This window comes from Caloenas nicobarica, chromosome 1 (assembly GCF_036013445.1).
Source record: "Caloenas nicobarica isolate bCalNic1 chromosome 1, bCalNic1.hap1, whole genome shotgun sequence".
Taxonomy (NCBI): Eukaryota; Metazoa; Chordata; class Aves; order Columbiformes; family Columbidae; genus Caloenas; species Caloenas nicobarica.
In genome coordinates this window covers 12,278,756-12,350,844 of record NC_088245.1, presented here as the reverse complement: position 1 = coordinate 12,350,844, position 72,089 = coordinate 12,278,756, and the positions used below count along the sequence as shown (strand labels likewise).

General features: G+C 38.0%; 1 protein-coding gene across 4 annotated transcripts; it reads left to right on the top strand.

Annotated features, from left to right (window-relative positions):
• The first annotated feature begins 31,695 nt into the window (after nucleotides 1-31,695).
• On the top strand, nucleotides 31,696-66,612 carry LOC135987648 (guanine nucleotide-binding protein G(i) subunit alpha-1). Of its 4 annotated transcripts, none has more exons than XM_065632698.1 (9): nucleotides 31,696-31,848; nucleotides 31,953-32,146; nucleotides 49,255-49,297; nucleotides 49,398-49,539; nucleotides 55,626-55,783; nucleotides 57,547-57,675; nucleotides 62,054-62,183; nucleotides 63,424-63,577; nucleotides 64,481-66,612. In XM_065632698.1, the coding sequence occupies exons 2-9, from the start codon at nucleotides 32,029-32,031 to the stop codon at nucleotides 64,669-64,671; spliced, it is 1,065 nt and encodes a 354-aa protein (XP_065488770.1). In that variant the 5' UTR covers nucleotides 31,696-31,848; nucleotides 31,953-32,028; the 3' UTR covers nucleotides 64,672-66,612. The 4 variants fall into 4 exon arrangements, with proteins under 4 accessions (XP_065488770.1, XP_065488779.1, XP_065488762.1 ...); XM_065632707.1 differs by having other exon boundaries at nucleotides 31,696-31,890; nucleotides 32,008-32,146; XM_065632690.1 differs by having other exon boundaries at nucleotides 31,696-32,146; nucleotides 64,481-64,695; nucleotides 64,792-66,611.
• The last annotated feature ends 5,477 nt before the right edge of the window (nucleotides 66,613-72,089 follow it).

Sequence of the window (72,089 nt, the reverse complement as noted above, 5' to 3'; positions counted from 1 at the left end):
GTTCCAACAGCACCATTTTTTGCATGAAATAGAAAAACATATTTATGCCTACTTCTGCACTCACTTTTAAGCAGAGTTAAGACCTCTTTAAGAGCTTTTCTTCAATCAAAATTATGCCTCCCAATATTTCTAACTTCTGAATACCTACGTAATCTATAAAATCAGTGTTTTGTTTGGGAGAGGAGGGGGTAAGGATTGTGCTCAATTTGGCAGATTAAAAAAAAAAAAGAAATGTGAATTTTATTCCTGTATTATACTAAAGGGAAAGGCATATTTTGAGTGATCAAGGACCTTCAGTGAGGAGAATCCATGAAACCCTCATGAGATAAATGGTTTTCCAAGACGTATCTGTGAGTTTAACATAAAGAGTTGTTACATACATATTATATGCATAGATAGCAATATAAATAGTTCATCATTTATAGTAAGGTTTGCACTCTGCAATTAAGAAGGAACTCAGTTGAACTTTCAGACTTCCATCTTTTCTGTCTTCCCAAAATAAATTGATCCAACTGAACTTCCCATGCTGCACCTCGTTCCTGTAACCAAAGGGGTTTGGGTTTTTTGTTTGTTTGTTTTTTGGTTTTGTGGGGGTCTTTTTGTTTGTTTTGGTTTGGGTTTGTGTGTGTGTGTGGTTTTTGGTGGTGGTGCTTTTTTGGGGTTGTTTTTTTTTTTCCTTTCTTTTCAGCAAGTTCATTTAAAAACAAATAGAAACAAACCAACCAAAGAAAGAAACAAAAAAAATTGTAAAGTTTCACTCAACATATGTCCAAAATGTTCTTATTCTTGGCTTGCTGTGGGATTTCAAAGCTATGGGGATTAAATGAGTAAGGAAAGTAATGCCGCATAAGCTGATAGTTCTGCATGTATACACAAACACTTAAGGCAAACATTAGTAAATACATGTTTATTATTAAATGGTCTATTAGTTTATTAGAAGGAGGGCAGACTTACAAGCAAGTAATTGTGGAGAGTTTTAAAATATATAACATTCGTATGGTGATCCTGGTTTATGTCATCATCTATAGGGGTTATTTAGGTAAGACCGAGCTCAGGGCGTTGTGACCATCCCAGCTGCAGGGGCTCAGCTCACTCCTCTCTGGTATGAGCAAGCAGGAGACAGTGTGAGGGCTTAAAGTCACGTACCTGCTACAGGTGCCTACTTGAAAACGGGTAGATGAGGAGATTTTGGGTTTCTTTCTTTCTTCTGGGAGGTAGGATTTAGTGTACACTGACAAAAAGTGCCAAGGGAATAGCTATAGCTTGGGACTGGTGTTTCCTCATTCAAAAGGAGCTGCAAGATCCCAAACATTTTCAGCTTTGCCTATTTTTAGCAATCCTGTGCTGCCTCTAGTAATTGAAGAGTGAACTGGGAACTGCAGATGCGATGTTTGGAAAAGCATGGTACAGAGGATGAACAAACAGGCCATATAATGTCTAACTTTATCACAGCTTGAGACTTCCAACACCCAAATAAATTCTTGGTCTTCTGACTGCTTTTCCTTATGCAGCATAATCCAGCCCTTCTTAGTATTCTCCGCTGCTCAGCATTTTAAGTTGGCTTTTCATAAAGCTTGCTTATTAAGAATTCATAGGCAATTCTACTCATGAAAAATTATTCCTTTTAAAGCACAGAGGGCAAAGGCAACTTTTTCCAAGGTTGCCATCTGTTAGAAAGTTGGCTGTTAAAATAAAGCAATCCTGCTGTAAAACTGCTTTTCATACTGAAATAAATTCTTTAAAACTGAGGCCTAAAATAAGAAAAAAGAAGGATAATCAGAGCTGTAGAAGGACTGAAGTCCAGAGCGGCAACATACGGCAGAGGTAAGCTAAGGCAATCTGTTCCCTAACAGTAGTTAATGGAAGAAACTAATAAGCAGGCATAAGCATGTTTTTTAGCTTCCAATTTTACTACAAGTGAAGACATCCACGTGAATTAGATCTCCCTGCCATAAAGCTGAGGGAGTCACGGAAAGCCCAAGCATGAGCTGTGTCTGTGTGAGCAGACCAATGTTACACGGCAGCTGGAGGGTGCAGACCCCAGGGCAGGTCCTGGGAGGTTGGGGACAGACGGGTGGCAAGAGGGTGACAGAGCCCCAGGACTTGATACCGAAGTACAATGGATCTATGCTGGAAGCTATAGTTTATGACCAGCTGCTTCAGGAGTCCATCACCTAAAAGAGGAGGGTGTTATTATCACTGGACTTTGGGGATATGGTAGTTCTTTAAAGTTAAATTCGGTTTGCATTGCTAAACACTGAATTGCTACTGGGATGAGGTAAAAGGTGCTCCTGCAGCAAGCGTGGTCCTTTCTGCCCTCCAGGGAAAGCAAACTACTCCTGCTTGCTTTCATAGGCTTTTTTAAGTCTTCTCACAGTCGGGCAGGTTGTTTCTCTCACTGGTCCTTTCTGTTTTCACACAAGAATTTCTCATCTCCTTCATCCAGACAGGTTTGAGATACGTCCAGTTGGTTACTGCTCTTCTGGAGATCACAGAATATCAATTTGGTTTCATTTTAGATCAATGGATGATCTATATAAAAGAAAAAGCAACTGGAACAGAATTTTGTTCCCCCATCACCGCACTTTTTGTGTGTGCTTACAAAAGGAGCAAGCGAGATACAGACGTCTGGAAACATTTACAGGTGTGATAACACAGAGTCATAGCTAAACTTTTATCCTCTTTCTGGATAGAGAGCACCATTCTATATTTTCACAAAATTCAAACTGTTTTCCAATCACGAGTATATTTATTAACTGATTGCCTTACATAGGCAGAGATTTACCAGGGAAAAAATTAGGGACTTTACTTCCCCGTTATTGCTGGCTGGATCAGTATGTATTTTTGCATGAAGTGATGAGGTTGCAGATGCAAAATACTCTTTTTTATTTCTCGTATCCTATATCTCTCATATCTCCCATATACTAATACGAAATTAATATTTTACAGAAGAATGTGTATTTTGTTCTCTGCTAAGACACCCATGCTGATTTGCTAACATTTTGCCATGTGGTCACAACCTACAGAGATAAACACTTGTTGGAATTCATATCAAACATTATGTATAAATGCTAGACCAAAAAAACCCACCAAATCTCCTTTAAGTATTTTGGAATATAACAGAAATAAAATTATAATAATAACGCAAATTAAGAAGTATAATGTTTCATTCAAGTTTGTGAAACTTGAATGTTTGTGAAATTTTCACTAGACTTGACAATGTGGCCATTTTAACAGCAGAGGTAATTAGAGGAAAGAGTTACAATACTGAGAACAAATACTACTGTAAAAATACCCACTCACTACTGTAGTTAATGTGAAGCTAAGACACTTCTAAATGGCAGTGCAGAGGTGTTGTGAAATCATAGAATTAATTTGTAACAAATTATTCCCACTGGAAACTGCATTTTAAGACAGAAAACTTGGAGTCAGGAGACGTTCAGCATTCCTTTGATAACTACTTTGCATTGCATGCAACCTGAGGTTCAAGATATAATAAATAAAAGATCTGAAATGTGAGCTACAATGGAAACATTTAATTTCCCTTTTGAATGGCCTTAACCATGGCAGACAATCTTTCCCAGGTTCTTGAAGGCACAGATATTTCAGCAACAGAAAGGTCATTTCTTATGAAAAGCGCAGTCACGTTTTCTCTACCATGTGAGACCAAAATCAAAAGACAGCATTCTACAAACAAATCACTGGAAAAGTTTATGGATATATAGACATCTATAGACTTTTCCCATCTATAATCCACAGGGATAGCTGAAGTACTATCCCTATGCCTAAGAGTCTCAAGAAAGAGAAATTTATTAAAAATACCAGTGATGAAAGAAGAACGTAGTGACCTAAGTTCAAAGAATTTCTATGATTGTATCTACTTACAAGTAACTGATTTTCCAAGGTTCAATGTTTGATCAAATTTAGAAAATTATTTAACTTCTTGAAATAATAGTTTATATTTAAGAGAATCTTAGACTCAAGTTATATATCAAATACAAGAATCTAATTGTATTGCTTATACTGCCAACAGGTAGCCAGGAGTGACTAGGTGGCTCCAGGCATGAGGGTAAAGGGCCCGTGGGCCCGGGTGGTGTTTCCTTGGTCTCACTGGTGAAGGGGAAATGCGTGTGAAGGAGCAGATGGTTCTGCAAATCAATACCTACTTGTGCAATCAGTGCCATAAACAGGGATTCGGCTTTTAAAAACACAGGATGCTTTCTGAGGACTGAGGACCACTAAAGAGAGATGAGATCCACCTGAAAAAGTAGGGCAAGAAGGTGTTTGCCAACAGGCTGGCCAACCTGGTGAGGTGAGCTCTAAACTAGAAACGATGAGGGAACAGGGTGGCAGGAACAAGAGACACCTCAGAATCAATAAAAGCGGTAAAGAGACATCAACTTTAGGAGTACCCAGGTTGAGACTGTCACTGCTATGGTCTTTACTCAACACTTTCTGACTCCTCATCAGGTCACATAGTAGTGTCAGTGACTGAGAAAACTTAGAAATAGTCTCTTTTATTGAGAAGAGGTGCACATGATTTCCTTGGCATCTTAGGTCTGGAATGGTTTTCCTTTCTATATTGTTCTTTTTTTAGCCAGCACCGTACTATTCTTGAGAAGGTATAATTTCACCAGCGATACTTAGCCAGCCCTTTCCAGAAGGACAAGAGCCATGATCGTAAGAGGAAAGGTCAGTGGAGTTTTGGCATATATTTCAGAGGCTTAAATGAAAAAAGCGTTTCGCAAACCACTCAGGAAATTATGTTCCTTCCATTCAATCCCACAAGCAGAAAACATCAAAATAAAACTACGTAGCCTAAAATAATACACCTTCGGGTTTTTTTCTCGGTTTCATTCTTTTGCTTATGGACAAAGCACAGCTGTTTCTGAGATGCTAAGCAAAAGACAGCTTTGTTATAACTAAATATAACCCAGATGGGAGTGTCTCCGTGCACAAACTCCCACACTCAGTGCAAGGTTTTGCAAGGCATTCTTTTAGAGATCCTGTTATTTCAGAAGTGCTTATCACTGACTGGGCTGTACAGCAGCTTCCTGCCTCCCTCAGGATTAGGTGCAATGCATCAAAGCACCAATGCACCCACAGCCTGGTTCCTGCAGCCCAACGGGTCTCAAAGAGCTGTATGTGGTAGGGGATTCTACATTACAGAGTGAACTCTTCTATCTACTCTGAAAGCCATAACAGAGTAAATCCTTGGAAGATGCTATGTAATTAAAAGCTTTAACAAGGCTGAAAAACTAACTATTTTGATCTTTAACAAAATAATACAAATCTTGAACATTAAGAAACTTAACAAACCAGACAATATTTAAAATAAATGAGTTGGCTAGTTCATCCCAACAAACTTTCAGTTGACACTGAACACGTAGCTACTTTTCTAGAAAATTACTTCCTTCTATGAAGAACTGTTTGCCTGAACAATATACAATTCACAGCACAGTAAGAAGATGCAAGTTCGAGAAGTAAAAACATGCAAAACATAAAAACAGAGTCCACCAGTAGGTGGCAAAATAGCGTTTTCAAAGTAGTAACACCAGGATCGAGGTTCACTGACACTGTTTTTAGAAAGCTTGCTTGCCAAAACAGGGATGGTTAGAAATAAATAGTGCATTGTAATGTTGCAGTGTGTTTCCATTTGCTGGAAAACCACCATTGATCTGTAGCTTTACCTCGAACCGTTACTGATAGGATTTCTCTTACTGCATAGCTAGTCTTTGGCAGAAGTCAGTAGCCAACATCTGCTCATTTGTATGCCCAGCTTTCCAGGTTTTTTTCCATCTGACATAACAGGTTTGATGAGACAGCTGGTACTAATCACTCACAGCCATAGGGTTGCAGACTAAACAATTTTCTTAAATTTTGTCTCGTCTTGCACAGTATAAGATATGAACCACTCTGACCTCAGTAGAATTATACAAGTATGAAATGGTGAGATGAAAAGTCATAGTATGTTCATAGGTAGAACGTAGATAACTTTTTAATGATGCTGTGAAACAAAATATAAAAATTTTTATGCTACCAGATAAATAATGCAGATTTCCTCTACAAACTGGGACGGGATGTGATGCTTTGTGCTGCTGAGCAGCCTCACCTCAGCTGGTTCTGAAGCATCCAGCGCTCCCTAGAAACAGGCCTGCAATGTGCAAAGGGTACAAACACTACGCTGCAGAAAAGTGATAAAACAACTGCTGTTAATACCTAATCCAAAACTCAAATGAAAAAAGGCATTGTGGGACATGCTTGAATGCTGCTAAGGCCATGGGGCTTACCACTGTTTATTACTCTTTACACTTGGCTCCTAGTTGCTGTGACAGTGGAATAACTTTTTTCTCTGCAGATTGTGGTCCAACCAACATCAAGATTTCCCGTCTATTCCTTCACAGTGTGCCCTGCCCACTTCACATGTTTTCTTCTTCTCAGTCTATAGTGGTCTTGAATCACTCCTTTATCTGTTCCACAAACTAAATTTGCCCTTATAAACCCGCCTTAGCTACGGAACACCTGGCTTTCTAGAGAAACACCAGGATTTAACAGACCTACGGACTGCAGATAAACTTTCAAAGAGAAAACTGTACCAAAACAGTCACAAATCAGAGGCCAAGCACAGCTTTCTTTGCCTCTGAACCTCTTTATATTAGCCAATAAGTTAATAATTAAAGAAAACAGCAGGATTTGAGTTTGCTCCAGGCTGCGGGACATCCCCTGCCTGTCGGTGAGAGGACAGGCACGGCAGCTGGTACTAACCAGGCCCAGTCCCAAAGGCAACTTCAGTCTCAGACAGTAAAAACCCTCTGACATCTTGTCTAAATTATTTCCATTCTGCTGTACTCTGTCAAATCAACACGGTGTGCTCAAATGAGAAAATAAAATTAAAAGTGTGCTTTAAGTATGCTGGGGTCTCAACGAGCATCCCTCTAGAAACACCCTCAGCTCTATAGTGCAGCTTCCCCAGAGTGTCCTTCTGGTCCTGTGCACACACATCCAGTGGTTATTTAATGAAGTCACAAAATTAGGTCATTAATGAGTGGACAGGGGTAAATGCTGAAAATTGGGAATATGAAATCACAGAATCACAGAATCACAGAATCACAGAATGTTAGGGATTGGAAGGGACCTCGAAAGATCATCCAGTCCAATCCCCCTGCCAGAGCAGGAACCCCTAGGTGAGGTTACACAGGAAGGCGTCCAGGCGGGTTTTGAATGTCTCCAGAGAAGGAGAATCCACAACCCCCCTGGGCAGCCTGTTCCAGTGTTCTGTCACCCTCACTGAGAAGAAGTTTCTTCTCACATTTAAGTGGAGCCTCTTGTGTTCCAGCTTGAACCCATTACCCCTTGTCTTACTGTTGTTTGTCACTGAGAAGAGCCTGGCTCCATCCTCGTGACACCCACCCTTTATATATTTATAAACATTAATGAGGTCACCCCTCAGTCTCCTCTTCTCCAAGCTAAAGAGACCCAGCTCCCTCAGCCTTTCCTCATAAGGGAGATGCTCCACTCCCTTCATCATCTTCGTGGCCCTGCGCTGGACTCTCTCCAGCAGTTCCCTGTCCTTCTGGAACTGAGGGGCCCAGAACTGGACACAATATTCCAGATGAGGTCTCACCAGGGCGGAGTAGAGGGGAAGGAGAACCTCTCTGGACCTACTAACCACCCCCCTTCTAATACACCCCAGGATGCCATTGGCCTTCTTGGCCACAAGGGCACAGTGCTGGCTCATGGTCATCCTGCTGTCCACCAGGACCCCCAGGTCCCTTTCCCCTACACTGCTCTCTAATAGGTCATTCCCCAACCTGTACTGGAACCTGGGGTTGTTCCTGCCCAGATGCAAGACTCTGCACTTTCCCTTGTTATATTTCATTAAATTTTTCCCCGCCCAACTCTCCAGCCTGTCCAGATCTCGCTGGATGGCAGCACAGCCCTCTGGCGTGTCAGCCACTCCTCCCAGCTTGGTGTCATCAGCAAACTTACTGATAGTACACTCAATTCCCTCATCCAAGTCATTGATGAATATATTGAACAGTATTGGTCCCAGAACTGACCCTTGAGGCACTCCACTAGATACAGGCCTCCAACCAGACTCCGCCCCATTGATCACAACTCTCTGGCTTCTCTCCTTCAGCCAGTTTGCAGTCTACCTCACTTCAAGTAAACTGGCTGTAAAACAGGGAGGAAAAACAAAACAAAACAAAAACAACAACAACAATAAAAAAACTCGCACACATATTGTAAATACTTCTTCTGTGCCTCCTGATTCAAATTAGTTACTGAAAGATTGTAATTTTGCAAATTGTCTCCAAGATATCATAATTATATTGTTGGCTAACTTCTGTGCCTTTAGTTTATGCTAGGAATCTCTCATAATAAACTTTTAAATTAATATTTGATTTTATAATTGTAGTCTTCAGGGGAAAATTCACTTTCTATTTACAATAGAAGACAGTTGCTCTTTTGGAGTGGGGACTGTCTATTGGACTGAGGTTGCATGTTTTGTTACTGACTGGCAGGTATGATTCACTGTCCCCATTTTAATTTGAGGTACAGCCTCGTTCACAGACCATTTTGAACAAAATATTAATGAACCCAAAGGTAACGCTCAGCTTCTTTTTTTCGTGTTGTTTGTTTGTTTTTCTTTTCTTATATTTCTGGATTTAGTTCCAAAGCTTGAATATACATTTATACAGCAGAGAAGCAAGACCCATGTTCCGTCTCCTTGTGAAGAAAAGTCAGATGACAGGACGTGGATGAGTAACATTCAGTTTCTGTTTTGATAAATGCACTCCATTTCTGCAGGAATAAAAGCAAAGTTAGAGAATTCATGGTTCAAATTCAATATACACCCAAAATTCTTTCCTAGAAGACAAAGAGTGTTTATGTGATTGTGGTATAGTAGGTAAATTATTTTCAGCATATCTGCCACACTTGCCAGTTTATTTCTACTAGTATGTTTCTGAGAAACAAAGTGGAAAACAACCCAAACTTCGATAAAACTTAACTAGTCTCAGACAGGTCGTGTCCCCCGGTGCCACTTATGGAGCACTCACATTACAGAAAATCAAGGGAATGAGGGTGCAGTAAAAACTGCACCGACAGATGCAGAGCTACATCAGTCAATGTTATCGTACATAATTAGGCTAAAAAAATCACATTTGTAATCTAGTAGAAAACCCTCTTAATTAGGACATGCTAATGGAGAGTCTGTTCTCCCTTAGTGGCCATACTGAAGAAAATACTAGTTTTTAAAAATGTCCAGTATATAAAAATATAAATGAAATAAAATAATGACCTTCCTAAACATAATATTCACTACTTTACATCTTAGTTTGATATTTTTTTCTTTTTCTTGTGATCCTAACCAGGCCATGTCTTTATAAAGGCTGGAGACTGAAACTGCAGGTTTCAATCTTATTGGGCATCTGACCTAACATCAGCTGACCTCTTGGCGTGAGCAGAACACACGTGCATTGCGCTGAAATTACGTTAATAACAGAAAACAGTGGTTGTGATATACCCTGGTCACTTCACTGCCTGGTGTAATGCATTGTGGTTATCCCTGGGTGATTTTTGTAGAAGTTGTCTGAGTTTTAGCCCTCTGCCAGAGCAAGTCTATGGAATCCAGGCACAACTGAACTGCCAGTGGTCACCGGAGCCTCGGGGGGACAAGGTTCCAACTCCTGCTGCCAAAACTGGAGCTGTCAGGCTGAACGCAACCACAGGCAGTTTTGAGCAAAACCAATAAGTGGATAGCCGGTCAGAGAGAGTCAGAAAGAATTCTGAAGTCACAAATCCGGTAAGCAGTGGAGCTGGGACCAGGAATAAGTGGTTCACAGCAGCTTAAAAGTTTCCCCTCGGGCTGTACCACATTTTTTGTGTGCCATAATGCATCACACTTGGGCACAGGAGTGGACAACTTGTTTGCCCCTCTAACAGCACATCAGCTGGTACAGACTTCCCAGGCTGTCTGAAAGTGATTCATAGCCTGAATTATCACAGCAAATCATTTTAATACATATACTCATGTTTATAACTAAATGCATATAGCTAACGTAACTCTGCATGTGAAGACAAAATATTGTCCCTTAGTGTTTTATTAAACAGCTGAATGCTTTCAAAAATTAAAATGTCAAAATATGTGATATTGCACCATTTCACAGTTATTTTGGAGTGAGCATTCCAGCAGAAGTTATTTATTCATTTAAAATAAGTCAAATTTATACTTTGAGGTATCACAGATATAGCATTTCTTACAAAACTGATAGAAATCATAATCTATGACAGCTGTTGTTTTTTCCCAAACAGCAAGGTCACATGCAGAACCTTCTGCTGATCATGTTAGTTTACTGTAAACCAAACACACCTTCAGGCCACACCTTGTCCACGTTGTTTTTGTGAAGGCATTTGGGCTGCAGCCTGTTACAATGAGATGCTGAGATTCCTCATCCCTGTGACTGAAAGGGACCATTATCAAAAGAATAAATGTTAACTCAGATACTTGGGATGAAAACTAGCAGAAGAATTTGATCTACTCACACACTTCTGTACTAATTAGAATTACTTTGAGCAAATGAGTTTTTTGATAGAGCTTGCCAAACATGATTTGTTTGACCAGACTATTTTACTTTTATAGAGGAAGTTAATAACCTACAAATATAATGCATGAGAAAGGAGAGTCTAATAGTCTCGAATTTTCCACTCTATCATTGGCAGCATTCCAGACTAAGTGCCTCTCACACTTCTGGTACAAACATACAAATTTTATACAAACTTTACAAAATTCACAGCCTGATGCATCGGGCACCTTGAATGTATTTTATTTCCATAGCTTGCTTGTGGATTTGATACTCCCTTAAATCACAGGCCTGTGTGTTCTCATGCATTCCTACAAACCCCCAAAGCCTGATCCCTGGCCACCCCACAGCCGCAGTCTGCACATCGCCACAGTCCTGGTGCAGAGTGAGAGTGTCCACACAGCCTCATCTGGGAAGTCTCAGGATCCAATCACGCCTCCTGCTCTCAGCCCTGGCAGACAATATCATTCTTTGAGGACACATGAAAACACGGGATTGAGTCAGCTGCTCCAGCTGCATTCATAGTTTTCATGCTATTTCAGATGAGCAGAGAGGTGCAATCAGCACTCCATTCATTTTCCCGAGAACTCTCTTTCCTCCCTGTGGGGCTGCAAGCTTGGAGAACACAGCCACAACAAAACAAAGACTATGTTCTTAATTTAAGAACCATATCTATATATTCTGCATGTGGGCACTTATTTCACAGAAAAAATACAACATTTTCTAGACTGTAAAGCTGAAACATTTATTTGGGCATGCTGTCAAGATCATCTGTTTGAACTACTGTCAGGCACTGTTAGAAGCTACACAATATACCGGTTGTTTCCATTCGATAGTTTACTGTGTGCTATAAATAAGAATGCACAAAAGAAGAAAAGATGCAATTGTGTTTCATCTTGGGCAATTAAAAGGAGTGAATTATTTCTGTTTTCAGAATTCTCTTTACACTTTTTGTATTATGGAATTATTTTTCTCAAAGCTTGCCATCAAAATACATAGCTCCAAACTCACCATTGGCATAAATTTGTATTAGTATACTTACATGAGTGGAATTCTGTTTATTTGTACCGTCGGTGATTTGCTCTAAGAGTCTATGTGCCTAGACACTGGCATCCATAGCTCGATGCTATTAAAATATTCACAAAATATTACTGGGGTGTATAAATAAAACCGCAGAACACTGTGAAATCAGCTAATTTGGGGGGGCGGGGGGGGCGGTCAGTGGAAAACCAGGAATTTCAACACACAAGGTAATGTCCCCACTTCTGGGGTGTACTGTGGCATTTTCTAACAAAGCTTCATTACACTAGAAACTCATTTACAATACTTTACTACAATGACACGTAAATCTATTGTTTTACTACTCCTATTGTTTTACTTATTAGCTTCTATGCAGTCCTGTATTTCAGCTTCCCTCACTGAAATGGTTTTTCAACCAATTTTCCTGTCTCTCAGGTTAGGTGGGACTCGTATCTCTTATCATCTGAAAAGTGGCATAACCTAGGCTAGTCATACAGGTTTCCTTTGTAATCAGTGTGGAGGGAAGGATAAATCTAGGGGGTGACTCATCTAATCCCAAAATGGTTGAATACAATGGGAGACAAACTATCTTTCACAAGTTTCTCTCTCTCCCATTGCTTACATGGAGGTAACACCGACTAGAAAAATTGCTTAAATACCTAATTTCTAGATAGCTAAAATGAGAAGAAAAAAAATCTCAGTGATGGGAGCACAGTTTGGATGCAGCTGATCTACCTCTAACCACTGTGGCAGCCCTGACACTGGCATGTACTGCAAATCCATCCTTGGCGAAGAGAAGATCAACCCATGGCCAGCTCCATGCTGCTCTCTGGATTCCTACAGTTCCAAGAACAGGTCCAGTAAGTACAAGCCATGACCTGCTGTGGGCCGCCCAGGAACAGAAGTCAGAAAGATGGGAAGTGGAGGCTGAGACAGACAGGTGGTGTCAGAGAATAGTGCTGGTATCATTGCACATCAGGGTTCACTGACCTGTGCACATCCAGCTTGTAGTGTCCTGGGGGGAATCTGAGGATTCTTTATTTTCTCTATATACAGAATTCTACAGTGCATGTTCACATCTGCTACATGTCAATATGTTGCAAATGAAACTTTTTCTATTAGAATGAAGATGCGTTAGCAGTTAAGGGTCCAGGCTTCTTGGTTATGATCCTTCCTATTTCTTTCTCCATAATGGAGCACACCCACTTCCTCCCTTCCACCAATTATGACAGCAATTAAAGTGAATAGCTCATGAGTCTCTCTGGTAAACAGGATTTGCTTGATATAGTCATGTCAGCATTTTACTGCCCTCGGCAGTCACTGTGTTTTATTTGCTGTAGGTTATTGCATCTGCAATAGGAGGAGCAAAAGTTTATGTTTATCAGCTTCTCAACTGCTACAGTTCACTGCCAGCCATGTTTGTTTAGAAGGATACTAGGAGACAACGGGGAGAAAAATGAGCTGAACACAATCTTCTAACCACAGCTCTGTGAGTTATATTCACAAATTGTTAAAGGACTTGTGTTATTTTACAGAAGAGCAATGAGGAACTCAGATGAACTCGGAGAACTCAGGCTATATGTTAATGAAAAGGACAAAGTTAATTTCTTGCAAATAACAGCAAAAACTAACAAAGTTGTCATGCTGATTAGCTACAGTTTGGGTAAATAACTGGAATAGAAGAGATGCGTAGAATTTGGGGCTCTAGTAAAAAAACCTCAACAACCCTTCAGCCCTTCTTTCCTCCTCCTCCCCCCCACGCCTACCAAAAAGACTCTCCTCCTCTCCTGGGATGTGAGACATGGCCAGGGACAGAATCAAAGCCAGGCCATGAATTTGAGGAAAGACAGCATAAAACTGCACAGATTAATGATTAAATGTCATCTGATTGAAAAGGGAAAAGTCGCTAAAGGAAAAGTATTTATGATGTGGCTCTGTGTCAGTGTTTAATTGCAGGGCGACAATAAACAGTGGCAGATGCTTTGTTAACTCCCCCCCTCCCAGCTCCCTCTCCCCACTAGGGAAAGGCACTAGGAGGGCAAAGAGAAGCAGAGAGAGAGGCCTTGCATGTTGGAAAAAGTTAAAAATGTTTTACTAATGCTACTAATAAAATAGAGAAAATAATACAAAATATACAAAACCAATCTTGAAATTCCCGGCGCAGCTCAGTGCCAGCTGCTCCGGCAGCTGCAGGGCAGGCACCTGCAAGTCCTGGGTTGGACTCCACAGCAAACCGGAACTGGATTCAGGGATGCAGGGTCTGTCACTAGGCCTCAGGTCGCAGGGACAGCAGACAAGGTTCTCCCCAGATGCTGGCCATAGTCGAAGAGAGCAAGACCCTCGTGATGTCCCATTTTTATATGGTGTTATGACGTGGATGGGATGGAATACTTAGTTGGTCAGTTTTAGTCACCTGTTCCGTTCGCCCCTCCTTGCTTACAGGATGTGCATTCTTATCAATGACCTTGCATTCCATTGCTATGTCTACCAAAACATGTATCCAACTTCAGAAAAGTGCAGTTACTTAGAAGAACTTAGTTGAAAGGAAAATTCACTAAAAGAGAAACTGGTCTTGTTTTTAACAAAACCAGGACACTCTGCAATGTAAGATATAAAACCAGACCAGGCATGCAGCAAGTCTACTGGAAGGTAGCAATTACAGTCAGAGTTTTCCTTTCCTACCATTAAAATGTTTCTGGTGTTCAATAGTAAATAATATAGTGTGGGCAAGAGCTAATATGTAGGACAGTGATTTGGTAACAAAAAACAGATTATACTTTTGTTATATTTATTCTAATTGACAGAAAAACAATGACAGGCATTTCTCCAGTATTTCATAACTTGTTGAGAAGCAAAATGAATGAGGTTTTCAGGAATCAATAGTGGCAGTCAACAGCACTGTCCCCTTTGGGGCATGTTTTTCACACTAACCATGGTAACAGTATTAAGTGTTTCCATTAATGTAACCCTATGTCATCTGCCATACTATGCATTATTTAGTGACCTTTGCAGACATATAATTGCTTTTTAAAATCATCAGGTGCTTTGTAAGACTGTTTGATTGTATCCCTTGGAGTTGGCTCTTCACGCCAGCCCACCTTTTTGCTGTTTTTAGGAGCACGTGGAGAAATGAACTGGCTAAATAGAGAGAAGTGTTCACACAGTGCCTGGACTGGAAACCTAGACGGATTTCATAGTAATCTGATGCTCAGAGAGTGCAGTAGTATAAATGACCAGTTCATAGCCATAGAAACAGCTGTCGAGTTTAGTAAAAGGTCCTGTGATTGTCTGTTAGCTTCTCATTTTGAACAGTAGATAATTTCCTGATGTTTTTCCCTGATTGATTCAATGGCTTTATCAGTTTTTAGTGACAGTGTTTGATTTCTACATCCTTTTCAAAGTTTCAACATAAAATCAGAAGCTCTTTGTCAGACTCGGTTGTCATCCCTCATTCCTTCTTTTCAGCTGTGACTGTTTATTTATTGAATTTATTCCACCTACCCTCCAGCTATTAGCTATATATTGTCTCCATAGCAATCTCTCTCTTCTCATCAGCACAGAAGCAAAAAAAGAGGCTTGGTAATTGTGATTTTAGATGCAAGGTGTCATTTGAATTCTTTCAGGAGTGCAAACAGCAGGAGATGTGGCATTTCTGACACTTTTGGGTAGCATCACTATGTGCATTACTTTTTCCATATTCATGTTTCATCAACCATTTGCAAATTTTCATTTAACTTGACTTACTTTAACATTGGCTTTGCTCACATTTTGTAATCATTAACAATATGTGTTCTTCCCATCAGGCTGCTTTCCTCATGCAATTTTACATTTACACATTTACATTACAAGTCTTAAGAGGCCTTTTACTAATTATCCTTCCCATAATGTGGGGAGAAATCACTTGGTTAAACTCCCAAGATAACAGGTGAATATCACAAACCTTTGTCATATCTTTTCTATCATTTTGGCTTTTTTTACAACAAACCAGTATGGTTAATATCAAGAAAGTTCACTTTCTCCCCACAGCCAACAATGGTTAGTATACATCTTTTTCCTTGAATCATTCGCAACTAATCCCATATTTACAACAAAGAATACATTTTTGTATGTGTACACTAAGAATGTCATCCAAGGGAGTGGATGTTCTGTTTCTGCTTCATCCAAGTTCCTGCTTCCATGTTCGAACACTCTTCGTGTACTAGCAAAAATGACACCCCACATGTAGAGTTTATTACAAAGAACTAAGCTGAGTACAGATTTATCACTGATCCCAATGTTGCTAGATAGGGGCTGAAACACAGTAATGACATCTAAGTCATCATGAAGTCTTTTTTTATTTTGTATTATTATCTATAGAGTGAATTAAGAGCGGATGGGTCTTTAGAACACAGCAAGCTTCGGGCTACACCTTGGGTCGTTTGCTGCCTACCATAAGCTTTAACTAAACATCACGTAGACACATGACAGTAGAGGCAGACAGGCTTATATACAAAAATGGGGTGGAGAAACTAAGCCAAAGAGGGTTGACAGACAGAAATTTGATAGAAAAGGTGGTTGCATGTAATATGGAAAAAGCAAGCTATGCCCCCAAAAAGGTCAGTGAAGTACACTCACTATCAGACACTGTGCAGCAAGAGGTTTATCTGAAGTTCACTTCAATTCTTTAAATATTCGTTATAAATTCAGTGGGATCAAGAGAAGGGCCAAAATAAGATATTTACATCCTTTCTTTTGAAAAATACTACAGCTTTCAGGAAACCTTTCTTTTTTCTCTATATCTTTCAGTTTCTTCTCATGCAAATTCTACCAAATTTTATGAGACTCTGGTATATTATAGTTGGAAAGGTCTTTATTAATCAGTAAGTATATTAACCAAAACTAAAGAAGGAATGATTAAGCTGGCAGGCTCTTGACAATTTGTTGTCAAGCAGTGCTGGATTGCTTTATGACTTCTTTATATGTTTTTGGCAATGAGCTGATTCAGTGCTACTTTCATAATGAACACGTTTCCTGCTATCAAGGACCTGTCATTCCACAATTCTACACTGATAAGCAGAGATGATGCATTTGTTCAGTTAAGGACCAGGAATCAGGTTCTGCAAAAAGATGTAGTTCTGCTCGTTTATGCTGCTTCCCCAGCAGTCTGTCCATACAAGAGCCCATGTGGAGGAAATGAACTTGGAAGAGCAGAAAGAGGATTTGGAAACAAGCAATCTTTAACAAGAAGATCAAATTATGATCTTTGCTGTTATTTGATAGTAAGAAGGGCTTCATGGAAGAGTTAAAGCTTAAATATTTGCATATTTACCATGTTAAGAGATTGAAGTATTTTTGAATAATTCCCTACCTAACTAGGCTTTGGGAAAAAAGGTCTGCCAAAAAACAGCCTTGAGAGATTAATTAGTATCAAATTAAGGACAATTATGTTCATAACAGGCATGGATTGATGACCTAAATTATAAAAACATTTCTTATTAAAAACCACTTGTTCAATGTTCAGTATTGTTATGTATCAAATTTAATTTTCACTCTTGTCAGATTCAGCCTTTCGTATTGTCATTCCACAGATGGACAGCATATATCTTGACAAAAAGAGGTAGTAGCCAAAACTAGTTATCCTCAAAGCAGAAAAGACTGCATGACAATTAATAGAGGCCTTTTTTATGATTTAGCATAAAAAAACCTGCTTCTTGATAAAATTCACTGCTGTAATTCAGTTTATACCTATTAAAAGCAGGAACCTAAGGACAGATATGGAAATCTTGTTCTTAATGCAACTTATAATTAACTTCTTCATGACTATAAAGTATTTTTGTGGGTATATGAAGGTTTAAGGACAAAAAAATAGACCAGAGTGAATAATAAAGTATTGTCTTTAGTTATGCAGAATCAAGATACTAATGTTTCAATACCAGTTTATATAAAACCATTTATAGCCTCACTTACAAAAAAGTTTCCTCATCGATTTGTTTTTGCATGATTGTCCATCACAGTATTTTGGATTATCTACTGGGGAGTGTTAGGGCCAGCTATTCTGAAAGAAGAGACACCACAAAAGGATAATTAATTTGAAATGCTACTAAAATTCATGTATGTCAGTAGTTAACATTCTTGGTCTCATCCTGGAAGTAAATGAGAGAATGCAAAGGAACACCATAAATTATCCTGAAATCAACAGATTTCTCTTCAGGCTACAGTGAAAAAATAGCAGCTGAGAAAGCAAAGAAGTTTGTGCTACAGCTCCCCTGTAGCAGATCTTTTTATACATATATGTATACAAGGCTTTTTAATGTATTTTATTTTTTATATACAGAGAGAAATATATATATATCTCCTTTGGCTTTAACAGTGTAAATTAAGTACACTGAAATGCCAAAATTCCCTGTAGTTTAAGACCTTATTACCATTGACAGAAAATTCACACCGCTGCAATGTGGTGTTTACAGATGCAAGTGTATTTTTTCAGATATATTGTTGATATTTTTATGTGAAATTACTGGTTTGGCACAAGAAAGAGTAAACAAGCATTAACACGAAATACTAAGCAACTTTTGTTTTGCAGTGGAAAAAGCAGGAAGAAAAGCAGAAGTGGCAGGACTCTGGCAGTGAGTTAAATTATTTGGATTTGTGAATTCTCTAATTCAGTTCTGTAACTAAACTAGTCTACAGGCATTTTAAATGCATATTAAAATATTTCTAAATAAAAATACACATTTCATATATATTAGTAGCATATATGATCACTAATCTGTAGTTTCATAAACCATTTACAAAATATTACGGATGTTTTTCCAAGCAGGTGCATCAAAGTTTGAAGACCTCCCAGATTTCTTATTTCAGCCTTTTCCATTCCTTCTTTTAGTATTTAGCTTCCAGACTACAAATAAATATTTCTAAATTTGAACACTATGAATTAGAAAATTGATCAGCATACTAAAAATATCTGTCTTTTTTGTTTGTTTGTTTCAACTTTGCTAAACGTGATTCTCGTTTTGCACAATGCTGATCATTTCTGTGTTGGCTGATCGTGACCCATCTGCATTATGTCACTGTCAAAAGCCTGTCTTGGCCTTGGATCATGTTGAAAGCAGCTATTGTACAGAGGGTCACTTGCCATTTTTATGTAATTGTCCAGAGAATGTCCTAGTTCACATTTAAATGACTCTATGATACAAAATTTCTCCCAGCATCCAGTCAGGCTTTTGTCTTGCTTTGAATAGATCCTATTAAAAAGCAGAAATGTGTGAATAGAGAGATACCCCACTGCATGCTTCAACCCACTAGAAGCCGTAACATGCTTGTGAATAAACAATATATACACATATATAAAGAGGAAGTTAAAATGAAAAAGTTCGGTGTGAGAAATAACATTTATATTAGGATAGGCTAAGCTGGTGTGGCCAGGTCAGTATTGCAACACCTGTTCCTGAGAAAACTGCCTTGTTTCTGCGATACCTTTATGGTTCCTTGTCCCTGAAATTTGTGTTGTTTGCTCTCTTATTATGTATTTAAATAGGGCATAGCAAGCTATGAACATTCATTACTAATTTGTACTGCAGACACTAGTGGAGGGTGTCCGGGTCACACAGACACTTTCAAACCCTGCCGGGGAGCCAGAGGAGCTGGGGACCCAATTCTGCAGTTTGGGCAAGGTGCTGCAGTACGCCTGACCTCACAAGCCCTCCTTGGAGCACAGTAATGCAAAGTGTTTTTCTTGCACGGTCCTGTTAGCTCAGAAATTGCCATGCTCCTGAACAATGCAGTGTGGGCATTCCCTCTGTAAAATCAACTCACTATCAGTGCTGGTCACGGTGTCCTTGTAATTTCCACGGTCAAGTCACATTTTCACCTCACATGTTCACCCATGATGCCATAAATGGAAAGAACTATCTGCTCTCTCCCCGGTTCTCATTGTCATATTTATCAATTACATAGACTATCCTGTTTAGGTATCAGATGAGAGACTGAAGAACGACACTGGTCTGCACAATAATATAAGTACAACAGTGATTTTTTAATGCAAACACCAGAATCTCTTTTCTGCCAGTGACCAAGATCTGAAACTTTAGTAAGAATCAAAATTCAGATCCATTAAAAGGCTTGGTAAACCTGGTAGACAGACCTGTACTGCACACTGATGTGCCCATACTTCTCTTTTCCCGTGGCTTTTAGGTGATTTTTAATCAGTAACATAAATCAGGCTTTGGACTATAACTGTAAGGCCTAGCAGCTGTTAGGCTAGCAATGAGCTAAAAAGGAGTTCAAAGGAACATGAAAGGTGTCAGGTATCTCCACCACGTTTCATAATAAATTGAAAGGTTCCTTTTATTCAAATTACAGAATTCTGTATTGCAGCTACCAGTGGCAAGTCACATAGCTTGAGTTTAATTAAGGGACAATTATGTTGTTTTGAGAACCAGCTTAATTTCTGGGATCTTCTGCAAGATCACATTGAGAGAATTCATAATCTCTAACGAGAAGGGATTTGCTACAGTTCATTCCTAAATTATTTTATCATAGGTATACTGACATTAAGGAAGTATAAAAAAATGGGTAATCTATTTTGATTTTCCATCTGTCACTGACCCTTGTATTACATACTTGTCATCTGAGAAAGTTTCAGTGGTCTCCTCAGTGACCTTTTGGTGGCTTTTGTCCCGTACAGCCGAGCCCGTGGTGCCTGCTGCCGAGACTGCCCACGCCGCGGCCAGGCACCCCACACCCAGCGCCTTCTCTGCCTGCTCGCCTTCCTCGTCCTTCTTATTAGAGATTCTCTCCGGGCATTTCTATGACGATTTATATGTTGACTGTAAATTTTCAACTTCCTTTTTTTCATGCATCCACACTAGCCATGTAAGTAGTATTTCAATATTTGTCTCATTAAAACTTCAAGAAGAGGTAAAATTCCCTCTTCATACACTTATAGAATCATAGGATCATAGAATAGCTTGGGTTGGAAGGGACCTTCAAAGCTCATCTAGTCCAACCCCTCCTGCAGTGATCAGGGACATCTTCAACCAGATCAGGTTGCTCAGAGCCCCGTCCAACCTGGCCTTGAATGTCTCCAAGGATGGGGCATCTACGACCTCTCTGGGCAACCTGGGCCAGTGTTTTACCACCCTCATTGTAAAAAAGTATTTCTTCCTCATGTCTAGCCTGCATCTCCCCTCTTTTACTTTAAAACCATCACTCCTTGTCCTGTCGCAACCGGCCCTGCTAAAAGTCTGTCCCCATCTTTCTTATCGGCCCCTTTCAAGTACAGAAAGGCCACAATAGGGTTTCCCTGGAGCCTTCTCTTCTCTAGGCTGAAAAACCCCAACTGTCTCAGCCTGTCCTCACAGCAGAGCTGTTCCAGCCCTCTGATCCTTCCTGTGGCTCCTCTGGCCCCTCTCCAACAGGTCCATGTCTTCCCTGTGCTGAGCTGGACACAGCACTGCAGGTGGGGTATTCTTTGTTTAGCTATATAAACAACATTCCCTTCCCCCCCCGCCCAGGGTTCAGCACTACAATCATTCTAGGTCACTCTGTATAACTGCCTTAACCTCATAATTACTCAATGTTTTGTTGGCCTGTGTGTCACATGCAAGTTTTATCAGATATGGGAAGGTAATTAATTCAAAGTCATCAAGCACGACACTGAACAGAACAGAACAGAGTCCTGTTTTCTGCACAACTCTTCTACAAATCCTATCCATTGGTGAAAATCTGGACATAATTTCTACATAAACGTCACAAATGATAAAAATACATATCCAAATAAAGATACAAAATTTTATATAGATTTTAAAAATCTGACAGCTCACTTCTCTTAAATCCCTCCAAGGTCTGAATCATGGATAAAGCATATTGCTGCATTTTCAATCTGAATGTCATGGAATACTTAGTCTAAAACCTCACAGGTTTTCACCAAAAAATTAAAAATATTTATTTTTGGAAAACAAAACTCAGCAAAACGTTGATTGGAATTGATTTTATTCCAACCTTTTAATTCATAAGGAAGTGAACTGTACATCTGTTTTCTATTATTTTGACTCAGGCTGACCAGCATACTGCGGCAGGGGGTACCTCAGCAGCACTATTACAATGTTAATATTTTTTTAATAATATTTCTGTATGTGTCATTGCTACTTTTCAACAGATAATACAATAATATAAGATCTGTTTTTGTAGGAACAGATACTTCTTGTAGAAACCTACTGTTTATACATTAATTGACCATACTTCAGAATATCTCTGGAAAAGCACAATATAGCCCAAACTCATGCCAACTTTGCCCAGCAAAACCAAGGGCTGTGATGGGACTTACTCTTACTTTGCTCTAATACGCAAAGGAAGCATAGATCAGAGAGAGAAGCCTTGTTTAAGATGAAGGAAATCTACCAAATGGGTCAGTTTAGAACTTATGAGAACATGATAAGGTTTTTTGGGTTTTGTTTGTTTGTGGTGTGTTTTGTTTGTTTGGTTGGTTGGTTTGGTTTGTTTTTTTAAAAAAATGAGGTTTGTGGATTCCAAAGTGTTTTGGTCACTACGTATCTGGTTTCAGTTTGAGACGCAGCTCTGCCCATTCGGTCGAGGACACAGCGGCCGGTTGCTGGAAGGCCTGCCCTGAGAGCGGAGCCTCAGGTCCAGCCCACCCGTGGCAGACACAGGAGGGACCGCTGTGGAAACTCATGAACTGCAGCTGTTCTTTGACATAATAGTTCTTACCTATCAGCAAAGGAGCTGCTAAGAACTGCAATGGTTTCTCTACTGACAAGTTTTACTGAGCAGCAAGCCCTGCGAGCCTCGTGTTTCCATGACTAGCAGCACTGGGAGCCCATGGCCTGTGGCCTCAGTACCCATGGGAGCACAGCCCTCCAGTCACCACGAAGGACACTGTCATGACAGCATTTAAACCACTGCCAGGTCATCCTTGCTCCCCAGGCTTTCTGTCCTGCAGATCACGACCCATTCTGTGTGCCAGCACCGCGCCTGCTTGTCCCTCGTTCTGCCCAGCTCCGGGTTTCTGTACCCGCAGCCATCCTGCTCTGGCTGGAGCTCGCTGCTGGTCTGCACTGCACAGCTCGCCTCTCACCTCCCTGACCCCAGCTGGTTTGTGTTCTCTGGAGAACCCCAGATCTTTTTCTGACCATAATTCTTGTCTGCAGCTTGGTCCTACTAATTTAGGGGATAGTTTGACTTCTGACTCCCTTGTCTCTAGTTCCATTTTCAGCCTTTTTTAACCAGCGAAGAACCTTGTGGACCTGGATTGCCTGAGCCTGGGCTGAGTTTCTGTCAAAGCTCTAATCATTAGGGCAATGGTCATTCTGCAGACAGAGTTAGCATTCTGCAGCAACAAACAGTGCTCAGGCTTTCCTGTTTAAATTCCTGATAGCTCTTTCTCATCAAAAACATTTCCTGTTTTTGTTCCCTTAGGCAGTTTTATCAATACATAGTTTTCTTAATCTGGGTTCCTCAAATACTTGCAGCAAAGGCTCACAACTCAGTTTTATAGTTCTGCTTCATTTAGGGAAATATCTGGATCTTCCAAATGCCTCTGATGAGACAAGTTGAAAATAGCATCTACTTTCTTGGGAATAAAGCCTAGATATAGTAACCAAAACTCAACAGGACAGAATAAACTGCATAGAACTGTGCCAGAATATTCAATCAGGTGATCTCGTGACACAGACAAGCAAGAATTCTTTTTGTATACTGGAGAAGAAATTATTTTATTAAGCAAGGCTTTTATTTCTGGATTCTTTTACTGCTTTCTTCAACACTGTGGAATCCAAAGTTACAACCATCTTACAGATATTGATGACAACCTTCTTTAATTACAGTGGATCTAGTATTTGGTATTAACAACACTGACAGTATTTAGCTAATATATATTATTTCTGTCGCTAACCATAACAATTTTAACACAAAATATTCTGAAAATATTTTCTTATTATTTTAAAAATAGATTTTATTCGTGTTTCAACATTGCATTTTTATAAAAACCATTGTTTGTGTTACTTGATTTTTATCCTTTTGACACAATTGATTATACAAACCTTATTCAAGAAAAATAAAATCTTAAAATAAAATCACCAGAATCCTCCTTCAAAGGGAAGACTATATTTAAAATGCAATTTATAATAGCAGGCACCATCAGACTTAATGTATTATTCAGTTAAACACTATAATGGCATTCAATTCACAATTAAATTTAAAAATTAATAACTTTGCAAGCATTGATTTTCTATATTCTGCAGAGGCATTGAGAAAAGTGAACTAGTCTAATTGAAAAAAAGTAGCAGCCCATTTTTACTACAAGCTTTAAGCACACTGAACATGTAAACAAAAAATAGAATGAATAACATAACCCAGGCAGCTTGGACTAATTTATATGAGTGAGCCAAGGCAAACAAAGGAGCACTGAAATATAACCAACTACAGGTTGTGTTTACTTGTTCCTGTTCGGAAGATGAAGGAAGAAGCATTAGAAATCACTGTTTCCCGTAATGAGGCTAATATCTGTTTTGCTCCGAGTAATTATTCATTTCATATAAATCAACAAAATACAACCCATCTTGCCACCGCATTAGAAAATATCCTGCATATTTATCTGCATTTCTGTGAAGACAGGAAGTGTTCTGCTTTTTTTTTTAAGCTACTGAAGGAGAAACTTCAATGAGAAGATTACTCAGTCCACAGAAATACAAAATTTTGAGTAGAGATGGAAATTAACTTAGACGTTACAAATTCAAGGCCTAAACTATCATTATATTTTCCTCCTAAATCGTTTAAAATCAGATTTTAGACAAAAAGTTATAATGACTCTTCATTTACCCAGTAAAAACAAGGTTTTTGCAACACAATAAGTGACAGTGTAATCTGTCTAGCTACACAAGATGTAATTTTCAAAGATGCTGAGCACCCTGGCTGTAGATCAGGAATGCACTTAAACACACATATAACTTGGAGCACTTGAGGAGTTCCAAAAGAGAAATTCTGGCTATACGGAACTACAGTAACGGTAAAGTAATAGTAATGGTAACATTTCCACTGACTTCAGTGGAGCCAAGATTTGAATCATGAACTTTGTTGCTACTAATAAACTGCTTAAAGCTAAGGTTTGTTGGTAGAGGTAACGTCTTTTGTTTAGATCTACTGGTGTAGCTACGGAAAAAAGACAAGCTTTATGGCACACAGGCCCTTCTTCAGAAGCAGCGGAGTTCAAAGCTAAGAACAAGCTAAAAGTAAGAGCAAGCAAAGATGTAAATATAAGTCTGGATTGAATCCGAGACCTTGTATAATTGAGAACAAACAGGAACATTTTGAAGATTCAGCACACATGTAAACCATGGCAAAGGCCCTTCCTTCAGACCTGCTCGGTGTTGCTGCTCAGTAATAATCACTAAAAGGAGACAGGCAGTTTTACAACTTTGTTCCTTCTCCATCTTTCGAAACCAAGAATATCCTATGGAGTAACAGTAACAGAATTCCAAGGTCTAGTATTAGGCTTGATGTCATCATGCCTGGGGAAAAGGAGGACAAAGTCATTTTGATATATATTTCATAGTTGTTTTACTTGGTTTTTATTGATCAATGATCACAGTTATGCAACATCCTAAAATGCAAAGACTACTGTCATAACCCACACATAAATGTTTGCAAAAATAGAAAGGACCACATACTAAAAATATTTTTCTTTTACATGTAAATATCACCTACCTTGCACTTGCAAGAAAACAAATATTTATTGGACAACATGGTCCTAGTCTACTCCATTCAATCAACAGAATTTACCTGCAATTTATTTTAAATTTTTAATTATGAAAAAGTCTCTGAATCTCTGTAAATAATCACTTGATATGCTTTGGCACCAAAATGGTTGCTGGACTTGTAGTATATTTGTAACTAGGAATTCAAACCTCGTATTACATTATATAATCTATTTGCACAGTAAGTAATCATAGAACCATCATAGAATACCACGCTGGAAGGGACCTCAAGGATCACCCGGTCCAACCTTTCTTGGCAAAAACACCATTTGGACAAGATGGCCCAGCAACCTGTCTGGCTGAATCTTAAAAGTGTCCAGTGTTGGGGAATCCACCACACATTCATATGCAATTTTCAAATGCAGTAAAAGAAAACAGACTATTCAAGCTACCTACTCATAAGAGCTGCCTTTCAGAATACATGTGAAGAAACTAGATATGACAGTCAAAAAGTTCTTATATTTTCTTATAGGTACTCTATGCTTATGAGAGAGACAAATGGAACATTCTTGCAGTAATTTTCCTGAATGTTTCATTTAGCATAACATCTTAGATAGTTTTTTCACTCTCTGTATATTTACGGATCTTGAATAAATATGTTTATTTTAAACTAATTTAAAACAAACAAACAAACAAACTTATGATGATGTAGCATTGAAGAATAAACATTGTACTGGTAGATATTTTTACATGAACGATGATGTTTACTTCCTGTAATTCAAAATCAAAACAGTCACTACAAAAAAGATTTACTAAAGCTTTACACAAATGGAATTATATCCACTCTATAATTTTTGCTGATGTGACAATATACATATTAATGTATATAATTTTTACTAACATGCAATAACATTTACAAATACAATACTTGGTGGTTCACAGTTCTGTTTCATACTTACTGTGAAAGAATTTCAGTTTTTCTATACCTACAAAAGAACAAAGAATTATATAGCTGCCCAGACCACATCACAGAGAAGCATGTATTCCATAATATTACGTTTACCTGATTTTTTTGTGGTTTATTTTATGTATGTTTCATTTCTGCTATGAGTATACTAAAGGCATTATGTTCTGAAGTTCTACAGGATTTTGTGCTGGCTTCTTAGCACTATGGAAGCAAATCTGTATCTGTGTGTGTGTCTATCACAAATTAATGTAATCTTTATTAATAATATGCTCCATTTTTCAGTGAGTTCTTCTTTTGTTTATTTATACTAAGAAATCCATATAACGATTAGTTCATTTGCAGCTGAGGGTTAGAACGGACAGTAGATTATATAGCTTCTTTTTCCACAACTAATCAGAATTAAATCTAACAATATAATATTTCAAAAACATGCAGACTGCACAAAAAGAAATCTGACTTGCTGAATATTTGCTCCTTGCTCTATCATATTATAGTAGAGGATTTATCTACAGTGTTTTGAACACTGAAATAATAAATTTACAGACTCGCATGACTTGTTGGAAACGTGATCTTTTGGAAAGGCTAACATAATATGAATTAAATACCAAATTCTCCTCTGCCCCATTGCTGAACCTTCTCCTAGCAAAATACAGGCAGTCTACCTTCAGGTGCCTCTGGGTTACACTGAATGCATACACAAAGCTGATTCTCCTCCGACATTAGTGTAATTAGCATGGCCTTCATTAAAATTAACAGAATCCTCCCTGTGTTCTCCAGGGCAGCAGTGAGTACTAGGTCATACATGGCAGTCACTGGCTTACATGGAAATGCCTCCTCTCTCTCCCAACAGCACCATCCTCGCACAATATACACCTTGGAATTTCCTTGGAATCTCCCAAGACACTGACAATAATCACTTGCATTCATATTAACAAGCACTATTGGTGCTAGTTTGCTACTGAGTTATAGCTAAGTCAATTCAGCTTTGTTTAGCTATGGTGTTAGGAAATGTTAAAACTGAATCTGTTTTGTGGTTTCAAGAAAAATTTAATTTTGAATTAAACATACAAAATCTCTTAGGCAGTTCACAAAGGTGTTGCACGTGACACCTGAAGTCTGCCCTGTCATTAGTGATATTGCTGAACAAGGACATTATTATAGCTAATTAACATCTAAAGTATACACTATTAATTAATCACACTAATGTGGGAAGAGAATCAGCTTTGTGTATGCATACATTGTAATCCAGATGTTCTTCAATACTGGATGTTGCTTGCCAGGAGAAGACTTAAGCAACAGGGCAGAGGAACATTCAGTGTTTAATTCATATAGTGGATTTGTATTCGCTAACTAGCTTTGATGTCTGTTTTACCATTAGTTCAACTGTTTAAATTTAAAATAGTGTAATACAGCTTCTTGGATTTAGATGTGGTGCCATATGGGACCACCGCATCACATGGGAGGCCACTAGTTAATGTGGAAAAAAATGGGGGTTAATAGAACTGTAAAGAAGTCAAGAAACTGGCTAAAGGCAAAATTGCAATATACACAGTTTAAAAGTAAAGCAGTAGTATGGAAGAAGATACTTTGCTTTGAATCTTGGCAGCAGTGTTTTCTTAGCACAAAATTAAATTAATTAGATTAAATTTTAGTTTAGCTTAGGCATTGAGTTATAAATAGGCATATAGTCAAACGCTTTATTCAGAAACTATTTTACCTTCATCTATTCACTTTTCCAAAGATAGAAATTGAAATTCTTTCCCACTTTCCTCTATTTCTTTCATAACAATACTATTCAATTTCTCATACGTGATTTTGTGTACTGTGTCTGCTTAAAGACGAGAGCAAGTAAGGTGACTGAATCGGATGATTTAAATTTAAATCTGAAAAACAGCAAAATAGAAAGGAAAAAACTGATCATTATCCCCACAAAACACTGTGTATTCCATACTAAACACAAGAAATTTTATCTATTAAGCCGAAGCAATAGCAGCTAAATATAATCTTACAGAAAAAAGAGCCCAAGAGCAGGTGATGGGGACTCAAAAGGAGGTCATACCAAACAAGAGGTATTTGTTGTTAAAGCAAGCAAAACAAGAAAATCTCTTGAAATAATCCTCTCTCAGGAATGAGGCCACAAAATGCACTCACAGCTTCTGAGTAATTGCCCAGCTTGTCAGATGAAGGGAAAAGCTGTACAATTCCAAGTATAGGGATGAAATACACTATCTCATACAACCACACTGCTGTGAAGAAACTCTGAACAATGCGTTAGAACAAACGCATTGCTGACACTTTGGAATAAAACTGATAGATGCTGTACTACCCAAATACAGACTATATTAAACTATAGTTTGGTTTACTATGCAGTAGGATATTTTTGACTATAAGAAAATACTTTAAGACACCAGAAGTGGACCTCTGCCACCACATACAGATCTATACTACCTCCAGATATAGATTCAGGTCTCCACTCTTTTACAACTTGACATCGTGTGAGGCATTATTTGTTGTGAAGCACTGCATTGACAATTTTTTTTTCTGAATATTTGGAGTTTCTTGGCCACAATAGTTAGCACAATCATTCTTCAACCGTCTTCAGCACTATAAAAAGAGTATGCATGATTTCATGGTCATGAGAGCTTCTCTTGATGCAAAGTAACTCTAGAATACAATCATCTGTCATTTGCGCCATTATTCCATAAGCAGAAATAAACGACATGGGTGAACACAGATCTTTTATTATTTCAAAGGAGACTACATAAGGAAATAATACTGGCGAATCATATGTAACCTGTAATGAGTATTTCTTCTACTCCTGTAAAATTAAAAATCAATACAAATTTGCTGCAAATTTCAACACAAGTAACATGCATGTTAGAGAAAACATATGCAAGCAGATCTTCAGGACTAGCCCTGTTTTAGGTAATGTTGTTCATGCACAAAAATGTACACCTTATCGACAGGACCGTAAGAGGAAAAAGGTAGTAGAAAAGTCCCTCATTATGAAATAAAGTGCTTTTACGATATATGGGACTAAAGAGATAAGTAAATATGTTTATATTTAAGACTAGCTCTATGTGTTAAAGAGCAGATACTATACAGTTCTGTTTTCCTGCTACAGGGTGATGAGAAAAGGATCTCGGGCCTATTTCACCCTTTATACCCATGGGTGTAGTGACAGTGTTAAAAGAGCAAGAAGAGCAGAGACAAGACCTCAGCAGACACTTTCAGGTGAAAGTATAAAAATCTGTGCGTTAGGCACATGATTAAATGAAACAAAATCCATGCAAAGTTGGGGTGTCCTACTTGTAAGGTCCCATCCTTGTAAGGTCTACCTCTCTCATTATCACGTATTTCTATCTACCATAATCTCTGCTTATTACTTTCTTATCCCTTAATCTGCACACTTTCACTTGCCAATATCCAAACCACATGTTGTTTATCCCAGAAATAATTCTTTATCCTTTATTTCCAAACCAGAAAACTATCCCTAAGCTTATTAGTCCTCCTCTCCCCTAACTCCATTCTTTCCTGAGCAGCAGTCTACATGACTGCCTCTGCCACTTTGTCACAGGAGATGCCAGGAACTCTGAAACAAGACCAGGCCCCCATATGTGAACTGAACTGTTTTGTAAAAACTCTTCTCCCACGGTGCCAGGGTGGAAGTCTGCACAAGAGAGCACAAAATGGACTGTGTACATGAACCACTCGGGAGGGCTAATGGCTGGTGGCAGACCAGCAAGTGACACCTCTCAGTTGCCCAGTCATTCTCCGTAGCGGTACCACAATGAAGATGCTAAATAAAATGGCTGAGAGTTCTTGTGAGGTGTAAAGAGTTAAAGTTGTTCAGGGTTTCTTTAAGAAAGGGTTTGCCAGAGTTGAGCACGTCTAACCAACCAGAAAATGTCAAAATTATCTAAGTCACAGTTTAATCGAGCATTATCTACTTCATTTTACATCATTACTTACACGTTATTTAGCATCAGCATTCAAACACCCCTGTAAAGAGCAAAATCCAACACATCCAATAAAAATCAAACATTTGATACACTCTTCCTTGAGATTAAGTATTATGGGAAAAAAACATTTGATTTACCAAGTATAGTAGTAGATGAGTCTGACTTAAAAGTCTTTGTACTCTAATGGTAAAACACCTCCTGTACTGTAAAATTCTGCTGTTTTCTAACTCATTCTGGGGACAGAAATTCTTGAGATCCTATAGAAACAAAAAACCCTAAGGACTCACTGGGGAAGATGAACCTTAATTTAACAGATTTGCCTTGTAGAGTCTTGTGTCTTATGAGATGTTTTGACCGAAACTTTTCCTGAGTTTCACCAAGTTTTATCTCACATGCAAGCAAAGAACTCTGTGAAATCTACTTGGTTTCCAGGTGTCTGTGCTCACAAGTTGCTGGGGGAAGCGGTGGATGCAAAGTCAGGCCGATGCTCAGCTGACCCCGCTTTGAGCAGCCTGGACCAGATGATCATCCAGGGTCCTTTCCAACCTGGATTTTCTATGATACTATTACAGGGTAATAGGATCCTTCTTTTGTAATCCAAACAGGTCAATACGTGCATGGTGGGGAAAGAGTTGGAGACATTCCATATCATTTTCTTATGAGTTTTACACCAAAGAACCAAACAAGCAGCAAAACAACCCATTGATAGGACATGGATGTGCAGACAACCCTACACTTGAGCTCTGAGAAAGCACACCAGGCACACGAAGGGAAACTTGACCGAGTCGTTTTCAGCCGTGGGGCGGGATCGTTCCGTTTGGGTTTTTCGTGGGGGAAAAATGCTGCTGACCGGCGGGTCTCCGGAGCAGAAACGCCGCTGCTGCCCCAGGGCCGCCCCCGACGCGGGGGACCATCGCCCCGCAGCCCACAAGCCCCCAGCGCCGGCGGGGGCTGGGCCCCGCGGCCCTTTGACGGATCTCGGCAGGGAGGCGGCGGGAAGCGAACACAAGGCAGGCGGGGACACCGGTACCGCGGGCGGCCGAGGCGGCCCCCAGGCGGGGCTGGGGCTGGGAGCGACCTCCGCCTCTGGAACCGCCCCTGCGGGCGTTGGTACAGGCCTGCCCGGCGCTCCCCCGCCCCGCCGGGGAATGGAACGGCCCGCACAGGACGGTTTGAATCGCAGCCTTCAACGGCTGCCAGACGGCCGGGGCTCGCGCCCGCCCGCGCACGATGACGCCACGCGGACGCCCGTTTTCAAACCCCATTCACGTTTCGGTTCCGTCGCGCTTCCCTCCGCCCCGCCCCGCCCCGCCCCAACGGCTCGCGGATGCTGTGCGCAGGCGCAGTCGCTCGGCACGGCCCTTCCCGCCGAGCACGCGCTCGCCCCCTTCCCCCCCCCCCCCCGCCTCCCCGCGCGCCACCGTGTGGGCGGCGCGCGCGCCCGAGCGGCTCCGGCGGGGCGGGGGCGGGGCGGGGGGAGCAGCGGCAGCAGCGGCAGCAGCGGCCCCGTTGCGCGGCCTCGCCAGCACAGCGCTGCCTTCTCCGCCTGCCCCCGGGCACGGCTGCAGGCAGCCCTCCTCCCGCCTCCCCGTCCTCTTCCCCGCCGCTCGCTTGCGTGTGAGGTAAACTCGGCGTGTGGCGCCTACGCCGCTGTTGCGTTTCAGGTGAGGGAGGGGGGGGAAGGAGAAAGAGAGCGGGGAGGCGCTCACTCCCCCTCCCTCCTCAGCGCCTCTCCGGGCGTGGAACCCCGGCGCTGCCCTGCTTCTCTTCTCCCGGCCAAGTAGCGCAGCCCCTTTCCCAAAATGGGCTGCACGCTGAGCGCCGAGGACAAGGCGGCGGTGGAGAGGAGCAAGATGATCGACAGGAACCTGCGGGAGGATGGCGAGAAGGCGGCCAGGGAGGTCAAGCTGCTCCTCTTGGGTAAGGGCTCCCGTGAGCTGCGGTGCCCCCGCGCCCGCCAGCCCTGGCGTGAAGGCCCCGGCGAGGGCGGGGCAGGTGCCGCCGAGCCCGCTCGCAGCTCCGGTGCCTCCCGGGGGTGGCCGAGGGGAGGCCCCGCTTCCCGGGCTCGGCGGGGCGCGGGGATGCCGGCCTCGGGTGACGCGGCGGAGGGAGCGCCGCTCTGCCCTGCCGGGGAATGCGCTCATGGCCCCTCGGGAGCTTTCGGGGTAAGGGGGGGCACAGCAGCGCGTTAGCGCAGGTGGGCACCTCGGCTTCTTTCGGGGTGAGAGGCAGGGCCGTTCTCGGGGAGCAGCACGGCGTGGTCTGTCCCGGGGCCTTCGCTTAGAGCGGGCCCTGACTTCCACATAAAGGGGATGACATCTCAAACTTTTGATGTGGATTCTCTATACCTCTGCTGAGAGGAGGGAGATTTTAGGTTGGAGGATGTTTGCTCTTAATGTTTCTTGTAGACCCGAACATCTCCGAAACTGTTGCTGTAAGAATAAAGTGCAGAAAGCATCAAAGGAACACAAGGCAAAAGCATCATTTAACTTTCTTGCGTTCTTTTATTTTTGAGCAAGTCGCTTATATCACTGAAATCTTGCAATGGGAAGTACAACCTTGATGTGGGTTCTAAATGTATAATGTAGTGACTCACGATCATAAATCGACATCATACTATCATGCGTTCTTGAGTTTTGCTTACAAGTACTTGAAGCGACCTTTTTTGTACATTTTAAGTAATGTGTGTAAAGATAAGTAAAATTAAAATTACAAGAAAAAAGGAAGCAAGAGTTTTAATTAGAAGTACCTTTTTTTGCAGGACTAAACCTACTGTACAAGAGTTCAATACTGCAAGATTTGCATTGTATTACTGTTATAGGGAGTTTTGCAGTATATACTGTATAGCTAAACTGGACTGGATCCTTCGAATCTGGAGTTAAAAAAACTGTTGATTTGCAGCTTTCCTCCTGCTGCCCTTCCCCTCCCAGAGCTACAGTTTAAGACAAACTTTTACTACAAACATTGTAGTAGACCTCTAAAGTAACTTATTTCTGTTGCAAAATTTTAAAATAGCTCCAGAAAGGCACAGGGAACTGAAGAGCTTTCGTGTATAGATGAAGAGATGAAACAAAGCTAGTATGGGAAAAGCTAATGTCCTAAAATGTGTTTATAGATTTTAAGTTTTGCTTGTGAGGGAAACAATTAAGGCTTTCATTTTTGGTTTGTTTTCTAGAAAGGGTTTTGGATGGTACTGTGCCTATTCCTGTATACTTTTGGACTCCTCAGAATGTTGCATGGAAAGGTTATCCTGTATGTGATCAGTAGTGATACTGCAGAAGATGTTACTGTCGTCTTTGAAGGTGGTGCCATGTCTTCTAGCAAGGCATTTAAAATTATTTTTCAGAATTTTCTGTTCTGTAAGGAACTTCTTGTACATGTAGTTTGGTAGTTGTCTTCATATCCACATCTATAGAAAGATGCTTTAAACTTGAGAATGAGTTATGTCACCATTTTCAGTTCTTTAATGCTCTTATATATGTCCTATGTTATGATGTTTTGTTTCTCTATTTTAGAAATTCTGTGTTTATAATACTGAAAAGCTTTTGATGAAAATAAGTTTTTTCTGCTGTAATCTCATGAGATCTTAGTATATGGAACAAATGCTCAAATACATATGTTTTCTAATAATGTTCTGAGCTGTAGCTCACTTGGTTTAATATTTCCTCCTTCCATATTAAAAAGAGGTGTGAAAACTAGCATGCAAACTTATTTTAGGACCAGTGTTTGAATCATTATTTAAACAAAAATTACCTAAATGTTTAATGAACTCAGAATGAGATTTTGTATATATACCTATGGATGCATTTGTGTATTTCACATGTCTGGAAAGAAAATTTTTTCTGTTACTTTTCCTTGCAACTGTGTCAGATGTCTTAAATATTATGTGAATGCTTTATCTGATGGCAAAACTATTTAAAGTTACTTCCACTAGAATCACTTTCTTCTCATTGCTCACTTTCCCAATTGCTTGTTCAGCCCATATGTCATAGTTTATCATCTACTCAGTTGTACACCTACATCTATATATGGGCTTGTTCTATTAAAAAGATACTGAAGGAAGAAAAGTACAAATTGTGGTCTGCTGCCAGGAAAATGCAATGTGTATGAGGCAGCTAAAATACCTCGCTTATGTAGAAAAAAAGCATGTAGCTGTACATCTATTGACCCAGTAAGACAGATTTATTCCAGCATGTATAAAAACCCCTATATTTTTGTGTGGTGATTGGAGAATCCTACTAGATACTAGTTGAGCTAGAATGCTCAACTGAGGGAAGATGTGTTTATAAAATCAGTCTATTTCTACCCTTTAAATTTAATTTATTCCATTATATGCTTTTCTAAAGGTTTTTCTAAAACAGGAAATTGTAGTGATTTCAGTAAGAGATAGATGTGACATTGTGTGAGATTTATATGTTGTTGTCCTGTCTCTAGGAAGAAGCAGACATATTTAACGTGTGCAAAATACTGTTGGCCTGGATTATCTACCTTCTTTCATCATATCTGTAAATGGATGCATCATTTTGTACAAATTTGACTGCAGCTCATGCATCAGGCCTTGGAATGAAAATACTGGTTTCTGAACATTTTCCATGTGTAACAGTATTTTAACCTTGTAATTCGATGCACTTCAATGTGCTATCCCAACAGCAAGAGAGAACCTTTTCTGGAAAATTTCTGAGAGCTATCCTTATTATTAGAAGTATGCTGAATTTGTGCATACAGTTTGTTAGCCAAATGGAAAACGCTTGTTTATACACGGAATTTGGTGATTTTATTTTTTAAAATCATTAAATAAATTGACTTCTTTCATTTACAACTATTTTCAATCAATGTGTGACAAAGAAATACTTAAATTTCATGGGAGCTCAACAAAAAATGGAAGTGCAGTCTAGTATATTGTCCAACACTAATAATTTAACATGGAAAAGTACTTATCCTTAAGTATTTTAATATTTGTGTCAAGATGTTCCTAAACTTCTGTTTTCTAATTGTTTGAAGGAAAATTTCGGTTTATTGTATCTTTTGTTGTTTCTTACAGATAAACTCATATACTTGGTGTGAATGCGATTTTTGAAAAGCAATGTATATTTTGGCTGGCTTCCAACTAGAGAAAGCAGTAGACCCAAGTTGTTTTTCTCTTCCATGATTCCTCATCTTCTAGTGTTCAACAAAATTCCGGTGGCGTTTGCAGAATGAATGTAGTTCTACTGATGTTGGGAGATGGTTGTTCTATGTGACTGATCTGTGTGCTGCATTAATATACATGTGATTCAGATCAGGTGTGGATTTGCGAGTACATTTCTGTTGAATTAGCGAAAGCACATAAGACTGAATTTATGTCAACTGCAGGAGAACAGGCAGTACCTCATTTAGTAGAAAGCCTTTTGGTATGAGGTTAATTCATCAGGTTTTATGAATACATTCAAACTGGCAGCAGAAGTTTATAGGATTGGTGCTTTGTCTTGTGGTATATTGCATTCTTCACTTTATAAAGCCTTGTTCAGGTTCTTAGTATCTTGAATGAAAAAGGCAATAGACACATCTTAAACATTCTTTACGAGTGCATCCTGGGATCCAGGAGGCCACAGACCATGTATTTGACAACTGTAATTATGTGTCATCTTTCTGGATAATCACGTTTGCAGATTTAAAGTCATTGCATACCGTTATACTCAACGACCAGCAGAGCCGCTTTCTCATTCCTGGATAGATCCTTGTGATTCATATTGGAACACTGACAGGTTATGTTCTTAAAGATACCTGTTTTTTAACTTAAGACAGAGCACTGCTCTTAATCTTTTTCATTGCAGTTCTTCCTGTTCCTTAAGGCAGTAACTAGAACAATTCTATTCGGTTGCTCTTCTAAATCTTCACATCTCTGGAATCTTTTTCCTGTCTGCTTTTCATTTGTTACAGACCTGTATCTTTCTGACTGCTCGGTCAGCTGTCTCCCACTGCATACTCATCTTTTCAACACCGTGATCCTCACAGGCCTTGCCAATACCTGCCTTCCTCCAGGCCTGGCTGCACATTGAATTAAAAAAAAAAAAGTGTTGCTTGTACCATTACTTCCCTTGTCTTTCCTCCAGAATGTTTTCTTCCACAGTTGCAGACAAAAGAGACTTTAGAAGTCTGAATTTATGGGAGCTCTTGAAAAAGCCTTATTCTCACGAAAAAGTACTGCAGTCTTCAGAGGTGTTGACCTCATCTTTTTAAGTTATGCCAACCTCATCTAAAACATTCTGACAAAATATTTCTTGTGTCACCTTCAGAGACAGCTGTCTATAGATACTTACAAAGTTCACCTCTTATTTAAAAGGTGTTTTGTGATACTTAAATGTTTAAAGTTTTTCTTGTTGGTCTTGTCTGTCTGCCACCCCCACCCTGCACCCGACTTTGTCTGCCTGCTTAGATTTTGCAACAGTTCTGAACTAGGATCTCTCTTGCATTTTGATATGGTATAATTGGACTCTGGAAATCAGGGTGTTATTGATGTGGGCTTCTATATCTGACTTTTTAGTTAAGTCAGTGAAATCCTCAAGCTTTTGTACTAAATACAACAATAATTTCAAAGAACAAAGTCAAAATTGCTATATTCACATAGCCTAATAATCTCTCTTGTGAAAGGGGGCTCATGGATATACAGAAAACACAGCCGCTTGGTTATGGTTGTGATTGTAGGATTGCCATTTGGGTTGTTTTATACTTGTCTCTTTCTATTTGAATGTTGGTGTATTATAATATCATAGTAATGCTCTTTAATGTGTGTACAGACTTCATTGCCATACAAATTATATTTAGTGATTTCAGGTCATCTATTGCATCATTATTATTTTAAATCTTCATTTTGCAAGTTTCTTTATAAAATCACCATTTATGATTGTATCATGATTTTAATTCTTTAACATTCCTAGCAAAAAAATCTGCTTCAGTACATCTTGTTTTAGAAAGGTCCAAAGAGAAATGGTACATTTTTGTACTATGTCATGATACCGGTAATGGCAACTTTGCTTTTTTGTCTCTTGATTAAAAAGTGTAGTTATGGATATATCAAAAGTACTTTAACTCATCTTTTGCATCAGGCACTAAGGCTTTTAAAAATATTTAAGAGTTAGAAAAAAATGTAAACTTAAGAATTAATTTTCCTTCAAGTTGTCTTTTAAAAACAATGTAATGTTTCCTTTGGTGTTTTTTTGGTTGTGTGGGGTTTTTTGTTTGATTTTTTTCTTTATTTTTTTGTTTGTTTGTTTTTTGTGTTGTTTGTTTTTTTTTTTCTTCCCCTCGTCTCCTGAAGTAGAGACCAAAAAAGCTCTGGTAAGGTACTTTTTGGTAAGCTATTCACTCCCAGCATCAGTGGTGCCTCAAGACTACACATAAGTTCTGTAATACACTGATTTAATTTTTCTTCCTACTTTTTCTGGCAGCACGGTTTATTGTATCATCATTGTGCTGATATGACAGTTTACTTCAGTCTTATAAATTATATTACTGAAATGATTGTGTATTTAAGCTAACCTCCTCTTGTGAAGTTATTTTTAATTCACTTCAGAACTGAAGTTTACAGTATAGCTCCTTTCATAGTTGTGTTGACACAACTTGAACTTGGACTTTGTGCTATTAAAGACTTAGGCTGTTCTGATTTATATAATCATATTGCCAAAATGGATTGTTCTTTTGCTGCCACGTTTTACCCTTTAGTTGTTTTGATTCTCTGAGAAGGAAGAATTGGGTAGTTGGCACGTCCTAAAGTCTGGCTAAATATTTTGAAACCAAGCCATGAGTTTGGCTTCAGAGGGCATGAAATTTTGAAGTCAATTTTGCTGCTGGGCTTGACGGATGTCTGCAGTGTTTCCTGTAGTACGCTATCTGGCAAATGTCAAGGTAGAAAACTGGAAGTAGGAAAGAGATATTTAAGATGTTAAGTGTGAAATTTTTCTGCCATGGAAACGCAGAAATAAAATATCTGAACTGACTTGATAATTAGCTATTAAAAGTTTATTTCCAAGATATGTATAGGAGAACCTGTATTGATGAGAACTTGCTATTCTGAGGTTGAGTCTTAGTCATTGTCCAGTTTTACTGAGATCAGCTGTTCTATTTATTGCCTTTGTTTGTTCAGTGTCCTACTGTTATCTCAGGCTTTGTGTAAATTGCTGTTTTGTTATTCTGTAAATGGAACTTATTTGGCTGCACCTGAGAGACTCTTCATCCAAAAAGTATTTACGCTGGTAAGGTATACAGAGAGCAGTTAGAAAAATCAGAACTTTGACTATTCAGAAAAAGGCAGTTTTTGAAGTGGCTCAACATAGTGACATTTCTGAGGGGAAGGATAATTAAGATATTAAAATTTGTTAGATGATTAAGACCATCTATTTTTGCAAGACACTTTTTGTACTAGAGTCTTGGTTTTGTTTGGGGTAGAGTTAATTTTCTTCCTAGTAGCTGGTATAGTGCTGAGTTTTGGATTTAGAATGAGAATAACATTGATAACGCACTGATGTTTTAGTTGTTGTAAGCAGTCAAGGACTTTTCAACTTGTTGTGCCCTGCCAGGTGCACAAGAAGCTGAGAGGGGACACAGCGAGGGCAGCTGACTCCAACTGGCCAAAGGGATAGTCCATACTGTATGACATCATGCTCAGTATATATTTTAGGGGGAGATGAAGGAAGGGAGGGATGTCCAGAGTGATGGCATTTGTCTTCCCAAGTAACTGTTGTGTGTGATGGAGCCCTGCTGTCCTGGAGGTTGCTGAACACCTGCCTGCCCATGGGAAGTAATGAATGAATCCCTGGTTTTCCTTTGCTTGTGTAGATGGCTTTTGCTTTACCTGTTAAACTGTCTCTTATCTCAACCCACGAGTTTTCTGACTTTTACCCTTCTGATTCTCTCCCCCATCCTACTGGTGGGAGGTGAGTGAGTGTCTGTGTGGGGCTTAGTTGCTGGCTGGGGTTAAACCATGACAACTAGGAATGTATGCCTTTGCAGTGAAAGATTTGAACTCATTTCTTCTTAATGCTAAACATATTTTGTTCTCCTTGTCCCTTGAGTATGAGCAGACAAGACAAAATAAGATTTCTTAATGAGAATCAGGATGGGAAATGAAGGAAAGTTATGATGTCATAGACTAATTATCCATGTTTGTGACTGCTCAAAACCCTTTCACAGTGTAGCTGTTAGAAGTGTTAGTTAGACTTGTGGATTTGGAAGATGTTTCCCGTCATCATGGCTTTGCCCTTGGAATTCGCAAAGCTGTGGAGCCAGCTTCAAAATCTCTGGAATTATCTATAGCTTGAATATGTAACAGGAGGTAAAGTATCATTTTTTGTGCTGTCCCAACAAAATGGCCTAAAAATCACGTAGTATTGCAGATACCCATACGCAGTATTCCTTGATTTGAAAGTGTGTTAACTGTTCAGGTCAAATTTTGACTTTCTGTTCCATTTTGCTTTAATTGATGGCCAGCTGCTTCCTTGAAAACCGTATTTCTGTGTAATTTTTTAAAATTTCTTTTGATGTTATTCTTTCAGGATCTCAACTGATGGGGGTTATTGACGTAGAGCATTTAAGAATCAATTCTTTAAATAAGAGATTTGTTAAACATATGGTAGGCAAATAAATTGCTTTCCTTCTTTTGGTAATTGAAAGGTCATTGAAGCTCTGAATAACACCGTTTCTTGTATGTTTAAGTATCAACTTAGTACATCAAATAGCGGTGTTGACATATATTTATACGTTTACATGGGCGCTATGTATTTATATTTAGAGATGCATGTAAACTGCAATATTATATGTACCTATATAAATTGATATTGAAATTAGAAAATACTTTTTGTAAAGCTACTTATTTAAAGAAATCAACACTATTTGAATATACAGTACTTCAATTTATGAAATAAACTGTACCTCGTTACTTCTTTGTATATGCTTTTTAGAAATGTAGTATTGCATTTGAAATGTGTAATATACTTAGCAAAGGTACCTGATTAAATCTTTAGTAGAATATAACAGTATCTAGGCAACCAGAATGGACAGGAAGTCTTTACAATCACTGCTCTAAACAGATTGCTTTTAAAGAAGAAATCAATGTACCGTAATGAAAATACCTCTTCAAGCTGTGAAGCAGGTTTATGACTCTTAGTATCTTCTAAAGTTTAATATAGTCTGTTTCTTGAAAAGAAAATACTGTTGGAATCAAATGGCTCCCTGTATCCCATCTTCGTTTTGCAAAGTTGATAAAACAATTTCTTGCATACAACTACATGTTGGTGCTTGGTTTTTTTGGTTTTGATATTGTTTTGTTTTGTTTTTTTTTCATGGATGAAGCTGTTGTAGTTGTTTGGCTTATAATGAAAGTTGTTACCCATCACGATCGTAAGGATGTTATGAATATCTGGGTTTTTTTAATAGTTTCCAGTAAAACTGAAGATGTTCTTGCCTACTTTCTAAATCCATATCAGAATGCCGGAAACAAGCAGTGCATGTGGTCTAATAAGCACTTTGAGCTATTCTAGAACCTCTGGGCTACTCAAAAGGAGAGTGTTCTTACAGCATGGCACTTCTAAATGCTTAATGCAATTTTGTGCTGGTTTAATAGTCAAATTGACTGACCTGTTTGGACTGACTTTGCTGCTAGAATGGTCCATTTAACTGATATTTCATAATGGACTGGTGAGGACCTGAATAAAAGCATGATGAGGAGCAGAGATAAATGCTTTATGCAAGTGGAGTAGTGGAAATGCATAGCAGTGGGTGGAGGGGAAAACGGGTGCAGAATAGGATTCTTTCAATTTCTGTGTCACAGTTTACCGTAGAATCAGATTAGGAACAATGTGAAATTGTGTTCACCTACGAGGTCCAGTTGGTAGACATGTTAAACTCTATTCAAAACCCACCTTTGTAAAAGCCTTATTGCTGGAAAAAGAGATGGTGCCAGTCTTTCTCAAGGAGTGTGTTTTGTCTTAATCAGAAAAGGGAGGTAGGAGTTTGTTTTAATTCTAAGCCCAAGGAGTCTCAGACTTATGGGTTTTTTTTATGCTAGTCTTAATTTATATGTCATAGTCTTGGCTCAGAAGAATCACTTTGTGAAGAATGCAAGATGGTAGACAAGCAGCATAACTACCAGCTCAGTGTCCAAAGAGTAGAGAAGAGAACAGAGACATTAGTCTCTGGTTAAAACAGTAAAGTTGTAGTAATATTATGAACAGAATACATTGTGAATATAGTATTGGAATGCAATTTTAAAACTTGGTATGACTAGAGATAAATGTCTTCCAATAACAAAATTGGGAATAAACAAGACAAATGTCTTGAGTATTTGTAGATTTTATTTAGTTAAATGTTATTTTGAATGCTCATAGATGTCAGAATCTACCAGTGATGTACTGTACAAGAGTGGACTGAAAATAAGCTTCTAAGTCTCATATAAGTGTTGTCTGTGTTCTTGATGGGTTAAATATATCTCAAAGTGTTTTCAAAGTAGATTGCTTAGCTGTATGCAGATTCAGTTACTGATCCTTAATAAATCCAATAAACTCTTAGCAAAACTATTATATGCTTTCTAAAGCTCTTAATGACATTGACAGGGATTCCTTCTAATATACTTTAGTGCCTCAGTGTTCACTAGCAAAGGCTGTCATTTAATTCCTAGATGAGACTACTTAGGCTATTTTCTCTGTGCTGTTCTGGAACATAGTATGTTTTGGGGTTAAATTAGATCAGGCTTCGACGATGTACTTGTTTGAGGCCTAACAGTCTGCTATTTAGGTAGGTATCTTTTTCCCTGCTTCTGGGCTTATTGGGTGCAACTGCCTGTTCGAAGGCACTGAAATTTTTATATGCTTCAAAGTTTTCTCAGCTTAATTTGTGACCAGTTAAATACAAGGTCTGTTTAAACAACACACAGATTTTTGTTCTAGTACTGTTAACCACGAATAATATTCTGCTTATAGGTAACTTTGTGTGGAAAATGCATGTGCATGTAACAAAAGAATATAGTTGAGTATACACGTGAATATTCTTTGGTTCAAATACGAGTTCTAAAAATGTTTGCTTTTGAAAAAGATCAGTCTGGATGGCTAAATTGTTACATTTAACACTTCAATCTGTGTCACTTTGTAAGTCCTTAAAATTTTTTGGTGAAGGTGGAGATGGAGACCTTTCTGCAGTGAATTTAGGTCAACTATCAATGTGCTTATTCTCCTTATTTTTGTGGGTCTTAGTCCTCAAGCTACGAGATGAAAAACTCTGTTAAGTTAGACATGGGTGAAGACTGAGAATTGATGTGAACTAAAGTTTATTGTACCACTTTTGCAATAATGGACTAACTTGTAGTATAACTGAATTTGCCCTGGTATAAACTTTGACAGTACACATTTATCTCATTTGCAAATAATGCCTTGGTGTTACAAGTAGAGCTTTGAATAAAATCAGTTGAGATTTGCATAATATCTCTTCCCTGTTTTGACAGGAATGCACCCACTTTGCTTTCTGATTTTCCCAACTCTTTGTACAGTTACATCGTAACATGAGACAGCAGGGACAGTCGGATCTGCCACAATTTTAGATAATACAACAGTAGTGTTGTTCTGAATTGCAAGTGGAGCCTGAGATGAAAATGTAATGTGATTTCCACTGGAATAACCTGCATAAAGTATGCCTCTGTTGCAGAGGGGAATTTTTTGTCAAGTATATTTGATCGTGATTAATAATGGTCTGCTTAGGAGTAAAAATTCTCTCTGGTATCTCAGTCACTGAGCCTGCCATCATTGCCCACCGTATTTATAGCTCAGTGAACAGTAAAAGGTCATGAAGGCCAGCCACACTGTCAAGAAAAATGTCAGGGCACTCTGGATTTCTAGAGGTTTATTAGATATATAATTGGAGGTCTGGATGAGACATGCTTTACTCTGTTGGCAGAAATTGATAACTGTCTTAGTAAACATTGTAAGAGTGAAGGAGGTGGTTCTTTCTGGAGCACACAGCATTCATCTCATGTAGTGTGGTCATATACAATATCCACTCAAACTCATGTTCTGGAAAATCTTTAATCATGTTCTTTGATACTATAATTTCAAATTATGTAGTTAATTGTTTCTGAGCATGCTACTATGTAAGGAAGAAGATAACCACTTTACTTTTTTTGAAGTAACAAATTTAAATATTGTTTTAATTTTGAAGAGAAGATCAGTTATTTGCTATTAACAAAGTTCCATTAGAAGCACTAGCAAGTTTCTGGACTTTGAATTTTGAAGAGATTCTCAGATCTTTTAGAGCAATGGAGGCTGGCCATTGATACATTTAAGTAGTCAACTGATAGTCCTACCAAGCTGATATCAGCATTGACGTGTTGATTAAACCTGGAGCTAAACACATCTTAGCTGCTGGTGACGTGGCATATAGTTGTCAGGCAGCAAACATGATTACTATGTGGCTTTCAGATCTAAATGTGCATCTATTCCCTTATTTAGTTGCTGGCAAAAGAAAGAGGTTTATTTCCAAACCTTTGAGTCTCAGCTTGTCACAGTTCTGCTGGGTTCAGTATCTCACATAAAGGAAGCTATGCTATATTTTAATTGAAGAACATGCTTCAGATTTTAAATTACAATGGCACCATCCCTCTGTAAGGCAATTACACTCTTTTTTTTTTTTTAAGAGATCTCTTGTACGTTCTTAAGAGATACATACTGAGATACATCTTTTTTTGAAGTAGATTCAATTCAAAGGTACCATATTTCCTTTTGAATGTTTCACAGAGTTTCTGAAATGTGACACTTGGGATAGTATTGAGTCTTTCCATCATCGTGAGTCCACAATATGGTTATGGTGTAAGTGATGCACAAAATGACAAAAGGGTTCCTACTATATAGCAGTAGTTGTACAGCCAGTAATTTGAAACAGTTGAGGAATATAAATATAAGTACAGTTTTGAAGAGCTAGATATTATTTGTATTAAGAAGCTGCACACATTTGAGTGTGTTGTACATAAAATTGCACATAACAAATTTCTGCTAAGGTGTCATGCATCAAATTCTAAGCAAAAAGAAAATTTCATAAAACCTGTGTCATAAAAAGATATTAAGCACTAATATAAATTTTGAAATAACTGGAAACTCAATTCAGACTTCTAAAGATAAAGATGTGAATAAAATTTACCTTACTGTTTGCAAAATGGAGTGTGTGCTCTGCTCGTTTCACCATAAGCTTTATTTTTTTAGAATTTATTGAGTTCCAGAGGTTATGCTGAATATAACACCATACTTTTTCTTTGTTTTGATGCTAAACCAATACAGTCTTTATCAATTGCTCATGTGTTTACTATAGTAATAGCCTAGGTATCTAAGAAACTTAAAAGCAGTTTGTTTGAGGTCTATGTCTAAATAAACACACAGGATGCTAACAGAAGTTAATATGCGATTGCTTCTTGCGGTAACATTTTATATTAATGTTTTCTTAAATGATGTTTTATATATCGTATATTGACTATTTGGTCGTGCACTGTTGATTTCAAGCATGTACTAAGAGCAATACTGAAGACCTAGGAAAGAAAGGATTAGTTGTAGTTAATTCTTGATTTGTTAGGTAATTTACAAAAGCAACAGTTGCTTACAGGCTTAAATGGTGCTGCTTCTGTAGAATTAAGCCAGCATGCAGCTACCGAAACCTTGCAAATTATCTCAGATCTTTTATCTGAGTCAGTGTCGTAGTTCTAAAATCTGTCACTCCTGTGGTTTCAACCAGTGACATAATCTGGGATTCACACTCTGTTACTACAAGGCTAAATTACTGAAATATTTCCTTCCAGTTACTACTCACACAGTTTCTTTCTTAACTCAAAGTTTCCTGACACATTCAAATTCCAGTAGCTACAGAAATTCCAAGACTAATGCCACCTTATGAGTGCTGTCACCCTTTGGTTGACTACCTGAAAACAGTTGGGAAGGGCAAAAGGAACATAAACTCAGTCAACGGCAGCAGCTTCTCCAGAGTTAGAAGAATACAAGATGACGGTAAATAAGATGCTGGGTGGCTTCAAACAGGGGGAGTGGGGACACAAGACAGGAGAGAGGAAGAGAAAAAGGAAAAAAAAAAAAAAAAGTAGGGAGATAAAGCAATGTGGGTGCTGATGTCAGAGGATGTTTCATTTAGTGGTCAACCTGTCTAGTGGATGTGGAGCAACAAGTTTCCACTGTGTGTGTTTCTTTTTCTAGACTTGATGTGTTTTGAATATAGTAACAATGATTAGCAGCTTGAATTCTAGTTTAAGTCTCATGTCTGGTAATGTGTCATGAGGGGAGAAATATAAGATATTATACTTCCAAGCTGTCTGCTTGCCACGTGCTTTTGTAAGAGTTTACTGGGCCCATTGCACAAGAAGTAGAAATCACTGGCATTTAGCTTGTGCTGTGAGCAGTGGCAGCTCAGGAACAGGAACCATTAATCTTGTGCCTTCTGCTGCAAAATTACTAACATCTGACAGAAGACTGGATGGGGGTGTTCTGAGAATCAAACAAGGGACAAGTCAATGTGTTTTGCTTTTAAATTTCACATGTGTGTCTGTTTTAGTTAATGTGGTATAAGTCTCCTGTTTTACAGTCTGAAAAGCTGACAAGCATCCATTGAAAGTTTTATATTAATTGCTCTTGTCCATATTTGTACTCTCTTCTGACAACATAAAAGGCTATTCCACTTGTTTCTGGGTTCTGTTGCTTTTTCTGACTTAGATGGTAGGTTCAAAGCTGGCCCCGTCTACTCTTCGGTTTTCATCTCTTACCTTAATCTAGTTGTGTTGTGGTGGGATTTTTTTTGTTTGTTTAGAGGTTTTTGTTTTGCGGGGGGTTTTTTGCTTGGTTTTGGGTTTTGGTTTTGTTGTCGTTGTTGTTTTTTGGTTTTTTTTCAAAATCTAGTCCACAATTTTTTCAATGTTAGTGCTGCGAGTACATTTATGCTATTAGGAATTGTTGTACTTAACACTTGGTTTCTTCCAAAGAGCGATACTGTGAACTTTGGGAAGTTTGTGTTGCTTTGTATTTTGGTATTTGATTAGTTTCTTTAGTAAGCAATGAGCAAGTGCTTCACAAGCTAGAAGTCTTACTATTAAGATCTCAGTACTTACAAACAGCAGTTTCTGTGCTTGGGTGCATAAAACATTTGTTTCAGAAATTTGTAGTTCTGGAATGCTTGCTACGTAGGCTGTGTGTGGGATAATAAATCATGAGACACTATGAGTAGTTTAAAGTAATATTTTTGCTGACCTGTTATTTTAAATCAAATTATAAAATGCTTATTTAAATTCTTTTTAAACACAGACTTTCTCCATTTGGAAAGTAAAAGAATGTTGAATCTGTCTAAAATTGTTTGCTACAATTTCTTGGTAGTGAGTCATAGGATCATAGAATCATTTAGGTTAGAAAAGACCCTTAAAATCATAGTGTCCAACCTAGTCTTTTTAATATTTTTGTAGTAAGTTCTTGTGTTACTGGCCAAATAGGAGCTTGGAGAATCAAATATTGCTTTAGCTGTTCCTTAAATTTATTTCAGCTTTGCTAGTCCTACTCAGTTCCTTCAGAGTGCTATATGCAAGGTTGATCTGTTAAATATTTTTTTGGTTGTTTTTTTGAACATGAAGATGCATTGGTTTCTTTCTTTCTATTTCCAGAGTTAAAGATTGGCTCTTAAAGAAAAAAAATAATACAAATTTAATCCCCCTTATTTAGCTGAGCTTCAGATGCCATGGATGGTGCAGCAGGGTTAGTCATAGGCCTGGGTTTATGTTCTAGATAGGAATTCCCTGAGTGCGATCACAGCTCATGCTGGATCCAGGTAAAAGGCTGCCTTGGATAGCAACAATACTAACTGTGGAGGTATTGACATGTGAAAGTAGAGCCTGATTATTAAACTTTGAGGTAGAAGACCATTCAGATTATATTAGATTCTATGGGGGAAAACATGGTTCTGTTGTTTTCTGTGTTAAATTGTGCTGATAAGTTGGAGATGCTTCGCTTCCACACTTTGTCAGTCTGCATAATGAAACATTAAGGCTCCACTTGCTTTCTGTCAAGCAGATGTAATAAGACTGTTAGACTTAGTTGAAGTTATATTCCTGCTGAACTATATGAATAAAAGCTTTAAAATTCTGTGCTTCAAGTTGGATTTTCATAGAATGTGTTGCCCTCTTTTTTTTGCGAGGAGTGCACAAGGGACAAAGTGTGAAAGAGAGATGAAAATAATTATCAGTTATTAAAAGTTTCTTTTGTCCAGGTGATGACCTAATAGTTAGCTTAGACTTTCATTTAAAGCTAAGCAAAAACAAAATTTAAAAACTAACCACCATTCTTTCAAATTCGGAACAGATACACTGCTGTTTTCCTAGTCTGAGCAGCACTGTCATGTCTTTTTATTCATTTTTTTCACATTATATCTAAATAGTGAGCCAATAAGACTGTTCAAATTATTGGCAGTAGTGAAGCTGAAATCAAGTTATCACACTTAAGAAGTAGGCAATAAATAGCATCCTATACTAGATGACTGAGAAATAAACAATCAAGTCTGTCTAAATTTGGGTAGGGTTTGGTTGCACCAGTACAGCTAGCTCTGAAATTTTATATGCAGCTGTCACATGAAATATTTAATACTGCTTGCTGTCTAAAACTTTCTAAAAGAGTTCTCATTTTGCTCTCTGGACAACTTATTCTCACTGAGATAAGGGAGGAAATTTTAAATATACATCTATCAGAAAACCTGGCTGAGCTCTGCATTCAGGAGTGCAAAAATAATGAATATCCTTTCAGTATTGGAACTGTAAGATGTAATTTATTAGAGTGAAAGTAAATTAAATCCATTGGTGTCCTTCCTCCCCAAAACCCGCTCTTTCCTCATGAAAAGTTATCAAGTTAGGCACAGTTTGCACTCTGTAAATCCATGCTTGCAATTCCCAGTAACCTTATTTTTGTTCATGTGTCTGGAAATGACTTCCAGGAGTATTTGCTGTATAATTAGTCTGAGGAGCAAGGTGAGGCTGATTGTCCCATAACGCCTCAGATTCCCCTTCTTGTCCTTTTTTGAAGATGAATACAGCCTTATTCAGTGGCTTCCTGTAGTCACAGTGACCTCTGAAGAAGAGAGATTTCTTTGGTTGTATTGGAATTGGACAACTGGCAGTCTGTTTGCATAAGAAACACCTGTAGACTGTGGAGATTATACTTGCTTCTGCAAAACCATATTGAGAGAGAGGGAATGTAAGAGGGAGAATTCAGTACAAGTCACAGGCAAGCCAGGAGAGTGCTGTCTAAAGGGAGTCGATCACAGCTCTAAGTGTTCCATAAATTTTTCAGAGAAAGGAGACTAAAGAAAGTGGGAGTAAACAAAGGTTGTTGAGACAGCAAAAACTGCATTATTTTTTTTTTCTCTGTATGCTGACAGACATTGTTTTTGTAAGCTTTGTATTTTAACACAGCATGCTGGTGTGGTTTTGTTTGTTTTTATTTTTTAATTTGTTAAGCATTAAGGATGGTATTGGCATGTCTGGAAAGCTTCATGCAAAAAGCAGTCTGTCTGTTGGTTTATTCTTGCAACGCTTGGTTACAAGGACTAGAACCACAAAGAGTTTGAACATGTTCATCTGCAACACTGAAGACTATTAATACAGTGTGTAGAACTTACAAAAGGAAGTTTTTGATTAGGTGTTGATTAAAAAGGCAGTTAGAAGAATTGAGCTTCAGACCTCTTTGAAGGTGAACAACTGATGATCTGTTTGCATTAGAAACACCAGCAGACCGTGTAAAGATTGTGGTCAGTTCTGTAAAAAGAAAAGCAGGGGTTTTTTTTAGAGCTGAATGATTTGTGCTTAAAATGTCTTGATTTTGAATCTTCCACCTTGGCACTTACATTTTGATATTAAATATTAATTTGTAACAAATATACCTTTAACTGTTAAAGGTTTTTATATTGGTTAGGTATTTGCAGTTTAGAGACTAAATGTGACTTCAAATATTAATAAAACTAATGAATTTCACACATCTGTTTTTCAGGAGCTGGTGAATCAGGGAAAAGCACAATTGTGAAACAAATGAAGTAAGTGTGGTGGAATACTATGATAGAGTTTTTGTTTTGGTTCGTTTTTTTTAATTTGAATAGAGAATTTGGTGGCGCGCTTTTTTCTTTCCTTCCGTAGGATTATCCATGAAGCTGGTTATTCAGAAGATGAATGTAAACAGTACAAAGCCGTTGTCTACAGTAACACCATTCAGTCCATTATTGCTATCATTAGAGCAATGGGGAGGTTGAAGATAGACTTTGGTGATCCAACCAGGGCTGTGAGTATTGAAGTACACACACAGATATACAGCTGAAGTATCCATTCATTTTCAATTTTTCTCTCTTACTATTTCCTGAAGAAATCCCTTGATATCCAAAACATCATCTTTGTAAGATATGAAGTTTGATTGAAAACTAAATGCCATTGGTCTTCACATGACAACATGACCTACAGAGCAATCAGCACTGGGTTGATTCATGACAACTGTTTGGTTTAGATACAATTCTCAAAATTCTATCCAAATTTGGAAAATTAAACATCTGAGTCTTAGGGAGTTCTTGAAAAACTTTATGCCATCATGTCTCTTTATTTGTATGGACTCGTGGGCTGTTGTGTTCTGTAAGTCACTTAAGTTAGACATCTTCATGTTCCTTAAAAACCACAGCTTAAAGAGGTAGGCATCTAGCTACTGTCTACACCTCTCAATTAGGTCATAGGCACAGTGGTGCCTAAAATATTTCAAGCCTATTAACTTGATCCTGCTTTGTACTGATTTCCACTGTGGAAGACTTTATTTTACTCAAAGCAGAGACATGGGCATAGCTCTACTGCTGGTACCCTATTTTTTTTCATTGTACCATATGGATTAAGGATTTTCCCCAAGAAATAGCATACCTTTTTGTAAGCTTTTCTGCTTCTTTTCGATTTCATTTCATCTAATGTCATGCATACAAAACCCTCTGATAGGTATATCTGCCATTCCACCTATCTGGTCTGCAGAATTAATTCTTTTGGCTTATTACTTCTCCAGTGCTAACCCTATATTCTTGCCTGTGGTGACCCTCATTATATCCATGTCTGGTCAGGTGGTTAGAGACTCTGAATCTCTGTAAAATACTTAGCTTAAGTGTTTTTGATTGTCTTCTGGTTACAGAAATCCACTCTGTGCTGCAGTGCTAAAGTTGATCACCGAAGTTTTTAGTCTGAATAGCACTGAAACTTAGTTCAGGATGTGTGCCTTTATTTTCTCTCCATAGAAATGTCTGAATATGGAATGCTCACCAGTGTAGTTTTTGAAGCAGGGACTGCCCACATTGTGGTTGTCTTGCAGGAAGGATGGACAAAGTTGTGGGGTTTTTGTGCTGTTCATGTATTGAAATAAGTATACAAGGTAGTCAGAAGGTTATTTTGTTGTAAGTTCTTTCCATCATGTCAGGGTTGAATTACAGTTTGGAGGAGAGGAGGGTCTTGAAAAATAAGAAACTGCATGTAAATTCTTCATTCATAACAAGGTTTTGTGTTCAAGATATTACTGATTGCTTAAAAAGCAATTTATAAATATTAGAGAATATACCTTCAGTGACCTTGTGAAATTAGTTATGTATGGTTGCTATAAGGAAGGCAAACATAAGATTATGTGAAGTGGGTCATAGAGTTGTATTTGAAGTCTAAATCTGATTGGCAGTTGCAAATTATTAGTTAATTTTCATTTTGCTTTTTGATAGTCATTATTTTGTAGTATATATGTTAATTCTACCTCAAACTTCTTTGATTGTAAACATAACTAGTAAAAGCTTTGTTTCCCTTGGGTGTTCCTCTCTCCATTTGTTCTCATGTTTGCTGCTGTTTTCCCTTAAGACTAAAGTTTTCTGGGGCAGCACAAATATCTTATTGCGTGTTAGTTCAGTATTTGTGCAATGGCCTCCTTGCTGCAGTCTGGCAGTGTTGGAAAGAGGCAGATGGTAGAATCATGTTACTAAATACATAGTAAGTGAAAACAGAGGAGGAATAAATTTAGGCGTTAGCAAATAAAATGACTAACAAGAAGATTTTGAGGGCTGTTTTATATAGGATATCAATTAGAAGTCATCTGAGTTTCTGGACTTCAGAGAGCTATATAAACGATGAGGGAGACTTTTGTCAGGGATAATCTTAAAATAATTGTCCATCCCTTTGCAATGAGGCAGGTCTTGGTGGTCCATATTCTTTTTTTCAGAGCAATGCTGCTATGGAACATCAGTACTAGATTTTTGCCAATTGTAAAGTCAGAAATAGAAAAAAGAATTCAGAGCTTGCATTGTACATCAGTCTCACTTAAAAAAAAGTATGGTTACTCCTCGATTGTAACGTAGCCTTTTAAATTTTATACTATTTTGTTGTAAAAATGTCGTTTTTCAGCAAAGAAAGCTCAGAATTGTAACTCTTGATGAAAACTGTTACATTCAGACTATTTCTTAAATTTTTGAGGGTTTTACTCTAAATTAGTAAGTTTGTTTGGAAAATCATGTATTCTTATTTCTATCATAAGATTAATGGTAAAGCAGCAAGTTGATAGGTTTGGTTTTTTTCTTTAAAGCTATTGGATCAAGGGAGCAGCTTCAGTCTCAAGACCGATTTGTCTTCCTTTGCCCTACAGAACGTTTCAGTACTGAAGTATAAACGATATTTTGAGAGACATTTAGTGAATATGCTTTAAAAAGCTATGGACCACTTTCTGAATGTAAGATTTTTCTAGAATTCCCTAGAGAGATGGTTAAATTAGTTTCATTACGTTATCTCATTTATGACATTTGGTATAAAAATAGTGACATCTAGAGAGGAAGCTGCCCCTTTCCTGTATAATTAAAGGAAAGTATCTAACATTGGTTAATAATTGAAAATATGACTTGATCATTGCATACAGCCTCACTTGTGGTGGTCTGTAGTACTTGTCATCCTCAGAAACAGGAGTATGGGGGTAACAGAGACCACTTTTTATTTTAATGTTTGGGCTTTTAAAAAGCCGAAATTGATTCTCTTGTTCCACCTCCCCTTACCCCTCCTGCCATTTTAGAGCACGTAGAGATTAAAGCTATTTGAAAGAGGGTAAATTTTGTATGTTTGAAAGTCAAACCATGTTAGGTATAAAATAGTATAATCATTCATGACAAAATTGACTGTCAGTTTCTAAGCTGTTTCCATTATGTGTCTTAATGTATTAGCCCTTCTTCAGGATCTGCAGTTTCTATGATTTGTAGGTCCTTGGCATTTGCATCCACAAACAATATTCAAGATCGGAATTGTCATTTAGGTTTCTTTTATGCAGGTATATTGCTCAAACTACAATCCATGAGATGTGACTATCCAAACCTTTGATCTTTACTGCTCTGGTTTTTTTAATGTAATTATTAGTATAATCCATTAAATTTTTATTAGTTGTCCACAATTTCTCCTGTGCGTGTACAGGAATCAGTATTCTGGTAATTTGTTTAGCAAACGTTCATTTTTAGATTTGTAGCCTCTCTAGCTTTCAAAAGGCATTTTGAACTAGATATCAGACACCCATTGGTCGTATGTGTAACTACCTATGTATATATATAGATATATATAAATCTCTTCAAGTTTGCCTTGAGCTGACTGAACTGCAAACTATTTTGTTTTCAAGCTGTGAATATTGGCATTACTGATATTCTGAAAACAATTTCCCTGTTAGCTGTCATAATCTCTGATTATTTAAGTCTACAGTGGACAATATCTTTAGAACAATCACTACTTTCTGTACTTATACTGAAGATTTTTTTTCACAGTTTGTTTTTTGAACAGCAAAGGTGACAGAACCAGATTTTTCTACAGATTTGCATCTCTCTCTACACTTACTGTTTTGTGAGAATAAACTTAAGTTGCTTTTTTTTAATCCTCTTTCTTGAAATGGAGAGGTGCCTGAGGACTGGAGGAAAGCAAATGTCACTCCGGTCTTCAAAAAGGGCAAGAAGGAGGACCCGGGCAACTATAGACCGGTCAGCCTCACCTCCATCCCTGGGAAAGTGATGGAACACCTTATCCTTGGTGCCATCTTAAGACATATCAAGGATAAGAGGGTCATCAGGGACAGTCAACATGGCTTCACCAACGGGAAGTCATGTTTGACCAACCTCATAGCCTTTTATGAAGACGTAACAAGGTGGATTGACGATGGCAGAGCAGTGGATGTGGTCTACCTTGACTTCAGCAAAGCATTTGACACCGTCTCCCACAGCATCCTCACGGCAAAACTGAGGAAGTGTGGACTGGATGATCGGGTAGTGAGGTGGACTGCGAACTGGCTGAAGGAGAGAAGCCAGAGAGTCGTGATCAATGGGGCAGAGTCTGGTTGGAGGGGCCTGTATCTAGTGGAGTGCCTCAAGGGTCAGTTCTGGGACCAATACTGTTCAATATATTCATCAATGACTTGGATGAGGGAATTGAGTGTACTATCAGCAAGTTTGCTGATGACACCAAGCTGGGAGGAGTGGCTGACACGCCAGAGGGCTGTGCTGCCATCCAGCGAGATCTGGACAGGCTAGAGAGTTGGGCGGGGAAAAATTTAATGAAATATAACAAGGGAAAATGTAGAGTCTTGCATCTGGGCAGGAACAACCCCAGGTTCCAGTACAGGTTGGGGAATGACCTATTAGAGAGCAGTGTAGGGGAAAGGGACCTGGGGGTCCTGGTGGACAGCAGGATGACCATGAGCCAGCACTGTGCCCTTGTAGCCAAGAAGGCCAATGGCATCCTGGGGTGTATTAGAAGGGGGGTGGTTAGTAGGTCGAGAGAGGTTCTCCTTCCCCTCTACTCTGCCCTGGTGAGACCTCATCTGGAATATTGTGTCCAGTTCTGGGCCTCTCAGTTCAAGAAGGACAGGGAACTGCTGGAGAGAGTCCAGCGCAGGGCCACAAAGGTGATGAAGGGAGTGGAGCATCTCCCTTATGAGGAAAGGCTGAGGGAGCTGGGTCTCTTTAGCTTGGAGAAGAGGAGACTGAGGGGTGACCTCATCAATGTTTATAAATATATAAAGGGTGGGTGTCACGAGGATGGAGCCAGGCTCTTCTCGGTGACAACCAACAGTAAGACAAGGGGTAATGGGTTCAAGCTGGAACACAGGAGGTTCCACTTAAATTTGAGAAAGAACTTCTTCTCAGTGAGGGTGACAGAACACTGGAACAGGCTGCCCAGGGAGGTTGTGGATTCTCCTTCTCTGGAGACATTCAAAACCCGCCTGGACGCCTTCCTGTGTAACCTCACCTAGGTGTTCCTGCTCTGGCAGGGGGATTGGACTAGATGATCTTTCAAGGTCTCTTCCAATCCCTAACATTCTGTGATTCTGTGAAATACTCTCAGTTCTCAGCTGATGTGCCTAGGTCTCTCTTTTTTCCTTCCTCCTTTTCAGTATCACCTGTTCTCTTTCTTTTATTGGAGAAACAGTACATGTTGTGAGTAGTACTTAAAAGCCACAAATGTGCTGATTTTTCTGGCTGACATATTTTGGTAGTATTATAGATCACATACAGCTAATAACAAGGTCAAGCAACTACTACCCACAGGAGAGCATTAATGTGGATCTCTTTCCTTCACCCAGCTGCTATGTTATTTTTCCAATGCCTTACAGGTCTAACATTTTAATGTTTCTTTCCTAAGTCATAATTGGATAAAATTCCATTACATCCTGCGCTCAGCCCCACTTTCATATATAGTCTTAAAATCTAGTATTTTCTCTCTTGAAAATCTTGATTTTTTTTGTTTGTTTGTTTGTTTTGTTTTTGGTTTTTGTTTTTTTGTTTTTTTGTTTTTTTGGCTTGATACTACATTACCCAGAAAACTCAGTCTCAGGAATTAAGACAGTAGACATTTGTAATTGATTTATCTGGAAAGGTTTTAAGAAGTAGTTTTCTATTTCCTGATGCATGATTTGGGAATAAATGATTACTTGTTACTTTCAAACAGCTGTTTTTTGAAGCTTAAGTGATGTGTTTTCTTCAGTTGATCAATATACATCTGCATTGCTGAAGGTTCTAGTATGCATTGTAACCATTCTGTTCAGTTTGTGGTATTTGATAAGCAAATAAGGTTAACTTTAGACTTGAGTACAAAATGTTACTACTTCTGTTTATAGAAGCTTTGTTCAAGTTATAAACAGATCAGAAGCAGCTTTGTCACCTAATGAGAAATTTGGTTTACTAGTGTTTTTCTGTTGTTGAAAAACTTAGGAATGAATAGTTGTTTTTGTTTGGTTACGTTCACATTTACCAGGTTAAGAAAGTAACTTGTTCACTGAATATAGTTCTTGATTAATAAGACTTGTTGGATTTATCAATGTTTGTCTCTCTGCTTTCTGTTTACATCCTAAAGGATGATGCTCGTCAGCTTTTTGTGTTAGCTGGAGCAGCAGAAGAAGGATTTATGACTGCAGAGCTTGCTGGAGTTATCAAGAGACTGTGGAAAGACAGTGGAGTTCAAGCTTGTTTCAACAGATCTAGAGAATACCAGCTTAATGACTCTGCTGCCTAGTAAGTACTATGTGACAAACAAGATTCTCTTTTGTCTTGTAAGTAGTAGGTAAGAGAATATAAAGGAAGTCTGATTTTTTTGAGGAATTCTGTTCCCATGTAAATGGAAAATTTAGAAGTGTCTGGATGAAGATGTTGTCTACCCAGGTCAAAATGCTCCAACTAGGCTTCAAGGTTTGAAAGGAAGAGGTGTAGTACTAATATAATGAATTTGAGTTGTGTTCTGACCAGTTGTTTCATCCTCTTGAGGAACGCAAAAATTGCTTTAAGGTGTTTTAATAGCATTTTTATTACAAAAACATGACTCAAGTACCTGTTCAGTATCTGAACATGTCTGTGAAACTTGATTATGCGATGTTAATCTCTGTTACCAAGGATAGTACTTTTGTGTTCATAATAGAGTTTTTCCTATGGTTCAACACTGCTGCATTTTCTTTGTTAATTAATGGTCTCTTTTAGAAACATGTCAAGCAAAGGTAACAATCAGAATGTGTATTATATGCTAGGGTACGTCATTAAAAAAGCAAAATAGTAAGGAATCAAGGGTGTGAGAAATAAGACGTGATGGGAGCAATTATGGTCAGTCAAGGAAGAGTCCATGGGGAAAGGTGAGATGGTGAAGAATGGCATAGCAGTGATACCAGCCTTATAGGGCAATTTTTTAAAAGTTTTATCATTCTGAATTTGAAGTTGGTTTTCACTTTTCTTAAAATAAGGTTCTTAAGTTTTTTAGAATAACTATACATAAATAAACATGTAGATGAGGTAACTGTGAGGAGATTACAGCTGGATTAATGTAATTATAGGCATCCTGAATAAATAGAAATGCCATCAAATCATATTGAAATTACAGTAACTTCCAGCCTGATTGTTACTTTTTTGCTGAAGTTGTTCTAAGGGTACAGAGGGTAGATGGCAACAAGCTGAGCTTATAATGACAGATCTCTTGACTTAAGAGTTAGCTTCAACATGAAGCACTTCATCTGGAGGATCACTTACTTTCCCCTGTTAACTTCCTTTGTTCTATTTTGTTGGTTTAGATATCCCTGCTTCCAATTTTGTAAGAAAACTGTTCTTTTAGGCATACAATTTATCTGAAAATCACAAACTTTGGTTACACTAAGAGAAGAACATGCCTTCTCTATTTACTATGGGAAAAGCACAAATAAGACTTGTGTGGTTTGTAGAAGTGCTGAGCTTCTTGGCCTTCATCGCAAGAATTTCGGCAATGAAAGTATTCTATTGTAGAAAATGTGTGCAATTAGAAATTCTCAAAAAGTTAATTGTTAGGCATTAAGCATTTTCTTAAACACATTAATTCTGCTCAAAACACTGAGTTGTTCTTTTCATAGCTATTATCAAATTCAGGGTAATTTTGGTCTTTGGTTCTAGTTAAAAGTAACTTGTAGTTTGGCAGATTACAGAGATGAAGGTGGTGTTCTAGATAATACAAGTAATATTGGTGTATGTAGAACCATGTTTGCATTTTGGGATTTCAAAAGAAGAATTCTATGTAGTGGAGTCAATTGCATACATTTTCTCCCTTCTAGGATTAAATATCTGTCTTCGTCTCTAAAGCTTATTTCAAAAAACCTTGGAAAATTGACGAGAATAATGTCTTGTGTTTTGTCTTAACTCAGAGAAACCTATTTTATAAAAGTCAGGCACAATATAATGAATGGACCTAAACTTCTGTAATTCTTTGTAATTATCTCGTTACTATTTTATGAATAACTGAAAGCAGTATTTATTTTTACCTTCAGTTACTTGAATGACTTGGACAGGATAGCACAAACCAGCTACATTCCAACCCAACAGGATGTTCTCAGGACTAGAGTGAAAACTACAGGAATAGTGGAAACTCACTTTACTTTCAAAGATCTTCATTTTAAGTATGTAAATCATTCTGTGTGTTTGTCTGTTACGGTTTCTGTAAAGTTCTGGGAGATGGACTTTCAGTGATGTAATTTAACAAATTTGTCTAACCATAACTTTGATTCCCTCTCTCTCTCCCCACCCTGCTGCTTTTCTGAAAAAAATTCTTCATGCTTGGCTCAATTTTCTGAAGGGGTGTAGGAGTTGTTGGAACTCCTGTAATAACTCAGAATGAATATGCAGATACTAAGTAATAACTGCTTTAGTTTTATTGAAGTTTTCTGTAAAGATATTTTATATGTAAATTAAATCTCAAAATACTGTTTTCTGCCATGTTAAGTAGCTGTTGTTCTGTCAGATTCTGCCCTTTAAATTCAGTTGGAGAGGATTAAACTTAGAAATGTTCGCTGGTGTTTTATGAAAGAGTAAATCCATTTTCCTGAGAAACTGTTTTCAAATATGTGTTGTACTTTAAGATAGTGCTTTATTTAGTGATGAAACGTTGTGATTTACGTTTCCTGTGGTTTGGGATTTGCAAACAATGTTAATATTTTGAACATTTTATGTCCAAAGACATTCATGATGAAAGCATAGTATAAACGTAATAAAATTCTACCTCCTTCTGATCTGGAAGAATTAAAAGAAAACTCAGTACTACTCACATTGCGTCTGCATTTAGATTGTGCAGAGATTGTTGTCAGCATGTCTATACAATATATTTGTTTAGTATCTTCATGGAAAGTTGATTTTTTTCGGTGTAAATGCATTGCAGTACTTGCTATATGGATGCTTTAGGACCATCAGTACTTTGTTAATATATTTTGTTTCCCTGTTTTAGGGTTTAAGCATACAAAATTCATATTCATCCTTAAAATAACAGCTGCCAAATGGGAGTGAATGTCTTGCAAACCTAAGGAGAGGAGTCTTTAGTCAGGCCCCTAGAGAGGTCTTCAGTATTCTGAGGAACTATCCAATTTCTCACTCAATTTCCAATGTTTCTTGTTCAGATCTCTGTTGTAGATGGGTTTAAATTCTTCTACACTCTCAATGAATTTGTATGCAGGTAGCTACTTCCAGTCTGTACTGATTATTAGGACTGTTACAAAGACCATATGATTATACTTCTATAAAATATGTAACTTTAAAACAGGCCTTTGGGAGTGTTTAGCTGTAATGTTGTACATTTAAACACCTGTACAGCAGGTGTTTAAATTCTAGGTGCCTTAGGAGATAGGCTCAATGTGACTGGAAGGGCTTGAAAAAGTATATTCTTGCATAGCATTGAAAAGAACTGCTAAGATGAACTAAAGGCATAAAAGGCTTGATTATACCAAATTGAGGGTACATAAACATGACTAGCTGTGCAATATTGTGTACTTCAATTTTTTTCTCATTATCTTTTCTTTCATGTTCTGCTGTGTGTGTTCTTTGAGGTTGAGCCTCATTTCAGCCTTTTCTGTGAAGCACTTAGCATAGCTTTGATTATTGATTCAATCTAAAATGCAAATAGCAACTCATTTTCATCCTGTTTCTGTAGACAGTTTCAGAAGTTGAGTCGGATTATTTACTACTTTTGTCTTCAGAGAACACCTTATTTTGTAGAAACATTCTTCTGATAATATAACAAATTCTTATGAAAGCTGAGGTCTTAGTATAAGATTATAAAACTTTAGCATTAGAATTAACAGAAGTAATGACTAAAATTTAAGGTATTAATAATTAAGGTATACATGTACAAAATATTTTCCTATGGGTGTAATCTTTAAAATGTTTTAAAGATTGCATTAATCCATTGTAGAACATTAAATGGGCAAAGAGCATTGTCACTTGCATGACAGTATATGCAAGTAGAAGACCTCAATTGAGGTAATGATGTTTCTGACAGTTTTTGATTGGAAATCCAGGGGTCTTTGTTTTTTCTTTTGATTTGTTTCCTTCTCTACTTATTTTTACTGTTTTGTTTTGTGTGGTGTGTGGTTGGTTTTTTTTTTAGATAGAAATTGAGCAACTTGGAACACTTGGAAGATTTCTAAAAATAACAACTGTAATTGAATCCCTTCTAGTGCAATTTACATTATCATGTAGTACACTAACATTAAATCGGTAGGTTTTTTATCTACCTGTTCCCCCTGCAGTCTTACAGCCCATAGAAAATAGGAAAAGGGGATAATAAAAGACACGAGTCAGTTTTAATAAGTGCGTAATATGTGAGACTTTCCAGATATGTATCATATTTTTGTAAACACTCACCCTGCTTCAAAGAAAATATTTGTCAAATTCAGAGTCTTTCGCAAGGCTGGGGACTAGAAAGAACAACTTACATATAACTTTAAAAAAGGAGCGAAAGCAATCATAATAAATATCTGGTGTCCTTTTGGCCCATATCACATTTTATATGGGTACTGGAATCATGTTCTTTGCTTAAATAGCCTGAAAGAAGCACAACATAGCAAATCTGGCAACACTAGCTTTCAAAAGTATATTGTGCCAATGAAGGGACCTTGCATAAGTCCTTAAATTTGCACAACTGCAGGTAAAGCATTCAGAAAGCTACTCATTTAATACAGCTAAGTAACAGAGCTTAGCAGAGTGATGACTGGGGAAGTGTCTTTAATGCTTTCTGTTTTGTCTTAATGTGGTATAGTCACCTTGTAATCTCATTGGGGAAGTCTGTTTTCTTTAAATAATGGAAAGTCATTACAGCATTTCTCTAATACCTTCATTCTTTAGATAAGGGGGGTAGATTCAGCTGTTAAAAAATTCAATTCTTTCAGCAGTGCCTTATATGCCTTTATAGTTCATCGTAGACTTTAACTTACCTTGCATAAGCAAAATATGGTTCTTTTGAGTAGTCAAACCATGGACATTACCATGAATTCTAGCACCTGAGGCAAGTGCTTGGAAGATAGGTGTGTACACCTTCCCATATTGAAAGGAGGAATCTGTAAATCATTCATTCAAAACTTTTTAAAATTCACATGCAGATTAAGCAGCTTCTATGAGTGTTTCAGTCTTCTGGGACTGTGACCTAACAGGCTTCAGTATGGCTTCTAACGGGACAGATGGAAAGCTTACGAAGTTTAAGACTACTCTGGTCAGAATGGCTACTCTTTCTGAAAGATACTTGCGGCCTTATCTTTTTTTTTTTTTAAGAATTTTGTATGCCAAATAGATTTTTTTTTTTTTTTTTCTTTTCTGTATGCATCTCTTTCTCTGTACTCATATCATATGGAGAAGAAGCTTTATTATGTAAAACAATCTATGTTCTTATTACTTGCTCTTGAACTGTTCGCTGTGAAACTGTGGTGCCAAAACTTCATCTAGCACTAGATTTAGTATATAAAAATGTCAAAGATGAGTACAAAAAGGTCATTTGCATAAAGAACTGGGAGTTTGTGAGGTGCACTATTAGAAAGACAAGCCCAAAAAGAGACAGGCATCACTGTGAAATACACCATGGGCAGAGAGGCTATTCTGAACTGGAGCAGACATTTCTGGCTAAAATCAGTATCTGCAAATACAAACTGGAAACTATACTTCATGCTCTAGAAGCTGTCCATCTTCTGCACGTTCCCTCTCTTTCCAGGGTACGTTCTGGCAACATAGTCTGAACAAGCCAAAATCATACAATGCCTCTTGTGCAGACCTATTTTCTCTAAATATTTTTGCTGTTCTTTGAAATAATACTTTTTCACTATAGTGTTTTTATTAATATGGGAAGTTGTGTCGTGTTTACTTATACTTCTCAGTAATGATATTAGTTGTAATATTTTTGCATTGAGCAGTGCCATAGGTGAGATCCATGCAGATAGACACTACAGTAATGCCATCAGCATAAAGCTGATGTTTTAATCGCTTATGTTCCTTAGAAACTGTTGTCCACAAAAAAAGGAACAATTTTTGTGTTCAGTTTCTCAGTTAATTTTTCTGTCTTGTATTCTATTCTGCTCTATAAAGAATGAGATTTGTTTTTGTTCAACTCTACATGCCCTAGCATCTACCAAAAAAAGATAGTTTATTCATTCATTTGGACTAAAGGTTGAATAACACTTTCATCTAGTTTACATTTAGTAAAGCTAACTGTGTATTTTGTATAGATTACAATTAACTTTGTTAATGAAATATACTATTGTAAATAATCGGTTTTGTTTAGCTTTCATGTCACACTTTCTCGTGTTTTGTAAAATGACGTGTAGGAAGGCTTTTAAGGTTTTATTAAAATTGGGTTTTTTATTCTGAGACAATAAATAGTAATAAAGGTTGCAGACTTTTATGCCTTTTCAAAAATTTTGTGATCAGACTGGCACAGGTGATAGTTTCAGATTTTATTGGTTAACATTCAGAAAGCTAGAAAAATCCAAAGTTTATTCTTTGCTTTGCACTTCTGTTTTGCAGAATGTTTGATGTCGGCGGCCAACGATCAGAGCGGAAGAAGTGGATTCATTGTTTTGAGGGTGTTACAGCAATTATTTTTTGTGTGGCGTTAAGTGATTATGACTTGGTGTTGGCTGAAGATGAGGAAATGGCAAGTACCTTAATGCTGAAGAAGGGAGTAGTTGTTGGATAGAACCTAAATAAGTTTGAAAGGAAAGCTATAAGTACATCTTTTGGAGTATTACTGCTTTATAGGATGTATGAGTTTTGTGTAAAAGGTCTCAGAGAAATAGTGATAGAATTCATGCTTTCAGGTTTCGAAGCCTTTCTTTATTCTAGAAAGGAATACTATGAGACAATTATTTTTTTCAGATACACTCTTTCATGTTTTAAAGGATGCATATATTAATGAGGATAGATTGTCAGTAATACACGTTTTAGTCTCTACGGATGCTAGAAGTATATAATAAGAAATTGCTTGACTTACCTGTTTCTACTTTAGTGCATGTTTTGTTTTCCTTTCTTCCCTCAGTCTTCAGTTCTTGTTTCTTTCTAAATGTGTTTCTCTGATATCTTTCCTTAGTTGCAGAAATTTTACTCTTCCTTCTCCCTTCTAACCCCCTCCACTCCTTTCTCCTCTTTCAAGGTGTGACGACTCCTTTGTGCGTACTCCTCAGTATACACAGAGTGCGTGCTTTTTACTATCTGACTGGTCTGAAGTGCTGCTTATCTATTGTGTGGATCATTAACAAACTTCTGTGCTCTTCCTCATATTCTACAACTTCTTATAAAACATAGGGGAGGAAAGAGAAATAAAAAAACCCCTTTCAAGTCAAATGTAGTCAAAGAAGGTCATAGCTAGCATCCTGCTACTTAAATGTGACTGGAGCTTGGCTGAAGTTAGATGATGTTTCTATAGTGTTAAAAATTAGGATAGGAGGAAAAATACCTGCTCACTTGATTCTCTAGTTCCACAGATTTTTTTTTTTTTTTTTTTTTTTACTGCTGGAATCTCAGCTAGGTGCAGAATTTGATTTTCAATTTCTGAAAGATCTTAATCAGTATGAGACTAATTCAGATTACTCAGCGACTCTGTAGAATATCTCTACTGCAAAATGTGAAAACACACAAAAAACTTCTAAAATCTTAAACAGCTTAAGCCTGGAAATTGGAAGGGGAAAATAAAAGTACTTCCTTAAACTCTACTTGTGAAAGTGTTCTTTGTAGTGGTCTTGGCTTCTCTGTATTTCCCTGTGGTAAAATGTGACTCTGTATGCTAGAAACTTAGTTTTGTAACTTCTCTAGTTCATTTGTAACTACCCAAAAATATGTATCCTGATTTTACTACTGAAGTCTGATAAAATACGTGGTTTTTTTATTTCCAATTACAGAATCGGATGCATGAAAGCATGAAATTGTTTGACAGTATCTGCAACAACAAATGGTTCACAGACACTTCTATTATTCTCTTCCTGAACAAGAAAGATCTTTTTGAAGAAAAAATCAAAAGGAGTCCTCTCACTATTTGCTACCCTGAATATGCAGGTATTGGAGAGGTGCCAAGTATTTTTTTTTTTGTTAAGTTAGCTCATTTTTGATGCACAAATGAGGAGTTTCATGACTCCTAAAATACTTAAATGAAATAAAGCTTAAGATGATGGGGAGATGTTTTTATTGATCACAAATAAAATAGTGTTAAGTCAGATTAATTTTTCTAACCAGATAAATAATGGCGATCCACTGATATCACTTACCTGTTACTGCTGCAACTTTTTTCAGCCTAATTTATTTAGCACGTTCTTTTTTCTCGCATCCTGCAGGTTTTGTAGTTAGGTGTAGCTTTTTTCACTAGCAGGAATCCTTGAAAATATGTGAGAGTTTATTTGAGCAGGGAGTGTACTTATGTGTTAGAAGTAGGTGACTTATTCAGGAAATCTGTAGCAAAAGAGGATGATTTAATTTAGTGCATCTTAGAGCCTTTTTATTTATTGTTTTCATTGTAAATTCAGACTATGCCATTTTGAAGAAAATAACACATTGGAGGTAAAAAGCTCAGGAGAAATATGGATGTCAAGTCTTTGAGTTTGGGAAAAACCCAAACCTTTTTAAAACATAAAATTTCAAAGTAACTTGAATGAAGGAAACAAAATATCCTACTCTAGGCAACAGTGACAGATCATTAATGACTTCTTCTGTCTGCCACTGCAGTAAATGGAAAAGCTCTTCCTGCAGCTGAAATTGAATTGAGTTCTTAGTTTCTATTCTTAAAAACGTGTCCAAAAGGTTTCCTTCAGGTTTTATTTATGGTATCTTAAAATAATGGTTGTGGAGTTACTCCTCTTCGGGTTTAGGTTAACTATTTCCAAAGAACCACATCCTTCAGAGATATAGTACATCTTGTTCTTTCTCAGTGTGAAACCTGCTTACTGAGCAATTTTCTCCTTCTAGGATCAAACACTTACGAAGAAGCAGCTGCTTACATTCAATGTCAGTTCGAAGATCTGAACAAGAGAAAAGACACAAAGGAGATCTACACTCACTTCACATGTGCCACAGACACAAAAAATGTGCAGTTTGTTTTTGATGCTGTAACTGATGTCATAATTAAAAATAACCTTAAAGACTGTGGCCTCTTCTGAAAACAGACAAAAGGCTGTTAAATGGTAAATTACATGCCTGAAAACAGGACTTGGGCATTTGGAATATGCCCATGTAAAACCTGCATAGATATACTTAATTCTCTTTTATTTTATTTCTAGGTTTGGAGAACGACTCGCACAATTCTAATCTGATTCTTTTCAAGGTGAAAGAAATACGAAATACATTGTGCTGAATGATAGATCAGTACTGTACTTGCCTGTTTTAACAGCTTTATTTATGTTTGTCTTGTAAATTTAAGTAATTAGTTAACACTGAGATGTCAGTTGATTGTATGTAAACTTATAATTGTAGTAATGTATTTGTATAAACGTTGAACGGAATATTTTAGTAACTTGATGTCCTCTAAAATTTCCATGTTTTATGAAGATACTCTTAGAGGAGACAGACACTTTTTGCCTTTGGATTATTTAAACATCTTGTAAAATTAAATTTTCTTTTCGTCTTAAGGGTGCATGCTGCCTTATTCTTTCATTTGTTGGTAATACTGTATATGGTATTAGCTTTTTTGATATTTAAACAGCCTTGTACACCTGCTCAGATTTAAAGAAACATAAGGCAAAAACAAGTTTTATTGGTTAAGTTTTGAAAAAAATCTTTTTATAAATTTAAAGTAAATGCAAAGATTATTTTTTAAATTGAAGTGAAATCCACAGTTTATGAAATCTGAGCTTTGCAGTCTCTGCAGTGCAAATGTGGCAACACTGAGAAATTTAATTTTAAGATTCAACTATCATTGAAGCTGATGGAAATGTGAAAAGGAAATTGTTAAAACCATTCATATCAATAAAAAAAAGTTTGAAACTGTGGTCTTTGCTCAGTGGAGTGAATGGCAAAATTACATTTGGGGTTTTTTTTAGTAGACCGTTAACAAAGGCTGGACTTCAGAGTAATATTTTTTTTCTGCTTGCTTAAGAAGGAAAGTAATTCTCTCAAACTTTTTGCTGTTTTCTGGTAATAAAACTAGTTTGATAATTTAATAACCATAGAAATATCAGGTCCTCCCACAAGACATGGCACAGTGGGTTCATGGATTAAAGCAATTTCCTGTTGCATATAAAAAGAATCTTCAGTATTTTGGATAGGGCGTTTCAGTGACTTGCAAATGGTGATTCTTTAATTTCCCCTATAACTATAATTAAAGTCTTACACATTTTTTTAACTTATTAAGGAATATGATTTTCTTCTGGTTGTGCTTTCATGATGTTATTTGCTATCTTAGGTACCTATCATCCATTGCCTTATGGGTAGTGCCAAAACTGATTTTTTTTTTTTAAATACAGATTTTAAAATAAATAAGCTTCTATTTGTAAATAAGTTTATGGATGGTTGTCTTAAATGTATGTCATCTAGAAAATACAAACATACCAAACTTGGAAATACAATTTTCTATATTTGTTAAAATATTTCAGGCAGCTACAGTACACCATACATTCTCTGAGAAGTAAATAAGTCCTTGAACCTGTTGCTGTTTTTTCTATAGTATTTTAGCATTTTTGTTCTTAGAAATGTTCACCTGAAATATTTAAGTAATTGTTCTGTTATTTTCTTTTTAATTATGTATGTGTTTCATTTAGGCCTCAGCTTCAGTAAAACTTATCTGCACTTCTCATTCTTTAGTGCTTTCTTTGTTAGGTACAGAATTGCTAAATGCGTTTCAAATGAAAGATTAGAAAGGAGATAACTTATTACTGGAGGTTGTTAAATATATTCGTACAGTATGAGCTCTTTCAGCAGTTATGGTGAGCAATCTGTATATCCTGGGCTGCTTTTAATTGTGCTTTACAGTTCGGGTTACATAATTGATTTTAAATCTCATTGAACTACTTTGTGGAATTTGTATTTACACCTACATTCAAGTTGGTTTTTGTACTTAATGTAAAACAAAAAATTGGGATTAATCAAATTACATAAATAAACCTAAATTTTGTGCCTTGCTTGAAAGAAATGTTTTTTCATTAAATGCGCTGATTGAAGTCTTTTTGCATTCATCCTGTGGAGATAACTAGGTAGTAAAAATGAGAAGACAGGAAGTCAAGAGTAAATTCAAAAGCTTTATGCAAGAAACAGTACAATGAAAATGAACATAAATTGATGATTGTTGTTTAATGCCTAAATGTTTTCTTAACAACTTCAATTGGAGAATTTTTGGAATTTCATAACTGATGTTTTCTGAAGTATTTACAGCTTCACACAGAACAGAATTGTGAAACGCTTTTGCTTGCTAGTCCAGGCAGCTGAGCTTGTCTTTTCTGATTTCATCGATGAGTGGACAGCAGGTATGTTCCCTTATAGCTGCTCTGTACTGGTTGATCAGTCTTTCTCCTGAGATGGAGGTTGTCAGCCTAGGCCAGTGCTCTAGGAAAAACTACAAGAGGATTTCCGTGTAATAGTGGGAGCCACACACTTAATTTTTGCTGCTGTTGTGCTAAGGCTCTGCTCCATCTCTGTTCTGTCAGGAGGCTGCTTCCCAGTCTGAGAGCACTGCAGAAAATGGAGGAAATCCTACAGGTCTGGCATGGTCTGAGAAGGACACTCTTGTCCCTCAATGGTCTGAGACTCAGTTCTCTTCTAGTTCTTCAGTCCTCTCATTTCTTCATGCGAAGTATCTGGGAAAACTGCTTTTTCTAGCCTTACATATGGAGGCTCCCTCTACTTGCTTAGATATTGCTTCAGATTATTTTAAAAATTCCAAATTTAGTATATGTAGGGAATTACAGCCTTGTGGAGGCTTCTCCAGCCCCCATGGTGGTGTGAGCTGTGGTTGAAGTCTCTTAAGTAAAATGGAGCCATAACTAAACATGTATTTATTTTTAAGGGGCTTAACTGTAAGGAAGCATGGTTTGGAAAATTTGGTGTTTGGCTTCATGATGCTACCTGTTGATTTTGGAGCAAGTTTGATGTTAAATATAGTAACTTCTTAGTAACTGAAACAGGGTCCAGGATCACATCATGGGAATAGCATAGCATTTGCTGGATTGCCATTTCTGTTTCCTTGTATGCAATTAGCAGCTTCGTGGTTTCAATTCTACGTAAAACCTTAGGGAGCAAAAGAGATTAATCTGCAGCATGCTGAACAGCATGATGGTGAGTATGTGTTTAGAATTGGGGAAAATAAAAAGATAAGTTTCTGTTCCAAATCAGGCAAAAAGGAAACCCTACCAAGATGCTGGCTGTCCTACTGTGTGGATGACTTTTGAAGTTATTATACTTAATACTAGTTTTAGTAATAATTTTCTTGGACTAAAGCATAATTCAGATTATTTTTTTAAAGTGCAGCCCATGGGTTAAGATTGATATGGAGCAGTGGAATGCTATACCATTTTTGGTCATACTCCCTTCTGGATTTTGGGAAGGGAAACTGTTGAGCCTACAGTAAAGAAATATAGTTCTGTAGCAGAACGATATTTCTGTGGTGCAATGCCTCAATTCTGAAAAGAATTTCAGAGCAACTGTTGCAGAAGAAAGATGTATGTATGTAAGGATGTGCTGATCAGAATGTGCTGTTTGAAATTTCACTCTGTTTTTAATTGTAATGAAACAAAAGATGTTTAGGACCAAATATGTTGTCAGTGGAAGTCCCTGTAGCCCCACAGAACTGGCTGTTCCCAGCCAACTTCGTTATTCTCCCTCCTTTTCTTTTTCCTTCCACTAATAGAGAAGTTTGGGAGGAGGTGCTGTCACTGTGCTTTCCCTCTCGCAGGTTATGCTGTTGTATAGATATCTAAGCAATGGGCACCTTGAATCCTGTGGAATATGCCAATCTTTTAATTTCTTCTGCAGGTAATAATCTTACATACAGACATCTGTATGTTCTTTATTATTATTATGGTAATGTGAGAATATGCAGACTGATCAGAGAATAAATAACTGTACTTGAGACTGCATGTATTTGTATTGAAAAGCATGAAGAAAAGCCTAGGAAACCAGGAACTTGAGTGGGTGAAGTTACGTAGCTGATAGTTCCAGAGTGATACACGGTCTGATCAGGAGTCCTTACAATATGACACAGAGCACTTCTCAAATACCTCTTACAAATAAGTGCCCTCATTTCTACAAAATCAGAATTAACTTTGAGACTGTATAGTACAAATGGCTGAGTGGGAAACACATTTTAATAGATAGCAAAATGCTTCCAGAAGGGTTTGGCCATTTTTCAAAGTAAAATAACAGTTATTTAAACTAAAACAAATAATCCATCAGTTTTGCATGTAAGCTCAAAGGTGTAACAATTTACTTCAGGAACCATAACATCTTACTCTGAAAAAATATGTGGAGGTACAGTTGCAAATCCTGACTCTTCCTCTGCTGCAATGGAGTGATTCTCTTACAATGTGACAGAAAAAACATGAGATCTATTCTAAAAATCCTATGAAACTAAGTCATCCGGAGAATGTTACGTATATTGAAAAAGGCTAATACTTGTCTTGTATGCCAGGACTCTTTGGTAGATTAGAACAAAGATGCAGCTATTTCTGATTCCATTAATCACAAACTTGAAATACTTTGTCTAACTTTCACCAAGAGCTTTGTTATTAAAACAAATATCATTTTTCCAATGAGAATAGTATTAATAGTATTAACTTCAACTTTGTGTAAATTGCCAAAGCTTACACTTCTCAGATCTTTGCTCTAACCAAAGCAGATGAACTCATTTGCCTGTATCCTGAAGGAGTCCCCTAGCCAGCTGTGTTATGTTGTGTGAGACTCCGGCTAGCTCCCTCCTCTTCACCTTTGGTAACAAAATCATCCTTTTCACCTTTTTTCCAGATACCATCATATTATTGTTATTATAGTTGACAATGTCTAATTCAATTTGAAGTGAATTTATCAATTATTTTTTGATCTACCAGCAAGGAGGAAAAAGTTACAGAGCTCACTAAGACTGATCTAATCATACATTAGCTGTTTCTTTGTTGAGCTGGATGGGTTCAGCCTGATGAGACCTGTATGGTCGGGTTTTTTTTTAGTCCTTCGTTTATTCTTGCAATTCTTTTCTGCATCAGTTTCCAGTTCTTCTTGTGTATCTTGAATTGCAAAGCTATTTATAAGTGAAAAGGGTTTAAAAGTGGATTTTTTTTTAACTTTCTTATTGGTAGGATGGATGGCGAAAGAATATGAAATGAGTGATTTACCAAAAGAAAAAACCCAACAGTTTTAATCATCTCAACAAGCTTCAAAATTTTCCATTTCCAAAGCTTAAATATTACTAAGCAATTTAATACACTTAAAAATATGGACTGAAAAACAGAAAAATACATTATCATAGGCTGAAATACCAAAACCGCTTTCTGCTTCCCTGCTGTTTCTGGTCAGACTAGAATAATTAATGGATGACTTCTATTAAGTGGTTATTAGACCAGAGAAAGATCGACAAAAATCAGAATACTATGTTCATTCTGGAATAATTCGGGTAGCATATTGAGGAAAAGACATTGATGAATAGAATATAATAGAATTATTTAGGTTGGAAAGGACCTTTAAGATAACAAAGTCCAACTGTTAACCTAACTCTGCCAAGCCCACCTCTAAACCAACCTGATCTATGCATCTTTTAAACATCTCCAGGGATGATGACTTGACTTGCTTCCCTGGGCAGCCTGTTCCAAGGCCTGACAACCCTTTCCATTAAGAATTTTTTCCTAATATCTAATCTAAACCTCTCTGGCACAGCTTGAGGCAGTTTCCTCTTGTCCTATCACTTGCTACTTGGGAGAAGAGACCAACCCCCTCCATGCTACAGCCTCCTTTCAGGCAGTTGCAGACAGCGATGAGCTCTCCCCTCAGCCTCCTGTTCTCCAGGCTGAACAGCCCCAGTTCCCTCAGCCGCTCCTCATCAGACTTGTGCTCCAGGCCCCTCAGCAGCTGCGCTGCCCTTCTCTGCACTCTCTCCAGCACCTCAATGTCTTTCCTGTAGTGAGGGGCCCAAAACTGACCCCAGGATTCCAGGTGGGGCCTCACTAGTGCCCAGTACAGTGGCACAATTACTTCCCTGGTCCTGCTGGCCACACCATTCCTGACACAAGCCAGGATGCTGTTGGCCTTTTGGCCACCTGGGCACATGCTGGCTCATGTTCAGCTGCTGTCAATCAACACCCCCAGGCCCCTTTCCCCCAGGCACTTTCCAGCCGCTCTTCCCCGAGCCTGTAGCGCTGCCTGGGGTTGGTGTGACCCAAGTGCAGGACCCGGCACTCAGCCTTGGTGAACCTCAGACAATTGGCCTCAGCCCAACAATCCAGCTGGTCCAGATCCCTCTGTATGGCCTTCCTACCCTCCAGCAGATCAACACTCCCACCCAACTTGGTGCCATCTGCAAACTTGACAGTGCCCTTGATTCACCCCCTGAAACAGGCCTGCAGAAGTTTAACTGGATAGAACACTTTAAATTTCTTGAATGAAGGCGTGCGGCTTCTTTGCAAGGTATTTATCCCTCGCCTGATTTGATTTTGACTAAAGGCTACTGCAAAAGTATTTATTTGCCTCATTGCCAACCAGAAATCTGCTCTAGAGCAACTAGCCTTTGACTACTGGGTTCAGAAAGAGATTCTTAGGAAGTCAGTTTTCTTTTTTGCTTTAACTCTCTTAGCTCCTTGGGAGACTTCTCTGTTCTTAGGTGGGCAGTGGCCCAGAAGGTGTCAGCTGGACTTTAAAGGCAGATCTTTCTTATAAGTTGTGTTCTGGAAAGCAAAGTAGTGGAGTAAATATGTCTATACAGGCTTTTGTGTTTCAAGCCCAGCAAACTGATGTTGATAGCTTTTCATTATACCAAAATAAGGTATTTTGTTCACCATTTTATCAGCCCAGCTCTTCACTTATATTCTAAATAGGTGCCCAGTAGTGCTGAATTCTTTGAAATAGAAATTATGTGAGAAGATAACATCATTTACCCTCCTGTATCTATTAAGATTTAAAATCTGATTTTTTTTTTTTTAATTGCTGTCATCAACGTGCAGGGCATGCCACAGAGCATGATAATCATGCCACAGCATAATCACAACATGTTTTGAGTCAGAAAGATGGATTTTCTTCAAATGCCAGAGGCTGTAGATAATGGATGGGTAAGAACCAAATGACAGAATTCAATACTTCAGTGGGGTATTGGAATAGTTTTACTCAATGGATCTTTGCATTAGATCTCAGCTGGCTGCTGCTCAGTGGAGGCCCTTCAGCTTGAGAGGCAGGTGGTTAGTTTTGTGGCCTTGGTAGTTTGTAACGCTTTGAATAAAATCCGTGCTGTCTGTGTTGCAGAGTGTTCTATTGTAACTCTGCTGCTCTTCCAGAGCCATGATCTTATGCAGTATATAGAAAATGCCTCAAATAATCATCTTTCCATCTTTCTGCAGCTCTATTCTCATTGTCCTATTATGGGTTTAAATATTTTTTTTTTCTTCTCTGTTGT

Bases quoted from the DNA above. Each gene is read 5' to 3' on its own strand.
- LOC135987648 (XM_065632698.1), top strand. From the start codon at position 32,029: ATGGGCTGCACGCTGAGCGCCGAGGACAAGGCGGCGGTGGAGAGGAGC. The intron at 32,147-49,254 runs GTAAGGGCTCCC...TCTGTTTTTCAG, and splicing joins GGTCAAGCTGCTCCTCTTGG to GAGCTGGTGAATCAGGGAAA. The intron at 49,540-55,625 runs GTGAGTATTGAA...TACATCCTAAAG, and splicing joins TTGGTGATCCAACCAGGGCT to GATGATGCTCGTCAGCTTTT.